The following is a 72,089-nucleotide window of genomic DNA, read 5'->3' as shown; positions in this document are numbered from 1 at the left end:
CTACATTGACAGATGGATTCTTAACCACTGAACCACCAGGGAAATCTCAACACAATATTTTTGATTCCTGTAACAATGATGTTTCCTAGGAGATTGCTTCCTCATTACTGACTATAAGTTTAATTTCGTAGGCGATATAGTGTAATGAACTTTCAGTTTTATTTAGTAGTCATCATAATTCTGTAGATCAACTCATTCTCCCTCCCCAAAAAAGAAATGATGGATAACAATTCGTTATACTAAGCATCTTTTGTAGGTATTGGGTAGGTTTTATCATCTTTCTTTCCCACTATTGAAAGTTAATTTTTAACTAAGGGTGGTGGGAAGTGATGGCTGTCAGAATTAGTTGGAACTCATTTCAAAATTCTCCATCTGTCAGTAGTTCAGCATCATTGCTCATAGTCCCAAGATGATACAGTTGATTGCAGAGAAATGACATCTCCAGGTGAAATCCATTTACAAAAGTAAACTAATTCCCAGCAATGACCTTAATGACCATTAGAGAGAGTCCCTCATCAACCAAAAGCAAGCTGCAAAGGAAAGATGAATGCAATCATTCACTTGGCATGCATCAGGCATGAAAATTTTCTAGTTTTTTTTTCCCAATTCATTTAATGCTCATTTAGAAATATGCACTCAAAAGGACTTGATATTTCATTCTTTTATAAACTGTAAACACATCACAGTGGTATTTGGATATCTTACAGACTTTGTCTGTAAACAGAAGTTGTTTCAAGGCATATTCCAGATACTTACTGGTACAAAATTTTAGATGCTTAACAAGTTCTTCAAATGAATGGCAATAATTTTTAACATTTGGATAGGAAAGCCACGTTTGGTACAATGAAAAATGTAGTGGTTGTTTACTTTTTAGTGACCATCATAAAGGCTATAGAATACATTTGCAAGATAAATCCTGATTTATAGTTTCATGATACCTTGAAACATCTATATCTGAAACATATTTGAATAAAAATTCAAGATTCTAGATCCTATCATATTGTCTAATGCCAGATGGGATGGAACATAATATTGCACAACTTAGCATGACTCAACAATGCAAGTGATTTGGACTTAGAATGTTTTTCAATTAGAAGTGTCATTAGAAAGAAAAATGCTAGTGTTGGGGGAAGGGAGAAAACCTATTCCTGAATAACCAATTCTTCAGACTACTATATTGATGAGATCAGTTGTAGTATTAGCAGACATGTATTAGAATGGACCTTTTGTATTCAAACATGTTTGAAAGGACCGATCAGCCTGTCCACGGGTGTTTGTTAAGCAGCATTCACAACTGGTTGAAAAGTCAGTGAAAAGAAATCACTGATGCAAACATGAACTGTATACACTGTAGATGAAGACAAAAAGCTGAGTAGAAAATATTGTAAATATTAATGTGGCAGTTAGACTTTGAAACCTTAGATTTGGTATTAAAAGATTAATCTAGACACATAAGATTCAGAAGAGTCATTTATATTTATTTTACATAACTTAAATCAGAGCCAGTAATCAAATAGGTTTGTATAGCAGTATATGTTGAGAAGAACCCATTGTGTTATTTGAAATCCTTTCTTGGGAGTAAGCGGTTTCTATTTAGAGTGTGAAAAACAAGAAAGAAGTTACTTCACTTAGAAAGAATAAATCAGTATTTACTATTCCATCACACTTTGGTCATGCGATGTTCATGGCAACCAGACTATAAGCTCTGTGAAATCCAAGATCATATCGCTTTTGTTCCCCCTGTTCAAGAAATCCAGTGGGAGGCCCTACCGTGGTTCATGTTTGGCATTTCCCAGAGGAAAGCAAGCTGCTTCATTTAGAGGAACACACATCCAATGCTGTACAATTGCACAGTGAATTTTGTTTTTCGCCAGCAATTTTTTAAGTGATTTATTTCTTATAACTGTCTTTTAAAACATATTCTGACTTCTCCAGAGGGGTCTGGGTCATATATATCTCTCAGGTAGTGAGTGAGTCATGCAACTTGAGACGTGTATGCCATTTGTCCCCTCTGTGTGGGCAGTGGGACATGTGACTATATCATTCTTAGCAAGGCTCTCATTTTAGCCCTAAACATTGAACTGTTTAATAATAATTTTGGTTGAAGTTTTAAAAAAAAATCACATCTTAACCTATTGAACTTTCCTGTAATGTTAAGATTATTAAATAATCACCTTGAGTTATAACTGTAATTGTTTATAGAGTATTTTTAGCTAAAAGTAAAGAATTTTTTCTTTTGCTGAATTAAAACTCAAGCTACACATCTATTAGACAGCTTTTATTAACACTGTATGGGCTTTCCTGGTGGCTCAGATGGCAAAGACTCTGTCTACAATGCAGGAGACCTGGGTTCAGTCCCTGGGTCGGGAAGATCCCCTGTGGAGAGAATGACTACCCACTCCAGTATTCTTGCCGGGAGAATCCCACGGACAGAGGAGCCTGCAGGGCTACAGTCTGTGCAGTTGCAAAAAAATCAGATGCGACTAAGTGACTGACACAACAATTAACCCTGTGTAAGTTTACCTCTTCAATATGCTTAGAAGTCTAGCTTCTGTACTATAGTCTCATTTTTCTACGTCTATTGACTCGTAGAAGAAAAAAAAATTACATTTGTAGATGTAAATAAAATGTTTCATTTTAATGAGTAAGAATCAGATGAAACTATAATGATCTCTAACTGTCCAGTATAATTTCAATCAGAATTGAGGAAATGGGATGTTCTGATTATTTGAATTTGGAATTTAACCATTTTTTAAATTTGTGATTTTACGCTTTTTTCATTTTGACACTCATTGTTGAAGATTGCTATTAGAACCTTGGAGTAAGAAGGAATATTAGTAGTTTCTCATCTATCCTTCCATGCAGTTCTGGAATTCTTTCTCTGGTATTATTACCTCTTCCTGAAAAGTTTAATGGATCGAAAATTAACCTCTTTGCAAGATAGCACACTCCATTAATGGTACACTGTATTAGAAAGTTCTAATTTATGTAGAATCCAAATCTGACCCACTGAAACTTTGGACCATTGGTTTCAGTTCTCTTTTTGCAAGCAATAAAGCTGCATCTTTTGCTCCTGTTTTACCACTTACGTTTAAGGTAAAATCTTGTGCAGTATCATTAACTGTTATTACAAGTACTTGATAACATGACTGGGAAACATCAATCCATTTCCTGATTGATTGCATATGTTGTGTGAGTCAGAAATGCCTTCAGTTGCAAGGAAAAGAATACCCAACTATAATAGTTCAAGAAGTGAGAGCTGACTTTTTCACATATTAGAAATCAAGATAACTAATTGCTGGTGTTTGTTCAGTAGCTCAGCAATACTCAGCAAAGTTTTCTCTGCAGTCCTCTTGGTCTTTCTTGTCACTGTCTATATTTAAGGCAAGAAGAAAAAGAAAGTGGAAGGTTTTACCCAGATATATCTCTTTTTCAAAAAGACAAAAGCTTTCCCAAAAATGCTCCAACCAGGCTGTATGGCTTATTTACAGTTTTGTTCTTAGCTCTTAATGGTATGTGACGCCTTGCAAGTAATCGCTAAATGTGAAATTAATGCATGAATAAATGTCTTACACCAACACTGCCATGTGAATAAAACTGTGGCTTTAGAGGAATTCAGACCAGAGAGGGAATAAATGTAAAATCAAAATACAAAACAATCAAAAAGCTCTCAATCATCTTTGAAGGAGACAAGAAAGCCACCATAAAGAAGGTGAGACTTGTTTAAATGTTTAAATGTTGCTGCTTGGTTGCTTTCTAGTTATTTAAAACTGGCAAAGGGGACTGTAATGCTAACCATTTGGTAACAGTTATTTTCAAATAAAATAATAGTAAACATAAGATAACTGATCAATAAATTATTCAGTTCAGTTCAGTCTAGTCGCTCAGTCATGTCCAACTCTTTGCGACCCCATAGACTGCAGCACACCAGGCCTCCCTATCCATCACCAACTCCTGGAGTTTACTCAAACCTGTGTCCTCAGGGATCGAACCCATGTCTCCTGCTTGACAGGTAGATTCTTTACCACTGAGCCACCTAGGAAACCCTTTTTCCTATGTATTTGATTGTAAATGTGTCATATAGTACAGTTACAGTTCAGTTGCTCAGTCATGTCTGACTCTTTGCGACCGCATGGACCGCAGCACGCCAGGCTTCCCTGTCTATCACCAACTCCCAGAGCTTCCTCAAGCTCATATCCATCGAGTCAGTGAGGCCATCCAACCATCTCATCCTCTGTTGTCCCCCCTTCCCCTCCTTCCTTCAATCTTTCCCAGTGTCACAGTCTTTTCCAATGAGTCAGCTCTTTGCATTAGGTGGCCAAAGTATTGGAGTTTCAGCTTCAGCATCAGTTCTTCCAATGAATATTCAGAAATGATTTCCTTCAGGATGGACTGGCTGGATCTCCTTGCAGTCCAAGGGACTCTCAAGAGTCTTCTCCAACACCACAGTTCAAAAGCATCAATTCTTCAGTGCTCATCTTGCTTTACAGTCCAGTTCTGACATCCATACATGCCCACTGGAAAAACCATAGCTTTGGCTAAACGGACCTTTGTTGGCAAAGGAATGTCTCTGCTTTTTAATATGCTGTCTAGGTTGAGCATAGCTTTTCTTCCAAGGAGTAAGCGTCTTTTCATTTCATGGCTGCAGTCACCATCTGCAGTGATTTTGGAGCCCAAGAAAATAAAGTCTGTCACTGTTTGCATTGTTTCCTCATCTATTTGCCATGAAGTGATGGGACTGGATACAGTGATCTTAGTTTTTTGATTGTTGAGTTTTAAGCCAACTTTTTCACCCTCCTCTTTCACCTTCATCAAGAGGCTCTTTAGTTCTTCTTCGGTTTTTGCCTAAACAAAAAGCGAAGTTGTGTCATCTGCGTATCTGAGGTTATTGATATTTCTCCCAGAAACAATCTTTATTCCAGCTTGTGCTTCATCCAGCCCAGCATTTCTCAAGATGTACTCTGCATATAAGTTAAATAAGCAGGGTGACAATATATAGCCTTGACATACTCCTCCCAATTTGGAACTAGTCTGTTGTTCTATGTCGGGTCCTAACTGTTGCTTCTTAACCTGCAAACAGATTTCTCAGGAGGCAGGTCAGGTGGTCTGGTATTCCCAACTGTTGAAGAACTTTCCACAGTTTGTTGTGATCCACACAGTTTGTTGTGACTATTGGCATAGTCAATAAAGCAAAAGTAGATGTTTTTCTGGAACTCTCTTGCTTTTTCTATGATCCAGTGCATGTGGGCAATTTGATCTCTGGTTCCTCTGCCTTTTCCAAATCCAGCTTGAACATCTGGCAGTTATTGGTTGGCGTACTGTTCAGAGTCACGGCATTAGAGTTACGCCTGGCTTAGATTTCCCTGCTAACTCAGTTGGTAAAGAATCCGCCTGCAATGCAGGAGACCCTGGTTTAATTCCTGGGTCGGGAAGATCTCCTAAAGAAGGGATAGACTACCCACTCCAGTATTCTCAGGCTTCCCTTGTGGCTCAGCTGGCAAAGAATCCTTTGCAATGTGGGAGACCTGGGTTCAATCCCTGGGTTGGGAAGGTCCCCTGGAGAAGGGAACGGCTACTCACTCCAGTATTCTGGCCTCAAAGAGTCAGACATGACTGAGCAACTTTCACAAATATGTCATATAGGTTGGGCTATTTGAAAATCACCAACATTTGAATACTTCCTACAAACCAAGAATTTCATATGGATCAATCTAATATTGCCTTCTCTTTGTCTTGCTTGTTCTATACTCCCTTTTTCCCTCGTGGTTGCCTTCTATTAGATTGTATTTATCACATTTTTCTCTCTTAGTTTGAAAGTATGGATTATTTTACTATTAGTGATGACACCAAAAATTACAGCATGCATCACTGACTTACTAAAGTCTAACGACTTGGTTTTTTCACCTCTTCCTAGACAAAACAAAGATCACCACAACCTCTTTTTACCCTCACTTGACTTACATGCTTTTGTTTTATATGTGAATTTGTCCTGTATGTTAACTTGCAAACAAAATTGTATTGTATACAGTGTTTACTTGAATTTACTCACATCATTTTACATCTCGGTTGCTTTTCATCCTTTGTCAGACTCTTCTTTTGACCTGAGAACTCCCCTTTAGTCCAGTTCCTTTTGTGAATTCTGTGAGTTTTTATTTACTTCGGACTGTCTTATTTCACTTTTATTCTTCTTTAAATTAAATTGAGATATAATTAACATATAACATTGTAGGGCTTTAGACGTACAGCATAATGGGTTTATTTATATAGTGAAATATATGTATGTGTATATATGTATTTGTGTAGCATCCATCATCAGACAGTTACTTTCTTCCTCGTGATGAGTACTTTTAACATCTACCATCTTAGCAATTCTCAAATATGCAATACAATATTGTTGACTATGGGCTTCCCAGGTGACACAGTGGTAAAGAATCCTCCTGCTGGTGCATGAGACAGAAGAGAACAGGTTTGGTTCCTGGGTTGGGAAAATTCCCCTGGAGTAGGAAATGGCAACCGACTCCAGTATTTTGGCCAGGAAAACTCCATGGACAGGGAAGCCTGGGAGGCCACAGTCCGTGGAGTTGCACAGAGACAGATACAACTGAGCGCACGCACGCGCACACACACACACACACACACACACTGTTAACTATAGTTACCACACTATGCTTTGTGGGTGTTAGTAGCTCAGTCATTTCCGACTCTTTGCGACCCCATACACTGTAGCCTACCAGGCTCCTCCATTCATGGAATTCTTCAGGCAAGAATATTGGAGTGGACTGCCATTTCCTTCTCCAGATACTATACATAACATCTCTCCAGAACTTTTTTATCTTATAACTGGAAGTTTTTACCTTTTGATCAACTTTGCCCATTCCAATTTATCCTTGATGAATATTAACTGGTTGTAGAATTCTGTGTTGCTAACTGTTGACTTTATGTACATTAATGACTTCATTTCATTGGTTTCAACTTTAGTTCATAAAAAGTCAATGTCAATCCTACCGCTGCTCTTTTTTAATTTATTTTTTAATTGAAGGATAATTGCTTTACAGAATTTGTTGTTTTCTGTCAGACCTCAACATGAATCAGCCATAGGTATACATACATCCCCTCCCTTTTGAACCTCCTTTTAAAAATAATCTTTTTCTCTGGATGCTGTTAAGATTTTCTCTTTGGCTTTCTACAAATTTCTTATACATGAGTGTAGTTTTTTCCTTTTCCTTTTTATTTTTCAGTCATACATGGAAGTGCTTGGACATCTTGAATCTGTGCATTTTATTAGTGAGGAAAATTTTCAAGGACAATTTTTAAATGTTCTCTTTAACTACTATATTTCATCGTGTTCATGACACCATCAGTTATAACTTATGTAACCAAGAATAGGAAAGATAAACCCATGGTCAACTAAACTCTGACATATACCCTTGTCATTTAAAATTTTTATCTCATGCTTGTTGTAGAAGTTCTTTTTTGTAGACAAAATTGTATTATATATCAGTGTTCATACCTGTATTAGTCAGGGTTCTCCAGAGAAACAGAAACAACAGGCTGTGAATATTTATAGACAGAGATTTATTTTAGGAATTTGCTTATGTGTTAGTGGAGGCTTCCTGAGTCCAAAATCTGCTGGGGAAGCCTGGCAAGGTGCAGACTCTGGAGAGTTACAGTTAGAATCCTAAAGCGATCTGTTGGAGAATTCCTTCTTGCTTAAGGGAGGTCAGCCTTTTTGTTCTATTCAAACCTTCAATGGGTTGCCCACCCTCACTATGGAGGGTAATCTCTTTTACTCCTAGTCCACCAATTTAAATGTAAATCTTGTCCAAAAACAGCTGACAGAAACATTCAGAATAATATCTGACCTATATCTGAGCATTGTTGTTTAGCCAAGTTAACACATAATTAACCATCATAGTACCAACAGGGAAAATAAAAGCAAAAGAAATTACCTACACAGCTATTCTTGAAACTTCTTGCCATGAAGAATCCAAGTCTTTTGAATTACTTTTTGGCTGTCTATGTATGTTGTTATTGTTGTTTAGTCTCTCAGTTGTGTCCGACTCTTTGTAACCCCATGGACTGCAGCACACCAGGCTTCCCTGTCGTTCACTGTCTGACAGAGTTTGCTCAAACTCATGTCCATTGAATCGGTGATTCCGTCCAACCATTTCATCCTCTGTTGTCCCCTTTTCCCCCTGCCTTCAATCTTTCCCAGCATTAGGGTCTTTTCCAATGAGTTGGCTCTTTGCATCAGGTAGCCAAAGTATTGGAGCTTCAGCTTCACATCAGTCCTTCCAATGAAAATTCTGTATATAGAATTTCCTCAAAGATTCCATAAAGGAAATAAAAGCTGTCTGTGACTGGCTTTGAAATTATGTAGAAACGACTTACTACCGACTTGCCCTTGGAAATGTTGTTAAACATGTCTGGCCCACCTCCTTCACCCTCCTCCATAAAAACTTTGTTTCCTAGTAGGTGGTAGGTGTGCTCCACTATTGTCTTTGAAATTTTCTTCCAAGCCACTGACCCCTGTTCTGAAAGTCTGATGTTTTCACTTTTGATACTCACATGCCCAGGCAATGATAATTGATAACCACTGTCCAGCTCCAGTCAAAGTAAAACACATGCTGATTTCAGAAAAGATAAAATGTGAAGAAAAAAAATGTATCTCAGCAACAATGACATAACTGATAACCCCTGCCTTTTCTCTGTCTTCTCTTTTTCTAGGACTCCAATTAAATGCATACTAAACTCATATATTTAAGCATGTTTCTCCCTTATCTTCCATCCTTTCATTGATGCTAAATTACACCTTTGGGGTCCTTAATTTTCTTATTGCATTTTTCAGTTCTAGCATTTCTAGTTGATACTCTTGCAAATAAGTGATGTCCTGATTTTACCGTTTCCAGTTATTTGTTGAAATTTTTGTTTGCCTTTTCATCTCCAAGAGTATTGCAGATACTGTTTTGCAGCTATAGTTTATGAAAAAACAAAGGGCTTTTTTATAAGTAAGTGAATGCACTGTATGGAATACAAACCATATTGCATGACTCCCAACTGTATATAGTGTACTATAAATACTTACACACAACAGATCGTAAAGACAACAGATCGTAAAGAACTGATGGTGGATTCTGCTATCAGCTTCTTGTTCCTCCCTGCTAAGGAAGGAGTGAGGCTTAGTGGTCATGAGCAAAGTGAGTTAAACAGACATACATTTGAGTTCTGGCTGTGGAATCTTGGGCAGTTATTTAATGCAGGAGACTCAAGAGACATGAGTTCTATCCCTGGCTTGGAAATATTCCCTTTAGGAGGAAATGGCAATCCACCCCAGTATTCTTGACTGGAAAATCCCATGGACAGAGGAGTCTGGCAGGCTATGGTATGGCAGGGGGTCACAAGGAGTTGGACACAACTTAGCTACTGTGCACAAACACTGTCTTTATCAATGCAATTAAGATAATAACAGTAGTGATCTCAGAGGATTGTGTTGGTACAAGTTAGAGTAAGTAAGTATGGATCGAAGGTGCAGGGCACTAATTTAGTCACATAGTCAGTATTGGATAAATGTTCTCTTTATTTGGAAATTGGTGGTGACCGCCAACCCCTTATCTGGGACAGTCTTTGTTTTCCTTCAGGAATTCTGTATCACTGGTGCTGTGATGTCTGCTGTTTCTTCCGTGATCTTTCCACCGAGTCTTGATCTTTGCTGATGCATTTGCCTAAAAGTTTGGGCTTAAGGTACATCTTTGATTTCTATTTAGTCTTTATCCACTAACACACAGTCTAGTAAGTCTTGCTTCCTTTCCTTTCATCCTGCTCTGCAAAATGCTGGCCATGCATCATGCTGCAGCTTTCTGTCTCTCTAGTGGGAATTGAGGGGGTAGAGAGGAAGAAGAGAGCAGTCATGGGAAGAATTGGAAAAGAACATGTAAATTCCCTCTGGCAATACAAGTTACTTCCTGTCCACAGTCCAAATCAGAAACAGATCCTCCAGTGCATAGAAACAAGGGTGCTGAGATAACTCCTGGGCCACTCCACACACGTGGCTCCTAGAGGAGACACACAGGTGTTTCCGCTGTTTCGTGTGTTTCTGTTATTTATATGCACGTTTGAAATCTCCAAAGCGGAATGGGGAGTTGTGCCCACAAGTGCATCCTGAGAGGATTATAGGGGAGCCCCTGGCCATCATAGAAATGAAAAATGTCAGCTGCTGTGTGGAAGACTGGGTTCAATGTGGACTAACCCCAGGAGATGCCCTAATGCTGCGAAAATGCAGAATCCTCAAGATGACATCTTATTTGCCTTCTGTCTCCTTAAAGCTGACTGCAGGCAAGTTCTAATTAGTTGAGTTTAGGGTAATAAAAATGTAATTTCTATGAAGATAAAGGTCATGTCTTATTTATTTCTATGTCCCCATGGCAACTTCTGAACCTGATACATTATTGCTGCTTCTTAATGCATCAACAATTGTATTGTTGAATTTGATCTACTCCAAATGATTTAATCCATGACTAATCCATGTTTAAGTAACAATACATGTTTTGTTAACTCTAACATAACTTTTTATAAAGAAAAAATAAAATACTTCTAAAAATACAACTAGATAGTATCAAGGTATCTACTATAGTTATCAGTTATATAACTTGAGACCTTTAACAACTCATTTCTCTCCTCAGTTGGAGCTGTTTCATTCTCACAGAATTGTATAGTGAAGATTAATATGGTGTGAAAAATTATACTTCTTTCTTTAAAAATTCATATTCAGTTTTATCTATAACATAAACACATACTGGCCCTGGCCCTCTTGGAGGAAAGTTCACTATTTCTTTTTGTTCCAAATGTTTTTCCCAGGCCTTACCTCAGTAATAATCCCTGGGAAATATTTAGTGCCTGGCTGTGTGCATAGCCCTAAAAGAAATGTAATGACGGTCATTTGGGGACAGAAATCAGATCCCTCTCATTATTACCCTTCTTCCTAGCCAAGGCTAATCCCTCCACCTGTGCTCTGGCCCCCACCTCTCCCAGCCCCTTCTGAAACATATTCCATCAGATATACCTTTTCTAACCCTGGCTCCCTATCTCCCTCCTTCTTGAGGCTCCTTCTCATAACTTGGTTCTTTAGTTCATTATGCTTCCATGAAACACCTGCCATATGACCAACACAAAGCTGGTCACTGGGACAGATTTAAAGAATAATAAACTGTCATCTTGTCTTCTAGATTCTAGAAGCTCGCATAGTAGAGTTTGAGAGGTTGACGAATAAATAAATATCAAAGTACATGTGTGTGGTAACAAAGGCATCTAAAAGTTGCCATGGGAGCAAATATGCTCACATCTGACCTAAAGCAATTACAGTCCTCTATTCTTCCTTTTATTGTGAGCTTCTTGAAGTAATATTAAGATACATATATCTTGCTAAGCATCCGGTACTGTGCTCAGAGTCTTTATCTACAGTGTCTCTCTTTTCCCACAACAAATCCAGAGCTAAGTTCTATTATTATTCTCACTCTGTAAATGAGGGAACAGAAGGAAAGAGACGCTCCATAACTTGCTTTAAGATCATGCAGCTACTTGGTAATATCTATTTGGATCAGTTAAGGTGATTTCAGTTGCAAAGAACAAAAACAAAAACCCTTAAGTTGGATTAAATAATCGAGAGAATATTTTGGTTTATATAACTGAAAGAAGTAGGGTGAGCTTCAGGTAAAGTTTGTCCCAGCGCTCAGTGATGTCCCCACAGGCCCACGTTCTTACTCCTTTGTCTTATATCCTGTTGGCTTTAAGTATTGAGCTGACTCTGCTTGTAGTAATAGAATGACTACTGCAATATCTTGCACTGCATGTCCCCTGCTTCTTATCCAGAAGAGAGAAGTCTGTCTTTCAGCACAAACAAAGATTTTGGGCTTCCCCCTTGGTTCTGTCACTTCTATTCTTGGACCAAACACTGCCTCAAGGAGAATGGGATGCCGAGAGATAATGCACGTTGCCTCCTGTACCACAGAGTTACTGGGAGGATTTGATGGATGTCAATACCTAGCACAGGAGAGCTGGGTTTGTTTCCCAGCCCATGCAGCCACAGCATCCCCTTTTGGGAGCTTCCTTGGTGACTCAGATTGTAAAGAATCTGCCTGCAATGTGGGAGACCTGAGTTTGATCACTGGGTTGGGAAGATCCCGAGAAGGGAATGACTACCTACTCTGGTCACAAAGAGTTGGTCATGATTGAGTGACTGACACTTTCACTTTTTCTTTCAATACTTGGCACTGTGCTGGCATATAGAACTGCTCATAGAAGTTAGTTGTTGTTGCTATTATTAAGTACTGTATTACACATTGTCATGCTGCTGCTGCTGCTAAGTAGCTTCTGTCATGTCTGACTCTGTGCGACCCCATAGACGGCAGCCCACCAGGCTCCCCCGTCCCTGGGATTCTCCAGGCAAGAACACTGGAGTGGGTTGCCATTTCCTTCTCCAATGCATGAAAGTGAAAAGTGAAAGTGAAGTCGCTCAGTCGTGTCCGACTCTTAGCGACCCCATGGACTGCAGCCCACCAGGCTCCTCCGTCCACAGGATTTTCCAGGCAAGAGTACTGGAGTGGCTTGCCATTGCCTTCTCCTACACATTGTCATGAATGAACTATTAAAGATGATTTTTGTGAGGATCAGAAGAGAATGCAATGTTCTGACTGTCACCCCACAATTCATATATGGAAATCCTAACGCCCTATGTAATGATGTTGGTAGGTTGGGCCTTTGGGAGGTGCTTAAGTAGCTCAGACGGTAAAGCGTCTGCCTGCAATGCGGGAGACCTGGGTTCAATCCCTGGGTCGGGAAGATCCCCTGGAGACGGAAATGGCAACCCACTCCAGTACTCTTGCCTGGAAAATCCCATGGACGGAGGAGCCTGGTAGGCTACAGTCCATGGGGTTGCAAAGATTTGGACATGACTGAGTGACTTTTTTTTTTTTCTTTTTTTTTTTTTAAGCCATGATAGTAGAACCCTCATGAATGGGATTACTGCCTCATAAAAGAGGCTCTAGTGAGACCACTAGACTATTTCTACCATCTGAGGACACAGTGAGAAAAACCAGCTGTGAACCAGGGAGAAGACCCTCGCCAGAAAGCAACCATACTGACACCTTGATCTCGGCCTTTTCAGCCTCCAGAACCATGAGCAATAAATTTCTGTTTTTATAAGATACCCAGTTTTATAAGCTACCTCTGGTATTTTGTTATAGATGTCCAAACAGAATAAGACAACTATCATTGTTATTGTGACCATTGTTATTAACTCCCTTGTTATACATTCATATATTCAACATTTATACATTCATCCAACCAATATTTATTGAGCAACTTTAATGTTCTATGCACTGTTCTAGGTACTGAGGATACAAAAGTGAAGAAAACCAAATCCCTTTTCTCCTGGGGCTGACCTTCTGAGAGAAGATCAGTGGATAAGTTCAGTTCAGTTCAGTCACTCAGTCGTGTCCGACTCTTTGCGACCGCATGAATCGCAGCACGCCAGGCCTTCCTGTCCATCACTAACTCCCGGAGTCCACCCAAACCCATGTCCACTGAGTCAGTGATGCCATCCAACCATCTCATCCTCTGTCGTCCCCTTCTCCTCCAGCCCTCAATCTTTCCCAGCCTTTGCATCAGGTGGCCAAAGTATTGGAGTTTCAGCTTCAACATCAGTCCTTGCAATGAACACCCAGGACTGATCTCCTTTAGGATGGATTGGTTGGATCTCCTTGCAGTCCAAGGGACTCTCAAGAGTCTTCTCCAACACCACAGTTCAAAAGCATCAATTCTTCTGCACTCAGCTTTCTTTATAGTCCAACTCTCACATCCAAACATGACCACTGGAAAAACCATAGCCTTGACTAGATGGACCGTTGTTGGCAAAGTAATGTCTCTGCTTTTTAATATGCTGTCTAGTTTGGTCAAAACTTTCCTTCCAAGGAGTAAGTGTCTTTTAATTTCATGTCTGCAATCACCATCTGCAGCGATTTTGGAGCCCAGAAAATTAAAGTCAGCCACTGTTTCCACTATTTCCCTATCTATTTGCCATGAAGTGATGGGACCGGATACCATGATTTTAGTTTTCTGAATGTTGAGCTTTAAGCCAACATTTTCACTCTCCTCTTTCACTTTCGTAAAGAGGCTTTTTAGTTCCTCTTCACTCTCTGCCATAAGGGTGGTGTCATCTGCATATCTGAGGTTATTGATATTTCTCCTGGCAATCTTGATTCCAGCTTGTGCTTCCTCCAGCCCAGCGTTTTTCATGATGTACTCTGCAGATAAGTTAAATAAGTAGAGTGACCCTATACAGCCTTGATGTACTCCTTTTTTAATTTGGAACCAGTCTGTTGTTCCACGTCCAGTTCTAACTGTTGCTTCCTGACCTGCTTACAGGTTTCTCAAGAGGCAGGTCAGGTGGTCTGGTATTCCCATCTCCTTCAGAATTTTCCACAGTTTATTGTGATCCACACAGTCAAAGGCTTTGACATAGTCAATAAAGCAGTGGATAAGTAAACACATAATAAAGCAAATAGAAATTGAATATAGACTGTGAAGTATAAAGAGGGGTGTGGGATACAGAGTGACGTGAAGAGTGCATTTTTATAAAGAGTGGTCAGGGAAGACCTCACTGGTGAGTGACATTGGAGTCTAAAGAAGTAAACCTGTGAACTATGTGGGTATCTGAGAAAAGAACTCTCCAAGGAGAAGGCGCAATAAATGCTTTAATTCCTGTGTTTGCTTCCAGGTTTTAGAGATCCAGGAAAATGCAGGAATCATGAGAAATTTCCGGCAGTATCCCCAGTATGAAGGTGGAGAGTTCACAGCAAAATATCTGGGAGCCACTATAATATTTCATATGTCTTAAAATTCACAGATCTCTGCCACTGCCCAAGAAGTAATAACATAGCTCAGGCTTTCCTTCCTCCTTCCAACTTTGCACACTAGCACTCTGGTGGAATGCTCTAGCTTTCTGCTGGTTGTCTGCTAGCAAAGGTTTCTGAGGAATGTTGTTTCCAGTCTTCCAACCCCTTCACTACAGGAGAAAATGGAACTGAGTTGTCAAAGACATTGTACTATTTTTGACATTCTTGTTTGCGGATTCTAGAAGGTTAAAGGAAGACTATGCCTCTTCTTTCATGAATACCATTTTTCTCAGCTAAGTTTTTTGTTCATTTGTTTCCATTTACATAAACTTCAATAATAGGCAAATCTTATTATGATACAAATCAAGGTTGTTTTTATCTTTGGTAGTGACTAAAAAAGGGCAAAGAGAAGCAGCTTTCTTAGGTGCTAGCAGATTTTAGTTTTCTCAGCTAAGATTTTGATGGGAATTATGTTGCACACAATTTAAACTCTGGTGTGTGTCCAGGACCTGGAATTTGGGATGACTGAAGGCTTATCTATTTTTAGTCCTATCTGTGAGAATAATAAGGCCAAGAGTCCATGATGACAATTAAAAAGCATGGCCAGTGGTCTCAGCTGTCAGGCCACTCCACTGATGCACACTAGGTGTGCCATAGAGTTGGAGTAACATTGATGTTGCATAAATGTCAGGCATTAGTCTTTTGCTCGATTATGAGCGATTGTGACCAGGTAACACCAATGTTCTTCAGATGTGTGAAAGTGGCAAAGCCTAAGGGATAAGCCTGTAGATGATGATCACAGACAGACCAGGGTCTACGTATATGCACTTGACTCATGGTAAGCATTCAGAAGATGGTATCCTCTGACGTAATAAGGATATGGGCAATGTCCAGACATGTTCTCTCTACTTATTTTTACCTGATTATAGCTTCTAATTGTTCCTTGATGTGAAAGATATCATCCTCTATTTAATACCAACCAGAAAAATGTGATTATTCTTAAGGAGAAGACTGCACTGGATTTTTGAGACACTTTACCCAGCCAGTCTGAAAGTGTTAGTCATTTCAGTCGTGTCCAACTGTTTCCGACTCCATGGACTGTAGCCTGCCTCTGTCCATGGCATACTCCAGGCAAGAATACTGGAGTGGGTAACCATTTTTTTCTCCAGGGCCTCTTTCCAAGGATCAAACCCAGGTCTCCTGCATTACAGGTAGATTCCTTACCTTCTGTGCCACCAAGGAAATCCAGCCAGTCTATGTCCCTGATATTAAGGGTCCTGAGGTTAAAACATGTTTGATGTTTAGCATTTCACTGTGTAAATGTTTCAGTGGTCAGCTGAAATTCCATTGCAAGTGTCTTGATCATTCCTTCCATATTTCACATCCGTTGCTTCCAAAAGCAGGAAGCCAGTCTTAACTAAACACATAAACAAAAACTCTGGAGAAACTAGCACTGGGTCACCCCTTGACATTTGCCCCCAGAAAAGGCGAGTCCCTCAATATGCTGTCTCTCAAATGAAAAATTCGAAAGGCCTGGTTCAGCTGTATCTTCTTGATGAAGACCCTTCCATCTGTTCAGGTGAATACTAACTCTCTGTTCATGCAACTGAGGCTGCTTGTGACCATAAAAATGATGGAAATAGTTGACATAAATTCAAATTCAGATACCTGGTGCAGATAGTCAACTTCCATTACCACATCTATAATGCAATTATATTTTGATTTTTTTTTTTGTCACTAAATATTAACTCTGTAAAGACAGGGTTAATGCTCTATTTGCCTTTAAATGCCTTACATCAAAATGGTGTGTAGCAAAAGTAAGTGTTCAATAAATGCATTTTATGTGAAGAAATAAATGAATGAATGAAATGTCACCTGGCTCAGATATAAACATGAGGCTTTTCCACTTGGACTGGGGACATGAGTGAGTTTAAAATTCCTAACTAGAAAAAAATGGTATCTCCTGATCTCTGCTCATTGACCCAGAAATGGTCTTTCAACTTCTCATCAATCCTCTTGTTACCTAATATTCCTTAGTAAATGGGCTCTTGAGGAGGAGAAATGTGCAAAATGTCTTCAGTAAATGAGTAAAAAGTGCAGTGGGATAATATTATGGAACTAAATCTTATAGAATTGTTATGTATCAGTCATTTGAGAGGAGGAAAAAAACTTCAGATTTTGGGAAGTTTCGGTACAAAGATGATGATGTTTGGGATCCTTTCCACTGACCTCAAGGTTCTTATCTATTTTCTTATATTTACTAAAGCAGAAATAATCTGCCCTGCAAAACAGACAAGAGGCTATTTCACACACAAACACACACAAAAGCTATAATAAACAGCACAACTCAGCTCAAGGAAAGAAAAATTAAAAACAAAAGAAGGATTCACTGGAGTTGGAAGACTGGAATTCAATTTCTGACCATGCCCATTTGTACTTGGTGATCCCAGGGCATTTTACATTGCTTCCATAAGCTTTGATTTTCTCATCTGTAATATGGGGCTAGATTTCTATCTAACAAAGTTGTCATGAGAACTGGGTAAATTTATTACTAATGAGTAACTTCTTTATTACTTAAAAATACCTTTTAACTAATAAAATTCTATATAAGTGTGAAGTAATTTTTTTTTCAAGAGACAGGTGATGACAGTGAAGGCAAGCAACATATTTATAGTGAGGATGTATCATTTTAAAAACATAAAAAAAATAAGGTTATACCTATCTACATGTATATATCTAGTATAAATTCAGTTCACAAGTTCAGGAGCACAGAAATGCAACTTTCCTTTAGTCGAACTTAATCTACATGTAGTTCATTTCAATTCTGAGGCAGAAAAACTTATTTTTGATCAATTCAGGGTAAATCAGTCAGTTTAGTGGTCGCATCTGTGTTTTTTGAGGGAGTTTATGGAGTGTCACGGGCTTCCATGGTGGCTCAGTGCTAAAGCATCTGCCTGCCAATGCAGAAGATGTGGGTTCGATCCCTGGGTCAAAAAGATCCCCTGGGGAAGGAAATGGCAACCCACTCTAGTTTTCTTGCCTGGAAAATGCCATGGACAGAGGAGCCTAGTAGGCTATAGTCCATAGGATTGCAAAAGAGTCAGACACAGCTTAGCAACTAAACAACAGTGGGGTGTCCCAATATCAGATATGGCACCTGGCCCCCAGTCATCAGCTCTCCCTGCCAGCAAACCATCCACAAAACATGTGTCACCCATCAGCATGCTTCCACCTGGCTTCACTGGGAAGGTTGCCTCTGGACTATCTTTATTGAAGAAGCCCCATCAACAAAAATGTATCCTCATTGCTCTCAGTGATGGAGACTGCACAGGAATACATCCTGGTCAAGGTGAGGCTGGTCCTGAAATTTCTGTTCTCTAGAAGAAAACAAAAACAACATTGAAAACAAGCCATCAGAGAAATCTCTGGTCTGAGGACACTCCCCCTCATTGTACCAGAGGAGACCCAGAGAGCTTTGACTTTCTCACGGTTGACCTGACTCCACTGATTCCAGACCATGATTTCCTCTTTTGAACCATCATGCATCATGTGCGCTGCCATCTGAGAGAAGACAAATGAATACACCAGTCCTCAGAATTCAAGGAAGCAGTTAGCCCCTGAATGCAGAGGAGTTTTTTTTTTCTGGTCTTCTCTTTAAACAATAACTACAACTTAAGTTTCTTTGGAATAATATTTATATTCTTGGTTTGAATAGTCTTCAGTCCTGTTTAGCATATGGTGGATATAAACACGGCAAAAACAAATGTGTACAAGAATGTGTGCTCCGAGCACAATGTAAAGTCTTACCATTGAATGCAGCACAATATCAGTTACTTAAATTCAAAATTTTACTGAGTATGCTCAAGGTGACAAATCCTGAGCTAGTTTCCAGTTCTTTACAAAATAAAATACACTGATGTGGCCCCAAAATGTGCAGAGTGGAAGCATTGAGTCCATGTGTCTTTTCTGGCCGGGAATGGGGCATAGGGCAGAGTATGTGGGCATGAAAAGGAGGAGAATCAAAGCTACTATTCATTGAGCCCTGGGGAGGCACCATACACTGGTCATCTCATCCTCACACCTCTGTGTGGAAAGTTCCAGCACATGCACCCCAGGATCCCCCCGAAAGACATCAACGCAAACCCTACACTTCAAAACATTAAATACAGCTTTTGTTGCCTCTCAGTGCAAGACGTTTCTAATACAATCTATTCCCTTCAAAGACATGGTGGAGAATGGTGGGGGGGTGGCTTGAGCAATGTAGTTTTTATTTTTACATTTTAGTTCAGCCTGGGAAATTGGTATCTCATTGCCAAATCAATCAAGGACACATTTACTACTTAATGTTGTTTGAAATAATATCTACAATGCTCAAAGTTTCAATTAAAAGCATAAAATTCTTTCAAGCTCAAAATCAAAACAATAACACAAATATAAACTGCATTTCATGCTCTGTTAATATTTCACTATGTGACTATAGATGAATATTTCTCTCTCCCTTTCTGTCTCACTCTCACTTTCTCTGCCTTTGTTTTGTCACCTGGCAAATGAGGAAATTGAAGTAGTGCCTTAAATCATCTCTAAGTTCCTTTCATGTGATTAAATATAACTATTTATATTACGCTTGTAAATAGCAGGTGGTGATGACGGGTTTTGAGCCCCGCTGTCGTATGCTGTAATGATTATGAGTAGAGTTATTAGGCTTTGTTTCTCAAAGGGGGAATTTGGTTGTGACAAGAATAAGGATGCAACCCTTCCTTGTGAAGAGGGTACCAGCACACACTCACAGCCAAGTCTTGAAAATCATAGCTGCTGCCACAAGCTGAATGACAGTCACGTGCCAGGCATCTCACAACTTTATCTCGTTTCATCATTGTAAGAATCTGCTGAAACAAATGTCTGGAAAAATCAAATGACTTTCCCAGGGTAACACAGCTAGTAGTCTGCAGCCATTTTAACAACTCATACTCATTCAAAACGGGTTGCCTTGACGGTTGGGCTAGGGCTAGCCAGGCACTGCTTCACTGCGACACTGGGCTAATGTGACTAATTTGGAAACTGTCTAGGAGGCAGGGGCTATTCACACCCTCTCCCCGGTGACTTTCTGACTGCAAGCTTGGACCTTGGTGTGGTGCTACCACCCCTGTTCCCATCACACAGGACTCACATATTTTGGGGACAGAGCCTATTGACGTGGATGCACTATCCTGTGGAGGGCTTTTCAACATTGAAAGTACCATTTAAAAATTAAGAGATTCTGCCTAAAGATGCAGATTTCCAGCTTTGTGTCAAAAATCTGAAGACTTGGAAGCACTGAGCCTATATTCTAGCCTGGCAACAATAAACTGGAGCCAGGGCTGCTCTCTGTCTATACTGAAACTCTGCACAAACTAGAAAAAAGCTGTTCTTCCAGGCTGCTGGAGGCTAGTGGGCTCACAGCTGGGTGAGGAGAGGACGGGCTGGATTTCACCCACTTATCTCCGCAGCCTGTATCCTCGGGCACAGTTGTTCATGTGACCGAGCAGCTGACCGAGCAGCTCCTTGAGATAGAACATCCACTCTGGTTAATACGATCCTTAACATTCCCTTAGTCCTCCCCAGCTTTGAGACCCAGTGCCAATTAAACAACTGAAAATCTATGAACTTTCAGAATTCTGAAGCCACCCACTTCACTCATTTTTCTTGTCTGCTGGCCCCTTTTGGATTTTTCATTTACAACCCTCAATCTAGTGAATTATGGGAAAAGAGTAGCATGATGGCTTTCATATGTATCTACAAGGTACTCCAAAGATGTAGAATGGTACACAGGCAGACATAGGCTAGAGGAACCAAACATGAGCACAGTTGATCCCAACCATTTCAGAATTTGCTGGTGAGATTGAGTGTGTGTGTGTGTGTGTGTGTGTGTGTGTGTGTGTATGTGTGTTTAGTCTGATTCTTATGTGACCCTATGAACCATAGCCTTCCAGGCTCCTCTGTCCATGGGATTTTCCAGGCAAGACTACTACCGGCTTGCCATTTCCTTTCCCAGGGTATCTTCCCTACCCAGGGATCGAATCCACATCTCTTTGTGTTTCCTGCATTGGCAGGTGGATTCTTTTACCACTGAGGTACCAGGCTGGTGAAGTCAAGTTCCTCCACTCCATGAGCCCAATTGGACTTCCAGAGACAGCTCCCCTGCTCATTCCATCTGCTTTGCCTCAAGCTCATAGCTCAGACACGATTGATATACTCTTACTTTCTCATAAATCCCTCTCATGTTCCCTTTACTGCCCTATCCTCATTCCTCAGATAGCACAGGCTCACACATCCATGCCATCACCGCCACATTTGATCATTCCAACTGGAGGGTGTCCATTAAGGTATCAAGCCTTTTGCCCAGTTAATCCTATTACCGCCTGTTGTGGGTTTGAATTGTGTTCTCCAAGAAGATACGTGCAAGTCCTAAACCCCAGTATTTTAGAATGTGACCTGATTTGGAACTAGGGTTGTTGGGAGCATAATTATTCATATTAGGTCAGAGCATAATTATTCATATTAGGTCAGAATGAAGCAGGATGCACCCTTAATCCAAGATGACTGGTATCCTTATAAGAAGAAGAGAAGAGTCACAGAGACACCTAGACAGAATTCCATGAGACTACAGAGACAGAGACTGGAATGATGTATCTAGAAGCCAAGGAATGTCAAGGATTGTTGACAACAGCCAAAAGCTGGGAAAGAAGCAAGGGATAGTTTCTCCCTCAATGCCTCCAGAAGGAACCAACCCTGCTGACTCCTGGATTTTGAACTTCTAGCCTCTAAAGCAATGAGAGAATACATTTATGTTATTGCAAGCTGCCGAACTTGTGGTCACTTGTTAAGGCAGCTATAAGAAGGCAGGATACTCAGCTTCATCAAAATCAGTGCTGGTCTGGGAGCTCAGACCAGTCACGAGTGTGGCTGGGATTTGTTTAAAAGGACAAGACCCAGCGGGGACCCCTTAGCTTTGGCCTACTTTCTAGTCTGGGTGTAGTGAGCACATTGAAGACTGTAATCTTTTCTTCCTGTACCTTAAATATAAAAAGGTCTTTGTTTTTCCCTAACTCGCAGTCTGCCTCCCCACTTCTCCCTCCCAGCCTGCCCCCTCCCAACCCTCAGCATCTGTCTGGTAGTGTGTTGAGAGCAACATCTCCCCACATGGACGTTCTGACTCACTCCTTTTCAATAACACCCTCTTCCTTGATAAATCAATACCCTGACCAAAGGGATGATGCATTTAGGTCATTAAACAAAGTATCTAGAAGAAATAAAATACAGCTTCATTTACAAGGTATTTTTTTGCTTTTGCTCTTATTTACCTGGAAAATGTAGTTAAAGTACAACTTCTAAAAAACCGACTAATGAGAAAACTGATTAGACAGAGCTGTGATGGTTAAGCAAGGAAGCCAAAAAAATGGTGGAGAAGGAGCTCTCCTGGGAAGGCAGGGATTGTCTTGGGCAAATCACATCCCCACTGTGAACTTCACTTGTCTCAGGGTAAGTGATGGAATAGAGATTCTGTTTTCTGAATCTCTGCTCTCAGTTCTATTGCTCCCTTGTCTTAAAAACAAAAATGAACAAACAAACCATACTCCAATAAAAATTAAAATGATTTTAAAAAAGAAGAAAAAGAATGAGGAGACTTCCTTGGTAGTCCAGTGGCTAAAACTCCATGCTTCCAAGGCAGGGGCCAGGGTTCAGTCCCTGGTTGGGAACTAGATCCCCCATGTAGCAACTAAGAGTTTACATACTGTATCTAAAGATCCTGTGTGCCACAACTGAGACCTGATACGGCCAAATTAATGTATGTATGCATATATATGCATATATATATGTATATAATGAAAAATTTAAAAGAGAAAGAAAGGAAAACAATATGCAAAACCCTCAGTCTTCAGGTTTCCTTCTTTTCAGAATTTGTTCATTAAGGACATGACCATCTTTGGATGATGAATTTTGTCATTTCTGAGGCATGCTACGGATGTTAACCTACTATGCCTGCTCACCAGAGGTACCGATAAACTACAAATGGCATTGTCACCAGTAAATCAAGGCACAGGCATTTTCAGGTGATGACAGTTTAAGAACGATTGGAGGCAAAATCTATTAGGTAAAGAAAGTTGAATGCAGATTTCCATGTTCAGTCCTTTTAATTTGCTCTCTTGTGTTTGTCTCTCTCCTCTTCTTCATATACTTTCTCTGTAAAATGTATTTATTCAATTTTTATGGAAAAATGATCAAATGAAGATAAGCAAAAAGAAAAAAAAATAAGAAACATGCATAATCTCACCACTGAAGAAATACTTTTAGCAGTTTGGTATTTGCTTTTGGATGTAGCTTGGTGCAAGTGTGTGTGTGTGTGTGTGTGTGTGTGTGTGTACTTGTATGTCTGTGAGAGAGGGAACTACAACTTCCAAATTAACTTTGCAAAGAAATGCAAGAATTTGTATAAACTTTTATAAACCCTTAGTTTCAGAGCACAGCTTCTTTCTAGTTAGAATATATTCAGAAAGTGAATAATATATTTTAATCAGTGCTAACAGCCCCATATTTATGGAGTCTCTGAGAAAAGCCATTTATAATGTTGCACTTTTATAAAGAGACCACGTGACCATCTATGGACAGGTCATGCATAGTTTGGGATAACCAAAATTGGTGGACAAATGCCCTAGTCTCTGCTACACAAGCAAGACTCACAGGAGCTTTTGGTTCCATCATTGATGGATGTTTATTGAATATCAAAAGTATGTTTCGGGCTGGCCAAAAAGTTCATTGGGTTTTCTGTAACATCTTACCCGAGTGAAATATTTGGCTAACTCGATACAATCTCATGGTCTACATTGAGGAATGACCAAAAAAAGCCTGAAAAAAACTTATAGTGGAAGTTTAAGAGAAATAAGTTCTGGAATTCACTTCTTTTAAACTAAAATCTAATGCTAAAATTAATATATAAAATAGAAAAGAGACTGTTCTAGAGGATGCAGAGGTAAAGGCCTGGAGATCCATCCATAATTTTTTCCCAAGCAGCCCCTAAGGAAAACCAACAGGTCCAGAAGATGCATGAAAGCCTAGATGCGATTATGAGTGAGTGTGGTCGGTCATGGTGAGGAAACCACAGCAAATAGGCCCTCTGTGTGCTGAGCGCTCTTACTGGGGTTTTCCCTCTATCAATTGATCTAATCCTCACAACAAGCTGGCTTTGTTGTTACAAGCATTCCTATTTGATGGCTAAAGATGTGAGGTTTGGAAAGATAAAATGACTTACCCAACATCTCATAGGTATATTTGGCAGGCCTGAGACTCAGATGCGACTTCAGCCACCCCCACCATCCTCCACCTCCACCATGACAACTCTCACACCTAATAGAATGCAAGAGTTAAGTACTACACAGGGGAAGCAGTAGAATTACAGCCAGTGGTCTGGGCATAACAAATTCTGAGTCTAGCCATTGGAGTACGACACAAAAGAGATGCATCTTCCAGGTAGAACATAGTGAACTGAAACTGATATATGCTGACAAATACACTGTGTGTGAGGAATCCTGAGTATGAAGGCTCTTATTTTTTAGAAAATCTACCTGGAGGGGAGGATGATTTGATTTAGAGTTAAAGTAATGCTTGGTAGCCTCAGAGGATCTCCCTCTCAAATACTTCTTAATTACTGTGTTGTCTTAACTTATATCCACAGCTTTCTGATACTACGCCCACCTGGAGGAGACCTTAACTCCACATCCCCCTGAAGTTACAAGATGTGGGTAGTAAGTTAAATATCATAACAGGGAACTGAATTAAGCTGTTCTGACAATTAAAGCAAAGCATGAAATATATTAGATTTCACTGTTGTCATTCCCTGACAAGAGAAAACCAAATCATTCCTTTGCAGAAGCAAAAACAATTTTTGTTTGTTTGTTTGTTTCTGTTACTACCTTTAAGGTAGTAACAATCGTGGAGGTCTTTTATTATTTCACTGGTGACCAAACAGGAAACTTTCTAAAAGGCAGAGAGACTGTCCAAATAGAGGATCCTTGTGCAGCTCTTTATAAAAGGTCTTCATGTTTACAATCAAACTGTAACTCGATGAAGGCATTCCTGCAAGGGCGGAGATAATGTGGACAGACTCGTTTGTTTTATGACTCTTCTGCATTGATTCTGAGAAAATTGCCTTGAAGAATCGAAAAGAATGAATAGCTAAGCACCACTTTTATCACACCTCTCTCTTACTAAAGAGGTTTCAATTATTCTCTATTTCCTACAGGTTTTTAAAACTAAATATCCTATAGTAAAAGAGCTGTACCTCAGAGACTCATTAGAGAATCCCATCATAAACTATTTGCACTCCAGCATTTGCCAAAGGTTTGTGTATTACTGACTTTGTCTGTTGACAAGCATCTAGTGGATTTGTTAAGGAAGGGGTGGAAAGAGGCTCAGCTGGACTGGACCATGACAGGGTAATGAGTCAGTTTGCTACTGGGGGTCTTCTCAGCACCAGGGGATGTGTTATCCTGGAAAGGAAATGAATAAACGTACAGTTACTGGGGGGCAAGGGGGAAGGGATATATTGGAAGACTGGGATTAACATACACACAACTGTATATAAAATAGATAATAAGGAGCTACTGTATAGCACAGGGAACTCTACTCAACACACTATAATGGCCTATATAGGGAAAGAAGCTTAAAAAGAGTGGACGTATGTATATGTATAACACACTCACTTTATTGTACACCTGAAACTAGCAGAACATTGTAAATCAACTATCTCTCACATAACAGTCGCATCCAACTCTTCACGATCCCAGAGGTTGTAGCCCACCAGGCTTCTCTGTTTTTTTAAAAAACTAAAGGTGTGAAAAGGATGATGGACATTATATAACTTCCTTTAGCTATTAAAAAAGTACTTAATGGGTATCTACCAATGTTCCAGTTTCTTGGGATGCATCAATAAACAAAATAGATGCATCCACACAAAGACTGTACCCTTTGATATTTATATTCCAATGGAGAGAGACAGACAGCAAGCAGTTAGATGAATAAGTAAGTTTCATCATATATTAGAAGACAGTGGGATAAAAAGGAAGGTGTTAGTCACTCAGTTGTGTCCAACTCTTTGTGACCCCGTGGACTGTAGCCCTCCAGGCTCCTCTATCCATGGAATTCTCCAGGCAAGAATACTGGAGTGGGTAGCCACTCTCTTCTCCAGGGGCTCTTTCCAATCCAGGGATTAAACCTGGGTCTCCTGCATTACAGGCAGATTCTTTACCAGCTAAGCCACCAAGGAAGCAGTAAGTATTATGAAAAAAAGAAAACATAAAAATAGAGGCACATAGGAAGATTGGGAAGATAGGAGTGGGAGTCTCCAGGAAGAACACTGGAGTGGGTTGCCATTTCCTTCTCCAGGGGCTCTTCCCAACCCAGGGATCGATCCCGGATCTCCCACACTGCAGGCAGACTCTACCATCGGTGCCAACAGGGGCTCCTAGAAATACAGGCGGGCAGGTTATAATTTGACATAAGTGGTCAGGGCAGCCTTGCTACAAAAGTGGACGCTGAGGAAAGCTTAAAGGAGATAGGATGAAGCAGTTAGTCATGGAGATATATGGGAGAAAGCTCTCATCAACGAGAGGGAAAGGCCAGAGCTGCAGCACCACTAGGAAGGGAGGAGCTGGGGTGGAGGAGGAGGGGATATGAGGTCAGGGGGTGCTGGGGGTCTCACAGACTACTGTTGAAGCCTTGGAAGCCACAGGATTTTTCTGAGTAAAGGGATGATTTGCCCTGACTTAGATCTTAAAAGGGATTCTCTGACTGGGGCGAGGGGAGAAGTAGGAAGCCTAGTTTATGAAAGAAGACCCATGGAGTCATGGATTTAAAAGAGGTCAAGTGCCAAGGACTGGTTTGTGAATGACCTTATGTGAGCTGGCCAAAGAAGCTATCACAGCCTGGAGGTGATGAGAGGAAGGCTCGTCCTAGTTTCCCTGGTTGCATGCTTCTTAGGTGGGCTTTATCAGTGATAAAGAACCTGCCTGCTAAGGCAGGAGACACAAGAGATGCGGGTTTGATCTCTGGGTTAGGAAAATCCCCTGGAGGAGGGCATGGCACCCACTCCAGTATTCTTGCCTGGGAAATCCCATGGGCAGAGGAGAATGGCAGGCCACAGTCCATGAGGTCACAAAGAATCAGACACAACTGAGACCCGGCATAGCATAGTGTAGGTGGGTAAGCTACACTAAAAAGCGATTCCTGGATGTCTTTATAACCATGATGCTGGCTGGCTTTCTTGCCCACTAGGCCTCAGTCCTGTGTTATTTTCACTTTCTTTCAAGATGTGCTAGTCTTCAAAATCTTTTTGGTCGCTTATTTCTCAGGGTAGAGACACCCCTAGGGGCTTCCGTCATTTGAAAATGGGGCTGGGAAAAGGGAGCAGTGAGACATTTCTCTGAACAAATCCAGTCTGTTTCCTGGATTCTTTTAAAGTGATTTCCAACACTGTCATACTGGGAAGAGGTCTACCCTCTTATCAGTTAAAGAGGGACTAAAAAGATTCAAACTCACTCATCCCCAGACAGGCCTTTAGAGAAACACTGTCCAGAAGAAATATAATGCAGCCACTTTAAATAGGTTAGTATCCATATTTTAAAATGTAAACAGAAAGAGGCAAAATTCATTTCAATAATATATTTTCTTCCACCCAGTATATCTAAAATAGTATTTCAATATGGAGATTGTTAAAGAGATATTTTAAATGCTTTTTTTATGCTTAAGTCTTTAAAATCTGGTATAGTTTATGTATTTTACACTTTCAGCAGATCTCAATTCAGACAAGCCCATTTCCAGCACTCTGTGGGTGGCTAATGTGACTGGATAGCACAGTTCTAGAACTACAGAGCCTAAGATGCCTGTATTTCTCTAGGTCAGTTAGCTTGGTTTACAACTGTTTGGTGCATCTTGCTGTTACAGAGTCCAAGCTCACTCTACTTCTGCATGACAAGGTGTTGAGGCAGAAAATAATGACTTCATTTGGAAAGCCAGCAGATCAAGAAGATGGCAGACTCATGTCTCAAAATAGCCATTTTATTGGGTCTGGATGGCAGGTTCTTTTATAGAACAGAGAGGGGGAGGAGTTGAGAAAGTAAAGTAAAAATGTCATATGTCTTGCCAATATCTCCTGGAATAGCCAGCCTTAGAGAGGGGATGTGTTCATTTCTTCCTTCCTGTAGCTATCCACAGATGAACAGGGTCAGGATGTTTCCCTGAACAAAGGTGCTTTGGTTCAGCATTCAGGCTGAGGGTCAGAGTTCCCAAAGGCAGGCCATTTTGTATAGACAATATCCTTTTAGTGAACAAAAACAAGGGGAAGCAAAGATTAAAGTAAAAGAAACAGATCCAACCTAGAGTCAGATTTTGCTCTTCCCCATAGCATAGTGATCCCCAGGACTTGGACTATCAAATTGGAATTTGGTCATATACGGTAGAAGAAAGGTAGAAGAACCTTGATCACATCCCATCCTCAACTGCAATTTGTCTCCTACTCTCATATGTAAATGAGAAAGAGCTTTGTACACAGGGAAGCATTTTGCCCAAGCTTATTACTATCATAACCACTGCTGGCTCTATCTTTAGACTGTACACACTGTTCCCACCAGAACATACTTGAAGAGTAAAATAGTACTCAATGAACAAAAATTCTTCTGTGACAAGGGTGATGGGCTTCTTGAGGGGTTTAACCCCAGGAAGACATGAAACTCCAACACGAGGCAAACAGATCTTTATTTGAACCAGGTTTTCTCTAATCGTTACTGTCAGGGTAATTTATGGCCAAACTTTGGTACATTTTTCACCAAGGCAATTTTTTACCAGACCATGTCAAGGGTCTCCATAGTGCCCATGGTCATGGCTGGGGGAAGTCACTGCAGCGAAAACAGCCAACAGAGCAAGAACTCAGGCTCCAGAAGACTGCACTTGGCAAGTTGCAGTCTGAGTGGATGAAAGGCAGCTGAAAGGTGTGTCTGCCTGGCTTAAAGAAGACCTTTTACTTCTTTCTAAAGTCAAAGTCAGGCTGTCGAATAAATCCAGGAACAAAATGCTAAAATGACTAAATAGGTCAAATCAATAAGAAGGATGGGGAAGCAATAGAAGAAAGAATTAAGGAGATATACAGGTATTTTACTGGGCTGTGTGCATCTTGAGGACTGGGTCTATTTTGTTCACCCACCCCATCCCCCACTTTATTGAGTGAATGAATGGTGTAACTTATACATTTTCTTACTCTGTGACCAAGACAACAATTGATTCAAACTCTTGTGCCTTACACAAAGCCATGCAGAATTCTAAAGATTGTAAAGTTGGACCAGATGACCTTTAAAGTCTTTATGAAACTCTATGACTCTAATTTGACCAAAAATGAGTTAATGAGCATTAAATACCATAGGCCTAAAAAACACTAGCTTTAACTGAGTTTTAGGGAAGATACTAGAAATTATACTTGTCACATTTTTCTTGGCCCATTTTAGCCCAGGAGCTGAATCCAAACTAGTATAAATATGAAGCTCTACTGACTAAGGAGGGTTTTTTGTGTAGCTATTGTTGGCAGAATATGCACTAGATGAGGAATCCCATGATGTTAGACACTAGCCCTGCATTCTTGTGTCCTGGTCAGTCACTAAGAACTCTGTGGGCCTGGCATTCACAACTGGAATAGATGACCTGCCAAAAACTATGAGCTCTGACTTTTATATGAGCTTAAGCAGAGAAGCTGCCCAGGGTCATCTCTTTACCCAAGGTCTGTGGGAAATAGTTTTAGGTCCCATAATTCCTCAGGCATTACATAAGATGCCTTGTTCTTTCCAGCTTCTTCAGGCCCAATGTAAATATACAAAATGATTCATATTTGCAGCAGTGAAGGAAATCCAGGACATTCTGGCAAACTCAGGAGAGAAAACATTGGTTTGAAAAGTGAGCAGTTGACAGGCTCAGGGGCACAGTCCCAAAAGTAAGTGGGGGGTGTGGAGGGGTTATTTACCTCTAATCTGTCTCTCCTTCACTTAATCCACCTTACTGCAAGAGTAATTGCCCTGAAATCAAAGTCAAATCGAGTCATTCCCTAGTTCACAACCCTAAATGGTTCAACACCTGCAAAATGAAGAATAAACACCTTTGTGAGGGATTTTAGACTGTCGCCCTCTGACCCCAAGCCATCATTTCAACCTCATATCATGTTGCATCCCTCCGTGCTCTCTGGGTGATACCGCAGACCACTGGGCATCTCATCATTCCTTGAAATCTATATGTGTTCCATCCCACCACATCTGTATCTGAGTTACAATGCCCTCACTTGCCTTTCTGATCTACCAAAATTTTTCTACACTCTTCAAAGACCCACTCAAATAACTCCCCCAGTATCTATAGTCCACCAAGCATTCTTGTCCCTTATAACATCTGCTTATATCTTATTATTGATTTAATTTAATTATGCCTCTGATTAGAATTCTCTGTATAAATATCTGCTCCTCCCTTCTTTGTAACTTTATTTTGGATGACATGGATCATGTCCTCTTAATTTTTGTTTTTCCACAACTCTTATTATTTGATTTTAATTACTGTAGGTGGTAAGATAATGTTTTGTCAGATAAAAGAATGAGGAGCTGACATATCTCTCACTTGAGTTAGCATTCCACCTGACATGGGTGGGATAGGATTTGTGACAAATGCCACACAGCTTGAATAACAGGGGACTGTGTGGAAGAAGGTATCTAAGGCAGAAAGAGACTCAAAAGACATACTGGGATGCTGGCTGGGGAGGCAATGTGCCCAGGAGTTAGGGGCAGAGGCTGTGGATGGTTCCACAATATCTGTTCTCCCCTTCTGTTGTGGTAGTAGAACACCCAAGTTTTAGCTGAGCTCATGGCTATCCAGCTGAAGAGTACATTATTTCATCATTCTTGAAACCCGGTGTCAAAACATTAACCCAAGAAATGTAAGTGAAAGACGTATGAGCAACATCAGATGTGTGCCTTTAAAATGAAAGGAATATTCTTTATGTCCTCTTTTCCCCCCTTCCCATGTATATGGAATTAGAGAGAGAGTGGCAACATACACTTGATCATGAGAATGAGGGCCACTTCACAGGGCTTGATAGTACTGAGTGTTACATCTGCAGCCTCCCTATCTCACTATGTGGGCAGCCTCCTCCTTCAAGTCACTCAAGGTATGCATGCATGCTCTATCATGCCCCACTCTTGGAACTCCCATGGACTATAGCCCGCCAGGTTCCTCTGTCCATAGGATTTCCCAATTTGGCATGCTGGAGTGGGTTGCCATTTCCTTCTCCAGGGGATCTTTCAGACCCAGGGATTGAACCTGGGTCTTTTATATATCCTGCATTGGCAGGTGAATTCTTTACCACTGCACCACATAGGAAGCCCCTGTTATTACTCAGGTAAAGTTATCTTTGATTTTTCATTCTCTCAGAGAAAAATATCCAATACCTGCTTTGCATTCTTGAAAGCACTTAACATGTGTGTTGAACTTCTAGTTCTTTATCTCCCTGTACTGGCTGCCTAAACTGGGAATTGGGGGTTTTATCCACCAGCTCCCATCCTCTGTTAGCTGAAGTTTGCATCCATGGGTGATAATTCTTTGCACACTTCTGAGCTGTTTGTAGGCCAAGATGTATCCAGGGACAGAAAACAAAGATGCCAGGTACACTTTTGAGAGGAAATGCTGTCAGTGCCATGAGACAGAAGCCCTCGAGGAGCAGCCCAACTCCAAGGTGTGGTTGAGAGCTGTGAGGGGGCACCAGAGGCTTCTGACACACATCATGTTTCCCAGTCTCCCCCCACAGATGTACAACCTTTATGAGAAAAGGGACTCTGTCTCTAGTACTCTATTCTTAGGACACAGAGCAGTGCCTGGCCCTAGTGGGTACTCAGCACACGTCAGTTGAATGAATGAACTAAATTCCTTAGCCTTTTTTGGGTCTCTTTCCTCACCTGTAAAAGGGGAGTGATGATCCATTTGGTTTTGCAAGGTTCTTATGAGGGTCAAATCAATCATGCAAGATGCTTGGCACAGAAAAAGACCACAGTAAATTGTGAGCTATTATGAAGTAGCTGCATGCAGGCTTTGTCTAGTTGTGGCGAGCAGGAGCTACTCTGTTGCAGTGCTTGGGCTTCCCATGGTAGTCGCTTCTCTCGTTGCAGAGCATGGGCTCTAGGCACATGGGCTTCGGTAGTTGCAGCACGTGGACTCAGAAGTTACAGCATGTGGGTTCAGTAGTCATGGCGCATGGTCTTAGTTGCTCCACAGCATGTAGGAGCTTCCTGGACCAGGGATTGAACCTATGTCCCCTGCATTGGCAGGCAGATTCTTAACCCCTGGACCACCAGGGAAGTCCCTGGGCATTATGGATTTTGCCACTATAAATAATACTGCAGTGAATATCTTTACCCATAAAATGTTACTTACTTGATTATTTCTGTATGATAAAATCCTTTGGCTCTTTTCATGATGCCTCTAGACCCACCTTCCTTCTCAAGTACTGACTTCCTGGGTCACTGCTCAGACTGTTCAGTGCAGAGTTCCAGGGTAAAGGAAAGGACAAGAGCTTCAGGTCATGTCCAAGCAAAATGTTTTTCTATTTTCAACAATCCTCCAGACCAACATATGCATTTCATGGGAAATATAATTAACACATAATTTGCCAGACTGAATTAAAATATGATTTGTGATTAAAGAGTTTAGTATCTCTTAAAAGCTTATTTAATTAGAGATTTTCTTTAAGTTGCATTTCTTCCCAAAACTATCCCTCTCTAATGTAAAAATCCCTCATTGGAGAGAGTCCTTTGAGTTAGGGCAGCCTTGCAGTGTGATGGAAGGGCATGCATCCTAGTTTCAGACACACACTAAGAACTGTGTGACCTCAATCACATTGTGTAGCTTCTCCAAGCCTCTATTATTTTCCATTTGTAAACTGACAGTTTTGTAACTGCTTTTTGTTACAATGTGTAGATAACATGGTGTTTATGAAAACATTTCTACTGGGCCTGGCATATGGTAGGTACACAGTAAAAATTTCCTCACCTTTTTTCTTTTTTTTTTTTTTTTGATTCTCAAGACCTACTCAAGGCATGATCATCGCAGTGACTTTTTTTTTTTTTTAACTGATTATCAATTTATTAAAAAGGTTGATTTAGGTATCAGCAATGGTGACTTCCACCTCGACTCCTGGCTCAATACTGATGGAAGTGATCTGCTTGACAATTTCAGAAGGGCTGTGCAGGTCAATGAGTCGCTTGTGGATCCTCATTTGGAATCGATCCCAAGTCTTAGAACCTTCTCCACAAGGAGTTTTCCCTGTAGTTATTCTCAGAGTCTTGGTAGGCATCCGAACTGGTCCTTTCACTTTGAGATTCTTTTCCTTCGCGCCTCTGATCAGGTCAGCACACTCCTTCTCCAGAGACTTCACGCTGCGGCTGGTGAGGGTGATCCTAATCCGGTGAATGGCCACCTCTGGCTCCACGGGAGTCTTGCCGGCGTCTTTAAAGGCCAGGGCTGCAGCGCGGCTTCCTGGCCGACTTGCTCCTCGGCGAGAGCGAACAGCGGTGAGTCAGGAACAAGAGCCGGGGGCGCTGGGCTCCGCGGCAGCGGCGACCGCGTCTTCCTCAAAGAGCCATTGCAGTGACTTTGAATGACAGTGTTCATATTATAGTTCTCAGTAAGCATGTGTCTTCTTGAGGACACATCCAGCAATCAATAACATTGGTTGGAAATGAGTGTTTTTCCACTACACCAAAACCAAATATTGGAAAATTCTTTCAGGTAAGGCTTCTCTTTGGAAAATTCCAATTCCCTTATTTGCAGCAGCCAAGTGCTATTTACCCCAGGACCCAACACCTTTCAATTTGTTATTTTCAATGTTAATAAATGATTTAGTTCATTTCCTGTTTTCCTCTGCTCACCAACCTGCCAGCAGCAGTCACACGCCAATCTTAAAATAACTGCACTGGCAGACAACGGATTCAAATTCTTAGTAGGAGATCTGTAGCTGTGTTACCCGGTCAACCCAGCTGGAGAGACGCAGGCATGACTTCTGACATCCAGCTGTGTGCTTTGGTGAATGCAAGTGAAGAATAAGTTTAGGAAGGCTTGGAAGAAAGAGTGTCGTAAGACTTGAAAAGATGTGTTGATGGTTGATGAGGACCAAAGACTGTGTCTTGATTGCTCTGGTCATATTCTCTGGAGTACCCGGTAAACAACAAGCACACAGTAGCAATGAGTAAGTAGACCTGATCGGATGCCAATAAGGGAGCTGGTGTTCCCTGTCTCCAAATTTAATCCTGTTCTAATTTTTTTTTTTCTCAAGTTTCTTCCAATGTTTTTAGTCATTTTCATCATTTGGGGTTTCTTTGCTCCTCTTTGCCAAATTTCTCTTTGTATTGCTCACCATACCTATACCTAGTAGAGAGGCTAGCCCCTCCTAGAGAATTTAGCAAATGTCTGTGGAATGAACAAAAGGCAGAGATCTTTTGCATAAGATACTGGAAGCTGGACTTTAAATGTTTGTAAGAGAGAGAGATTGAGATAAAGATGAAATGCATGCCTTTGTGCATGGATACTTATATGTGATTATAAAGTTCTCCCCACAAGTGGTTACCAGATCACACTGTGGGGTACTGAGATGTACACTTGTTCTTCAGAGCTTTCTGATATTTTAATTAAAACTCTAAGCGGCATTCAAATCTGGTTTCTCAACAGCGATTTTGATGACTTGAGCTGTGCTTTTTTCATCCTTATTGCTTTCAGATATACATAAATCTTTATTCCCTCTCCATTTTTTTCCATGTGTGTGAAATGTGATACTTTTCAGTATTCTTGGGTTTTTCTTGGAATCCAGATTTTTCACTTCCTCCACATCTGCTGTGAAACCAAATATTGATTAATGTGACCTATAAACCTAACCGGTTAAGGGGGCCAATGATCAGTTCCTATTCTTGAATTTTTAAAAGAATATCTATCATTTATTCCAATCTCTCTCTTAATTGTGTAGGTTATTTTGGTTTTGGGTTTTTTTTTTTCGGTTTCTGAAAAGATTAAAGGAAGATAACACCAGCAGTATAGTTCTCAATCACATCTGAGGTTTAAATTCCAAGTCTTTCGACTAACCCTGAACATATCATTATTAACTTCAATATAGAAATGTTTCTAACTTCGTCTCTATAAAAATTACAGTGTGATGTGAATTATACAAACCTAAACATCTCCAGAAGGTAGTTCCTATTGCTTTGAAAGGCTCATAAATGTAACAAAGAATTTAGCAATAAAATAGAGTCATCACTCAGTGATTCTTCAGGATAAATATCTACCTAAAGATTTTTAAAAAGTTGTAACCTTCAAGGGTCTGAAATTTGGCGAAAAGGATGCTTGCTTGATGACTGGGAGAGTGACTCTTGAGTTATAGTAGTACTTTTACCCAAATAGAGTAGGATATGCATATAGTTCTCATGATTCAAAACCCCAAGAAGTGCTATTTACGTAGGATACAAGGAGGTCAAACCAGTCAATCCTAAAGCAAATCAACCCTGAATGTTCACTGGAAGGACTGATGCTGAAGCTAAAGCTCCAATACTTTCGCTACCTGATATGAACTCATGAAAAAGACCCTGATGGTGGGAAAGATTGAAGGCAAAAGAAGAAGGTGATGGCAGAGGATAAGATGGTTCAATAGCATCACTGACTCAATGGACATGAATATAAGCAAACTCTGGGAGATAGTGGAGAACAGGGGAGACTGGCATGCTGCAGTCGATGGGGTTGCAAAGAGTCGAACATGACTTAGTGACTCAACAACAAGACCAGGACCCTCTGTAGTTTGTGCAAAAAGAAGACCTGAATATGCAAAAGAGCAGAGTCTTCCTAAAAGTGGCTGCCTCCTTAGAAAGTCTTAATCCAAAATAATTGCCTTGTTTAAAACTTTGAAATTACCTTAAAGGTCTGTGTTACATTCTTTGGAATGTCCTTAATAGTGGCAAATAATCCTTTGATGGGAGATTTGACATTTGGAAACATTAAAAATCTTTAGGTACCAAACACATAAAAAGAGTAGAACAACCTAGGAAATGTCTTTCTTTCTTTTTTTTTTTTGGTTAAAAAAAGAAATAATTCTGAGGTATTTGGATTAATTTTTCCATGTGCCTGAAGTGAAAAAGCTTTTCCCAAGGAGGTAAGAGAAGGTTAGGTGCCAAAGAAGCCTCAACCGAATAAACATGTGGCCTCCTGATGACGTAATTTTGAGGGAAGCAATGTTAATTTGGCTATTTTTGTATTTTTCCCAAGTCTTATTTTGTTAATATTACCTCCAAAATCTAGTTGGATGCTTATATTGGCACCTCAGTCTTCTCATGGAAAACACGAGAATATAGGAGGCTGTTTCTGAGACTGTGTACATTAAAACACAGAGGTTGCTCAGAGATTTCAAATAACAATTTAGATGGAGAAAGGTCCCAGAAAAAAACCTCTGTCTTGAGCCAAAAACTTGATCCTCTATCCTGACCCCATTATGAATTCAGCAGCACTAAGTGGTCTACATTCTGTATCACCATTTTGCAGAAAGGATGGTAAGAGAGAACAATTTATAAGCTAACAGGATTCCCAAGAAAGCTGCACTTCATCTGTTGACTATAGGTCAGTCATTCTGCACAAGATTTCCAATCATGGACAAAATAACCAAGCCACCAACATCTTCTTCTTGATCCTTTTGGTTTGGTAATGAAACCAAGGGAATGTGAGGCTGAACCTGTTGGCCTTCCCTGAGAATCAGGAAACCACCCTTGTCTTTAGAAGCTGCTGCTGCTGCTAAGTCGCTTCAGTCATGTCCGACTCTGTGCGACCCCATAGACGGCAGCCCACCAGGCTCCCCCGTCCCTGGGATTCTCCAGGCAAGAACACTGGAGTGGGCTGCCATTTCCTTCTCCAATGCAGGAAAGTGAAAAGTGAAAGTGAATTCGCTCAGTGAAAAGTGAAAGTGAATTCGCTCAGTCGTGTCTGTCTTTAGAAGGCAACACCACAAACTCAGCAGATATAATCAGTCTTTGCACATGGCGAGATGACTTGTACCAAATGAGAAGTCTCCCTATTTCCTCTTTACTTCTATTGAAAGTCAAATCTATTAAGGTTAGTCAGAGCCCAGGTTTGTTGGGGGGAGGGTGTACATGTGTCTGCCTTGTGTTGGTCTTCTGTTGTCCTGGTGCTCCCAGGATCATGGCGGGAAGTGTTGAGTGACCCCTTTTATGTCTAGACAGATACTCATAATGAAATAGATGTCTGGCTCTTGAAGCTAACTTCTTAGTCTGGAGGTATTTTGGTTTACAAAGGCCCCGATAAGAATGATGACATTGTCTTGGGTGAAGCCACAGAGACTAAGAGGAAAAATGAGCAGGCATGAGGAGAGGGGCCATTCCCCTAAGGCAGAATACTGACAATAATAGGAATCCCGTGTGTTCAGTCGTATGGACCGAAAAGTAGTCATCTAGTCCGACTTTCCCAGACATCCAAATAACCTGCCTTGATCTTCCTAATGCTCCCAAATGGTTGCAGGTTTTCTTAATGGTTTGTTTTCCTTTGGCATTCTCAGGACCCTTGACTTTGGTAGAAGCTAGAGCAAGCCTCTAGGGGTTCACATTACACAGCGTCCATGATCATTTTATGAATTTCATCATAAGCAAAGCCAGTTGGACAAAGAATGAGCTCTTACTTTCCCCTCCATTTCCCCCCTTCCTAATTTTCCGTACTGTGGAATGACGTTTGAAAGGATTTTCTCTTGACTTCTATTAATAAAAGTTCATCATTCCTTGCTTAGCCAAATCTAATGTTTCTGCATTACCTAGAAATTATGGTGTGATAGATGAGAACAAGTTAAAATAGAGTAAGATGAAATGGAAGTACTTTCTAAAAACTCTTTTTTTTTTTTTTCCTTTTTAAGCTTTACCGTCATCTGCCTGCCAGGTGGAACCTATTTGGATAATATCGCACAGATGTACCTTGTTGTACCCAACAGATGAATTCCTGAAAAGCTGTATTTGATAGAATTTTTATAAATTGAATCACATTTTCCTGTAGACTCATCTTATAGTAACAGAAGCCATTATCCACATTTGACTGATCTTCAATTGGCAGAGGCCTCTCACTCTTGAGCTTCAAGTTTCTCAGCCAAATCTCTATGTCAAACAGTTAATGATCTGGAAATAATAAGCACTTATGTGAGCTCCGGGAGCACTGTACTTAAAGGAAATTTGATTGTATTCCTCTGAAAGTAAAGAATCTTTACTGTATAATGTGACTTTTCATTCATGGAATCTTAGACTATCAGGAACATTAGAGACAATGTAGTCTGAACCTCTCTTTTTTTTCCAGATGAGGAAACTGAGGCCCTGGGTGTTCATTCACCTGTGATGGCGTAAAACAGTCATATAACACAAAAGAGAGAACACTGATGTTGAGGTTGGCAGCTTTGAACTCAAATATTCTTTTCCCAGCACACAAGCTATTTGGTTTGGGGCAAGCTATCAGAACTTTCTGAGTCCAATTTCCTCATCTTTAGAACAAGGATAGTGTTACCCACTTTGCAGGATTTTTGTAAAAATTAAATAAGATATGAGAAGTGGTAACACATTGCCTAGAATATAATAAGGGTTGGGTGTTTGTATTCTCAATTTCTCTTTTTAGGATTTTTCAAATGACATATTTTGTTTACTTATTATTTTTTAATATGTATTTACTCAATGGACATGAGTTTGAGCAAACTCCAGGAGATGGTGAAGGACAGGGAAGCCTGGCATGCTGCAATCCATGGGGTCCCAAAGAATTGGACATGACTGAGTGATTGAAAAACAACATGTATTTTTTAATTTATTTTACTTATTTGGCTGTGGCACACAGGATCTTTGATCTTGGCATTATGTGACAGGATCTTTAGTTGCAGCTTGCAGAACTGTTTTTAGGTGCAGTATGTGAACTCTTAGTTGTGACATGTGGAATTCTAGTTTTCTGACCGGGGATTGAACACCAGCCCCCTGCATTGGAAACACAGAGTCTTAGCCACTGGACCACCGGGGAAGTCCCAACATGTGTTTTAAAAATGCAATTACTCTAAAAATTGCAAAGATAATGATGCTTGTCACTGAAATTTTTAGGAAGTCAGAGACTTAGAATGAAAAACAAATGATCTCTTTTTATCCTCCCACATTAAGCCCCTTTTCTCAAACCTCTTTCTAAAGGAAAGCACCATTAGCAGTTTTATTCCCTTTGTATTTTTCCAGAGTTTTTTCTTCACCATCTTTTTAGGTGAAACACATCCTGTACCAAACACATCCTGTACCAATAACCTATGTGCAAGTGTGTGTGTGAAGTTGCTTCAGTAATGTCCGACCATTTGCAACCCTATAGATTGTAGCCTGCCAGGATCCTCTGTCCTTGGGATTTCCAAGCAAAAACACTGGAGTGAGTTGCCATACCCTTCTCCAGGGGTTTTCCTGACCCAGGGATCTAACCCTTGTTTCCTAAGTCTCCTGCATTGGCAGGTGGGTTTCTTTATCACTGGCACTACTTGGGAAGATACCCCAATATCCTTATAAGGACCTTCAAAAAGTCTTTGTTATCAATTTGTTATTGCCATAAAAATACTGTATAACAGAATGGTTACCAAGCCTCGATGGTATATAACCACTAGTACTTATTTCTCGCTCACTGGATGGCTCTACTGATGTCAACTGTGTTTCTAGGTTTGCAAGTTCTGGTTCAGTTCTGCTCCACAAATAAGGTTTGGCTCCAAGTTCAGTTCAATTATGCTGCATGTGTTTCTCTTTCTTCTGGGACCATCAGGGCACACGGAGCATGTTCTTTTCATGGCAGACATTGGAGGCTCCCGGAGAGATGAGTGGAACCAAGTGATATCGCTTGAGGATAAAACTTGCAGTGGACTCACTGTCACTCTGAGCCAAATTCCATTCGTCAAAGCAAGTCACCTGGCCCAGCCCACCAAAAGTGGAGTAGGGATGTAAATCCATCTTGGCAGAAGAGGAACTGCCAAGTCACAAGGCAAACGGCATGTCTAGAAGGCAGAGTGAACAAGTGGGATCAATAATGCAATTCCCTATAGTCATAGCAAGGGCAGACCCACTCGAAAGTTGAACATGTCCCCTTAGCCAGCCTATAAACTCCTGATGGACAAGAACCATGATTGATTTGTTCTTTGCTCTATTTCCAACATCAAATTTTGAGATTGGAAAAGAAAAAAATAATCAGTATTCAGTAATTCTTTGTTGAATGAATACTGAGAATCCTGGTCCAGAAATAGTAACCCTAAATGTTTCCTGTGTATGTTTGCGAAGCTGCCTCTTTTCCTCTGGAGCTCAACATGCGTTCATCAGAATGTGAAGCTGGCAGCCAATATTCAGAGCAGGCCAGAGGTTCTAGAGTTGGCCCTTTGTCAGAGAGCGGTAATTTTTATGCCAGTGTAAACCTTTGCTTAATTGCTCCGGCCCGGCCATCTGAGAATGACAAGCCCATCAATGACATGTGGAAATATAGAATGCACTCACAGCTTGCCTTTAAATGTCAGCAGCGTAGCTGAGGGGTTGGCCTGAAATTTAGATATGGTTGCCAACCCAATCATCTTTTATAATTTGTTGTGTTAATAGATAGAGATGGTAAAGGGAATATTTGGGGGTCACCTGAAAAGCACCCAGCCCACTGAGGCTGTAGAAGGGGCTTGTTACTGAGCAGAGGAGGGGAGGCTGGGTGAGAGCCTGGAAGCTGGTGCCTGGCCTCTAGTGCAATTGCTGGGACCCCAGGGAACCACCTTGATGGCCCTTGACTACCCCTCTCCCAACCCCCTCAGGTTTACCTCCAGGCCATCCATCCCCTTTGTGAACTTTTAGTGCTATCATTGAGATAATCACAGTGTAATTATACAATTAGCCTAATTGTTGGTAATTGTCAGCACTGTATCATTTTGAAACCTAGCCTCCAACACTGTGGCCCAATTTGGAGGCAAGAGACACCCACAGATGCAAAGCAGCCACTTGATCCTTCTTTCCAATTGGGGATTTTTTTTTTTCCCCTTTCAAGGTGCCAGAAAGGAAGAACAGGCCTCTTTTATAAATCCATTGTCTGCAAAACAAGGACCCTGACAAACATGTTTGCAGAAAATCAAGGGCTTTGTAAAAAAGCCATGTGTTTTGGCACTAGAAGTCCAAACCATGTGCCAGGGGAATGCTGGAACCAGCGAAGGTTTTCCTTCCTACACTGAGCAGCGAGAGGGTCAAATTGCAGCCTTGCGACTGATTCCCTCCCTGGGGCGTTCCATTGAGGGTGGTTCTGAACTGAAGTGTTGTCTCTGCCATCCTTCACACCAACTAATCAGCATGACTGAGGGTGATGGGAAGACCTCTCCTCTCTCAGAACTCTCTGGGATCACCCTACCCACAAATGCCATTGTCTGGGCCTCATAGTGATCATAATAGCCAGCATGTGTTCAGCATTTAAAATCTGCCACGCCAGGCACTGCGCTGAACATTAACATATTATCATACTGAACCATGAAACTCCCACAAAGGGGTAGTTACTATTGTTATCCCCATCTTACAGAAGAGAAAGCTGAGTCTCCCTCCAAAAAGTTTAGCAAGTGGACCCAAGTCCCATAGCCAGTGAGTAGCTTCATGGCCATTTGAATCTACATTCTCTTGAGCCTGGGGTCCTGTGCACACCACTCCTTTGGGATGAGGGGTTATCTGTTAATGTGCATTTAATTTTAATATTTACTCATATGCCTGCTTTCACTGGTTTCTCACTGAGTTGGTAGGGATTAAGTAAGAACCCAAGTGAGTGGGGGCAAGGCACACACTGTTGAAAGGATGTAAAGTTGCAGGTGAGGAAAGGATGAAGACAGCGTGTTGAAGGTAATGAAAGATTAAAAAAACCAGTTGTATCAGCAGCCAGACCAGGCATTGTATGTACCAGATAGAGACATAAACTTCACCAGAATGTCAGCTTCACTGAGTAGCATGCTTCTGTCTCTGTCACCAACTCTCATACTAGTCCTGGCATTTTCATTACATGTTCTCATTTACATTATGGTAGTGTCCAAGAGAGGCTCAATAGATACTCGTTGAACAAATGAAACTCCTGGGGAAAGGGTGAGACACAAACTCAAATGCCTACAGGGTCCCAGTGCTTATGAAGATAAATGATGCTGGCTAGATTAAAAATAAACACCCAAGCAAATAGCACAAAAGTGGCAAATGCTAGTAGAGACGAAGGTTCTGAGAGTCTGTCAGTGACTTCCGAAAGTCACAAACCTAATGAACAGCAGAACTATTAATAGCACCCAGGTCTCCTGACTTTCTGTTCAGTATTTTTTCAATGAGCACTGCTACTCAGGCTCATGGATATGGATTTCTTGCATCCACTATCACAGATTTATTGAATCCATTGCTCTCATTTTACAGTGGAGAAACCAAGGCCCAGAAAAGAAAGGTTATTTGCCCGGATCATATGGTAAGTAAGTGACACAGCCAGCTATCATGGCTATTAACCCAAGGCTCTTTCACCTGTTCTGTGGGGCCTCATATGTGCCCAGGAAGTACCCTGGCTTTGTGGACAGCTAGAACACTGAGAGTTCATTGGGCTGTTCTCCTACCTGAAAATAAGGACACATTTTGAATTTCAATTGGGGAAGCAAAACCCTGTTGAAACACAAACTAAATTTACATTAAAGATAGTTCCTCATAGCATCAGAGAATATTAGATCTGGAAGGGCCTTTAGAGAGCAAAGGATTCTCTACCCTTATTTACAGATGAGAAAACTAAGGCACAGAGAGATTAATGAGGAATATTTTTGTTATTCACATTATGGTCATGTCTGCTTCCCGGGTGGTTCAGATGGTGAAGAATCTGCCTGCGATGCAGGAGACCTGGGTTCAATTCCTGGGTCAGGAAGACCCTCTGGAAAAGGAAATGGCAATCCACTCCAGGATTCTTCCCTGGAGAATTCCATGAACAGAGGAGCCTGGCGGGCTACAGTCCACGGAGTTACAAAGAGTCGGACACAACTGAGCAACTAACACTTTCTTGTCTCTGCAGTGTTGTCCAGAAATCAGAAAAGACCAGACAGAGAACAAAAGCGTAATAGGCAGAAGTAAGTTCTTATCCTCTGAAATGAGCAGTTCATTCCCACTCACCAGTGCCCTTTTCCTCTGGAGCATTTAGAGAAGAGTAATCACTAGCACAGATGGCATGAGATGTCATAAAGGGATACTAGCAGGAGCAGGTGATGCTTGATATCTTTAATCCTGCTTGAAGGAGCAAAGATGTTGTCCTCTTAGACGATGCTTTTCAAGGCCTAAGAGATGGGAATCATTCCAGGAAGGCAAAACCTTGAGCTAAGCTTTGAGGAGAAAATTAGGAAAGAAGGCAAATTTGTGCCAAGTGCTCCTGCAAGCCCTCTTGCATCACATCGTGGTCAACAAGGAGTCTTTATGGTGAGACCTGGGCCAGAAACTCAGGAACCTACAGGGCCAGCAGGTCCACAAAAGACAGAAATGTACTTGTTTCATCTCATCATCACATCTGGGGATCTCAGCACTAGTGGCTTTTTTTTTCCCCAAGAGGAGCTCAACACCAAATTTTTAAAAATGAGGAATTACATTTATATAAAAAAATACAGCATAGGGCAAAACCAAAATCTTATATGAGTTCAAAGTTGGCTGATGGTATTTTAGAGCTTACCTGATCTAACCAATCAGGGCAAAGGTTTAAGTTTTTGCTGGCTAAGGATCAGACAAAAGAGCAAGATGTGTGGGAGGTTCATTAGAAACTTCTGTAGACAGTTAAATTGTTTAAATGATCCAAGGCTTCTCTTCTTCCAGGAAGAAAATAAATATTGTCCCTGGAGACAGTATTGTTGAATAGAAGGAGCATTGGCTTAGGAGACAAGAGTTCTAGACTTGATGCCTCCAGTTTTTGGTTTGATGACCTTGGGCAAATCCTTCTCCTTTCTGATCTTCTTATTTGTAAGGTGAGGTCACTCACCCTTCCTTAAATACCTCACAGGTTTACTGGTGATCAAATTGGATGGTGATCTGAAAGTACTTTGTCGTCTGTAACATGTTATGTAGACAAGATTGTGTCTTAAAAGTCTATCAATCAACTTTTATAAGAGAAAATGGTGATAAAATGGAAAATTTATAGATTTTGAGTCAGAAAGATCATGAGCTCAAATTCTGGATTCCCTACCACCAACTATACTCCTTGGGCAATGTTACTCTGTCCGGAGGCTCAGTTTCCTCATCAACAAAATGGGATAATTGTGTTGCTCTATATAATGCTATTGTGAGGATTAAATGAAACTATGCATGTAGAAAAAGCACACAGTACATCAGTGGGTGCTTGATAAATATTTTCTTTCTCAATCTATCATTAAACTTCATTGACTCAGAAGGACATAGCATTATAAGAGTATTAGTATTTAGTCATTTTCCCTATTCTGAAAGGATGTGATTTTGAACAAAGAGAGAAAAAGAGATTTAGCAGATTTAAAAACAAATGAGAAGGAAATGAAAGGTGGCAGAAGTCTGTTGTAGGGAGGCAGTTAGGGAAAGTTTTAGCCGGGAGGTGACATTTCACTGGGTCTCTTGAGCATGAGGAGGCACTGGAGAGGCTTACAGCAGGTGATGGCAAACAATATTTTAAGCAGAGGGATAGAATGGGAAGATTGTGAGAGAGAGAGAGAGAGAGAGAGAGAGAGAGAGAGAGCAGGCTCCCATCCAGGAGATAAAATGGATATAAAACATAGATCCTGGAAGGGAAGAAGGACAACCAGAAAGATAGTGGTGGTTAGCCCGCATTTCTCAGGAGTTTGCTTTATTCTGTAAACCATGGGGTGCCATTCAAAAGTTTGACACATGGAAGAAATATGATCAGACTCACTTTGAAGGAAGAGCTTTCTGGCTGAAGCATGAAGGATTGGATGGGAGAGGAGTACCCTAGAGGCAGAGAGACTCATTAGGAAGCTGTTGAATGAAGGCAATGGCGATGAGAAGGGGTGGAGTCAGGGAGGACTGGATAAGCACCTCAAAGACCAGTGCTGGGTTTGAATTTATACAGAGAAATTCTGTATACAGAGAAATTCTGGTATACTATTTCTGGGGAGAACATTTCCTTTTCCCAACTGGACCACTTTGAAAACCATTATTATTCTGGTCAATGAAAGAGAATGTAGGAGGCTTTAATTGGCTTCCTGAATAGATCAATTTTTATTATTAAGATGGTTGACTAGGGAGACCAGTGGTAATAGATGCCATCTTACTTACTGTGTCTCTCCTTCTGGTAGCCTCTTTTGAAATAATTGTATGTGACTTCAGTATGCTTCATCATTCTAAAATAAAGTCAAAATGATTTTATTTTACTATGAAACTTAAATCAATCAGGCATTATTAGTAATACCAAAAGGGGTTATATTAAAGTTTAATATTAAAATGTGAGCATCTGTTATGGTCTCAGGCTTTATTGAACTTTCCAAACTTTCGGATGAAGAAGTAGCAAACTTAAAGCAGAAGTACCCTGAATGAATAAAATAACCTTGTCTCTTTGGCAATTCAGGAAGAGAATGGGAGATAAACTCTATCTTCAGGGAGAGATAAAAAGGAGAAAAATTAAAGAGATTTTTCTGCATTGAGTATATGAAAGGCTCCTTTTAAGGTTGGTCTGTGCCAAGTACATTAATTTTCTTTTAAAGGAAATAACTTTGCCTACCTATTTTCTAGGTTCTATTTCCCAAACTGTAGCAATCGGTGTCCAATAAAAAACAGATGGCCACTGGAATGGGGCAATTCAGGAGGGTTTCACAAGGGGATTTGTACAGGATTCAAACAAAGGTTTGAACAGGATTAATGAAAGCCAGCAAGAGATGGTGAAGCACCTTGCTTCTATTAATAACCTGGGGCCAAAAGTCGTTACTGCCCCTGGGTCTGAAGAGGCAGAAAATCGGGGGTACGCGCTGGAACCTGGAGAAAGCCATAACCTTGGAGAGGGTCATAGGGGAAAAGTCATGGCTTTGGTAGAGAACCATGGCCACTGGTAACCAGTGATCAGATGGAATGGGAATGTTAGAATGAATGTCCCAACCTCACCATTCTCTCACCTATCTGCCTATCATAGTCTCCTGTGGGTACCTCCCACTGGCCAAACCCAAAGGGAAACTAGGGTGTGGGGGAGCCTGGTGATGCTGTTCAAAAAAGCTAGGCTCCCTGAGCATAGAGCTGAGTGGTGGAGGGTAGAGAGTGGTTCTGGAGGGGCAAGGGTAGCAAACTCGGGGTGTGGGATTTGTGAGTTGCTGATACCAAGCATGCTGAGGAAGTATTAAATGTGGTAAAGAGTGTGGGCCTGGAGCTGGCCTGTATTTCTCAGTTTTGCTACCTATTACTTTATTATCCCTGGGAAGTTTCCTCATCTATGAAATGTTTAAAACAAACCTATCTCCTTGTGTTACTTAGAAGATGAAATGAGACTGAGTGTAGCTGCCTTGGCACCATAATTGGCCTGAGGTACTGATATGCAAGCCTTTGTCCCCTTTGTCCATTTGAGACCCTTCATGCTCTTGGATTGGATGAGCAACGGTGTCAAGATATTGCTAGGGGATAATTTACATAAACATGGAAATGTTATCATTTAAGATCCATATCACAATCTTATTTTTTAAAAAAAGAAAGAAATACCAAATAAGCAGAAAACCCTGGAAGGTTTTTATGAGGTATGTTATTTGTTATTAGGAAATGCTGTTGTGGGCCCCACCAAAAAAACTTTACTTTCTTGTCTTTCTATTTTGAGCTAATCTACCTGAAAAAAGACAGATTTACAAAGGAGAATTAGGCAGAATGTTTGCTAAATAAATTAATTATTTAAGAACTTATTATATGGCAAAGACTACAATAGTTGCTTTACAAACAGTCCTTAACTAATCCTCACAGAAACTCTCTATAGCAGGTGAAAGTGAAGTGAAAGTGAAAGTCATTCGGTCATGTCCGACTCTTTTGTGACCCCTTGGACTATACAGTCCATGGAATTCTCCAGGCCAGAATACTGGAGTGGGTAGCCTTTCCCTTCTCCAGGGGATCTTCCCAACCCTGGGATCAAACCCAGGTCTCCTGCATTGCAGGCAGAGGTGAAAATATACCTATTTATAGTTTCCAAAAATGTGTGTTGAATTTTTTATTCTCTTTCGGGGAGTTTAAGGAGTTATGTCCAGATAGCATCCAGAAGTGTTGAGTCTTCCTGAAATTATTTCCAGAACTTTGACCCATAGCAGAAGTGTGCTTGTCGATGTGACATCTGGGAGACAGAGACCTAGGCCTTACTCTGGGACCACGTGGCTGCGCAAGGGAGGAGGGCTGAGCGTGGGTCAGAGTGTAAGAATGCCACCGCGCCTGTTAGATTCAGTCCGAGGGAAGTGTCGTCTCAGCAGTTGGGCCACCCCTCTTTCCAGAGCCTCAAACCATCTCTCTCTTGTGCAGATAATGTTTTAAAGTTTATTGAAGATCAAATTCTGTGTTTCACTTGAACTGATAGCTTAAAACCTTCTTAGTTGTTTTTAGTACTGTCTGTGATGAAAAAAAAAAGATTGGATTCAGGTGGGTGGATTTGGTTACCAGTTCATCAAATTACAGGTATTGTTTGCAAGTTACTACACCTTAGCATCTGATACCCTTAAGATGTTTAAATAGACACTATCTCATTTCTCCAGTGGGCTAGCATTCCGTAGTAAATGTGTTTTCTAACTTGTTGCTTCCTAGATAAGCAGCATCAGAAGGAAATTTAATGAGTCATTTTATTTTTATTTTGACAACAACATAAAAATGGGGTTAAAAATTCTGTAAAGAAGAAATATCTCATTGATAATCTCCACTCTGTGTTTTTTCATATGTCATATTTCCTTATAAAATTTGTTTACTTCCTTGACTATTTTAAATAACTAAAAATCATACTGTTAGAAATTTTATTTCTCTCTTTTCCATCATATTATTCCATAATACCTTTTATGATCTTATGTATACCTTACCCATACTTACCCATTCCCCCATGCTGGACATGCAGGTTGTTTCTAATTCATCTGCTACTACAGGTAAAAGCAAAAAGAGCATATTAACTCAAAGTTTAAATTTTTTTTATTTTGTTAAATTATTTACAAAAGCTAAATATACGGAAGAGGAATAGCTATGCCAAAAGAGAATGATTTGGAACTCGATAGCCCCCTGATTACTGGTAGTGATCTGCTCATCTGGCTGTCTACGCCACTCTTATTTCTGTCTCACTGCTCCATTGTATACTATAGGCGACATTACTTAGGTTCAAAATACCTACCACTGAATACATTGTTAATGGTTTCCCAGATTTAGTTTGCATGAGTGAGAAATGCTTTGTTGTTAAGTTAAGCCACCTGTGGTACATCAGAATAACCTTACCCATGCTGACTGATACAAGTGTGAATTCATCTAAATAAGCTCTCAAAGTGTATTTGGAGAATTGAAGAATATTAACATTGCTAATGATGCTTGATATGTGTATTGGTTGGCTACTGCGTCAAACATACTGTGTAAAAACACTCCAAAACCCAGTAATTTAACATTCAGTCTCATGGATCTGCTGATCAACACATCTAAGTTTGGTCCAACTGGGCTGACCCTATGTATCTCTCGTCATCCTCCCAGTAGCAGGTTAACCCAGGCATGGTCTTCTGAAGATGGTAAAAGCCTTAAAGGTCACACCCAATCACACAAGCACATTTCTGGCCCCTATTTGTGTCATGCTTACTAATACTCATTAATCAAGACAATACACGTGGCTGAGCCTTAAGTCAAGGGCAGGAAAATGCACTCTGCCTCCAGAGAGAGGCCGAGGGAAGAGAGAAAAAGTTGGGACCAGTCACTCAATCTACCAAAATACAGAATGCCACAGTGCTTACTAAAGATTCTAGCAAACTGCTTTTCCACTATATCCATGCTGCTGCTAAGTCGCGTCAGTAGTGTCCGACTCTGTGCGACCCCATAGACGGCAGCTCACCAGGCTCCCCCGTCCCCGGGATTCTCCAGGCAAGAACACTGGAGTGGGTTGCCATTTCCTTCTCCAATGCAGGAAAGTGAAAAGTGAAAGTGAAGTTGCTCAGTCATCTCTGACTCTTCGAGACCCCATGGACTGCAGCCTACCAGGCTCCTCCATCCATGGGATTTTCCAGGCAAGAGTACTGGAGTGGGTTGCCATTGCCTTCTCTGCCACCATATCCATAAGCATTACATATACCCACAATCTCCATAGCCCTAACTGTTTCCGCCGATATATTCCTCTTGATGATTCAATGGATGTAAAATAGTAGCTCTGTGTTACTTTACCTTTCACTCCTTTAAATAGCACAAAGAGAAACATCTTCCCCATGCACTGGAATACTTCATTTAAACTTCAATGAGGACAACTCTGGAATGAAAAGGTGCCATTTTCTTTTTTTAAACTTCGTCCTTGTAGCTGGACGTTTTGAATGGTACAGCCAGACAATGGGAGTTCTGCAGCTTTTCTTATTTCTGAACACATCTGTGGCCACAAATTGAATGGCTGCATCTTTCACATGGGAAATATCTATGGGATGTTTTAAATCCTGCAGTGGTGACCAAAGATTCTCTTTTTCTTCCCCATCCTTCATTCTCCTAGCTTATGTCTTCCTAAATAATATTCTTTCCTTTGCCCCAAGCTTTTGTTCCTGCTCAAGATTCTCATGCTTCACTCTCTACTACGCTACCTCTCACCCTTAAGCACCCTTTCCTGTGCAATCAGAGGACTGAGTGTCCTGCATCCCTTCTGTTTGGGAGGAGCTGTGACTGGATTTGGCTAATGAGTTGTGACCAGAAGTGACATGTGTCACTCCTAGGCTATAGCATTCAATGGGCAGTTGAAATCCTCCTGAGCTAGAATCCCTCTGTCCTTGCTACTTGCCCCTTTAGCTTGGATCCCCTGCCCACCTGCGATGGTCCTTAGCATAAGTGAGAAACAAACCCATGTTGTCTTAGGCTACTGAAACTGGCGCATTGTTTGATGCCACAGCACAACCTGGCCTACCCTGGCTGACTCACAGGGCTACGAACTCATCCTATATCCCTCCGTAGTATTGTGGAGGTTTCCCACTTTTTGTAATTACTACCTCTTTACATAAAGAAGGCTGAGTGCTAAAGAATTGATGCTTTCAAACTATGGTGCTAGAGAAGACTCTTTAGAGTCCCCTGGACTCCAAGGAAATCAAACCAATCAATCCTAAAGGAAATCAGTCCTAGATATTCTTTGGAAGGACTGATACTGAAGCTGAAGCTCTAATACTTTGGTCACTTGATATGAAGAACCAACTTATTGGAAAGACCCTGACACTAGGAAAGACTGAGGGCAAGAAGAGAAGAGGGGGACGGAGAGTGAGATGGTCGGATGGCATCACCGAGTTAATGAACATGAGTTTGAGCAAACTCTGTGAGATAGTGAAAAACAGGGAAGCACGGGGTTGCAAAGAGTCAGACAGGACTTAGTGACCGAACAACAATGTCTTTACTAACTGGGTTGTGGATTATGTTTAACATGTTTTCTTATATCTTCAGTACTGAGGACAAAATACGCTTAATACATGTTTACTTTTATGTGTTTATGTACACATCTCTTAGAGTTTAAGCTTACAAAGAAGCAGCAATGATGTGAAATTCTTAGCTAATGCTAAGACTCATTTTGATTCTTTATATGAACTAGATCTCCACTCATCCAGTTAACCAAAACCAAAATGGCCAGAATCCTTCTTCTCTCTTCTCCACGAAACTTCTGCTGTGGGGAGGAAGTAGGAAGTCTCAATACACAGAGAAGGACCCAGAGGGGAGGATAAAAATTTGCTACTAAAAAAAAAAAAAAAAAAAAAATCTACTATTATTCAGCAAGTGGGGAAGGACCACAGACTGGTTCCAGAAGTGACGGGCAGAGTGTGGACCTTGCACGAAAGTCCTCTTCACTGAAGAGTTCAGAAAGAATAAATGGCGACTCTCAGGCTGTATCACCTGGCAAAATCTCAGCACCTTCCAAAGAAGTAGGAAGAGCAAAAGCCAAGCAGAGAAACCAGCTGCCGGCTCTTCTGAGAAACAGCTTTGCTAAAAACCTTGGGTACACACAAATTTGGGCAATTTACTCAACCTCTCCAAACTTTGGAGAGTTTATTCATTTGGTGGTACTAATACCTAGCTCTCTGAGTTTTTGTAGGCCAAAAAAAGACAATGATATAACCTGTTTACCATAATGCTTCACCTAAGCGAAGCACAGACCAAGCGATACTTCTGTAAGATAAAAGCATGCTTACATAAGACAACGGGATTCATGCTTGGGTAGAGCAGTGAATGCATAACTGAGTGTAATAGTTACTCTACTCTGAATGTAATAGTTACTCTCCAAAGATGGCTTCCATTGAGCAGTACTCAGACTCTTGTGAAGTCCCTCCCTGAATAAGGGCTAGCCCTGTGACTATAACCAGTGAATGCAGAAAAAGTGACCCTGTGCCAGTTCTGAGCCTAAGCTTTAAACACTGACAGCTTCTACTTTGAGGAGTCCTGGGCCATCACATAAGAAGTCCAGCTCCCCAGCGGAAGAGGATACATGGAGGCTCCGTGCAAAACAGAAGAGGCCCCGGGACTATCTGAGGAGCCAGGCCTGCCTGCCTTGAGGTCCCAAGGGAGCTCAGTCTTCCAGCTGCCCCTGCCAAGGCGCCAGATGTGGGAGTCATCTGGATATTTCAGATGATTTCAGCCCCAGCCAATAGCTGCAGAACAGCAGATGAACTTCCCAGTGGATCCCAGAAATGAAAAAGATAGCAAAATAACTGTTATTTTAACCCACACAGTTTGGAGGTGGGCTGTTTTGTTCCCCGACAATTGACAACCGAAGCACTGAGGTACCAAAGATTTAGTTATCAAGAGTGGGGTGTCTCTTGACTCCTTGCCTGCCCGATGGTGAAGACAAGAGCTCCCTGCAGGCTTGTTCCAACATCTCATCCATCCACACTCGCCAACTGCAATAGCAGGTCTGACTAGTTTTCCAACGCTCCGTCCGACCTCTAGACTCGAACCCAGCACAATCTCAAGCAGTTGCTTCTTCAAGGTCAGCAGCTAGCCGGCTCACCAAAATGGACTTCCGCTGGAGCTTGCCTCTTCTCCACCTGAAAAGTAATCCCGTGACCCTACGTTGAGTTTAGCAGCCCTGGTTTGTGAGAAACAGGAGAGAGGTTAGGGGGGTGTCACAGATTGCTCTGTCTAGCAACTGGACAGTAAACCTGAGACCGAGGGAGTTTGCTGAGATGAAAACCAAGTAGTAAAATAGGACCGCCTGGCTGATATTGAATTTCAGCCCTTAGACAGGAGGGTGAGTGTTATTGGTGTTCAGCCCTCTCCGAATGGCTGCAGAAACCTGTGTTGTTGAAAAGATAGTCGGGGAGCTATTATATTCATTGAGCAGCAATTAGACTAAAAGTGCCAGGGAACCAGACGCCCATAGCTTGCTCCTGTTGAAGCAGGTTTAATTTCATCAGGCGTCACAGGGGTCATTCAGAGAAAGGGTAGAGGGAGGGTGGAGCCCTCCCAGAGCAGGGGCTGGGAGGAAAGCTGGAAGGCTCGCCTGGCAGTCCCCTTTCATTCTTCTCTGTCTTGGCCTCTGAAATCTCCCCCTTTCAATAGGTGGCCCCTGCAGCCCCAGCAGTGTCTGCACGGTGGCTGGCAGCCGATGAGACAACCTGGGCCAGGAGAGACAGACTGATGGGCAAGCTCTATGAATGAGTGATTCTAAAGGGTCCAGTGTTGAAGTGAGGAAAAGTGCCCTCAATAACTGTGGGTGGGATAGAGAACCACTAAAACGTAGCTTGATGGCTTAAAAAGTTTATTCTAACATCAAACATCATTAATTCAAGTCTTACTTCTCTGATGCACTAGCTGTGTGGCCTTGGTGAGTTATTGAACCTCTCTGGGCCTCTTATTTTCTCATCTGTTCCGTAATAGTAATAATGGTGCCAATTTCATGGGATCACTATTCAGAGGATTAAGTGGGGGCTTCCCAGGTGGCTCAGTGGTAAAGAATCTGCCTGCCGAAGCAGGAGGCACAAGAGCCACAGATTTGATCCCTGAGTTGGGAAGATCCCAGAGTAGGAAATGGCAACTCGCTCCAGTATTCTTGCCTGGAAAATTTCAAGGACAGAGGAGCCAGGCAGGCTATAGTCCCTGGGATCACAGAGTCAGACAGGAATGAGCGACTGAGCACACACACACTTTTGAGAGAATTCAGGGAGAGAACTCATGTCAAGCAGACTAGCCCAGGACCTGCAAACGGTAGGCACTCGGTAGATGGTAGTTGTTTTTCTTAGAAGCGGTGTTTTAGTACCACCTGCCCTACCTTCGCCATCTCTCAGGGAAAATCCTAATCATTCTTCAAATCCAGGATGCCATCCCTGACTCCCGCTGCTCTCGAAAGGAATCACCATTCCCTCTTCTGTGTGTAGAGTTTATTAATATCTCTGTCACTGTTCTTTTTTGTGGTAACACTTACTTCTTGCTAGGGATTGTTCTAAGCACTTCACATGTACTTCTTTAAGTGATATTGTTTATTGTCTTTGTCATCATCATATCATCTCCGGTTACCCCTCCTTTCCAGTCACTGTTGCCTACTTACAATTCCATAAACTCATCATTCACCATCTTTTTTTAAAAAGTTCCTTTGATTCTGCTATTACTCCTGCTGGAAGATTTTCCTACATTCTATTTTATTTTTATTTATTTTTTGGCTACACTGTGCAGCATGTGGAATCTTAGTTCCCTGATCAGAGATCGAACCCACACCCCCTCCAGTGGAAGCATGGAGTCTTAATCACTGGACTTAACCAGAGAAGTCCCACTTCACATGTATTGAATCATTCAATATGTGCAACAATAATCCATAAGGTAGGACTAATATCATATCTCTCCCTTTACCAGTGAAACAAGTAAGTTTCCGAAAGTTGCCCCAGGCTACACAGTCAAGGCTGGAACAGGGATTCCACCGAGGCTGTCTGACTCCAGAGCCCACAGTGCACGCTACCTCCATCTCTTCCAACCATCTCCCCTTTTGGACGGAGGGCAGGAACAGTCTTCCTCATTTTCGTGTTGTCAGTGCTTCATGCAGCATCTGCCACAGGAAGGGTGCTGCGTAGAGACCTGTGAACTGAATATCGTTAAGTGTGAACTGAGGCCCATCTCCAGCCAGTCTCGAGGAAGTCTTCCCTCCAGCCTGGATCTTGGAATTCAGATGAGATGTTATTGCTGCTTTTTCCCAAGAGTTATCCTTGATACGTTATCCTAACCCCAGATCTTGACAAGAGGGAAACGTATGAGTCCTCTCGCTTAAGGCATAAGTTAAAATATAAAAACTGGATGAATCCATTACTTCAGGAGCTCCAGCGCATCAATTCTGACAGCGTTTATGCAATCAGGGAAGTAAAGCCCCTGCACAGAGGAAGTGGTCAGTGCATCCAGGTCTTCATCTGCTCCTCGTCCTGCAGCTCCTCCCCTCCCCAGAGCCCATGGCACAGGTGGCTGTTGACTTTGTTGGCTCTGTCGACACAGAGCCTTCCCATTTCAGCAAAGGGGCTCCGTAAGACTGTGCTGAACTGAAAAATGATCTGCCTGTGGCTCCAACCCTGCCACTTTCAATCTAGGTAACTTTGGGTGAGTTCACTGACACGTGTGATGTAAACCCTGCCCTGGGGAAATACTAAGTCTCATAGAGCACTGGGTTTGTTTATAAAGTGATAATACAGGTTTCCCTGCTATCCAAAAGTAGAGGTTTCCTATGAAATCTTTCATAAGTAGAAATGGAGTAAAGCAAAGAAGCAATTACCTAAGGACACATCTTGCTAACGGATGCACAAAATAAGTAGAGACAAGCACAGATGCTCATAGACACGGTTCAAAGATATGGCAGCTTGATGCTGAGATGCTGAGTGTGGCTCCCGGGGAAGGAGCTTGGTAGGGCCACTCTCTCTGCTCAGGATGTGTGATGACCTCCGTAACAGCTCACTGCAGGACAAAGGATGATCACAATGTTTGCTTTTTGCCTTTTTTCCCCTGAAAGCAAAAAATGTTCTACAGATTTCTTTCAGTTGGCAAAAACAGGTACTAGTATAAGTCTTTTGTGAATGTGAAATGGCATAAAGTGAACTTACAAAAAGCTGGGTGATGGGAAGGGATACCTGTACCTATTTCTTAAGGCCATTGTGAAGACCAAGTGATATAATACATCTGAAATAGATTTGAATTGTGCACCCTGGAGGCTTGTTAACACTGGTGAGAAGAGCCTCAGACCAGAGCTCAGCAGACCTGGGTCCCAACGAGTACCTGACCTGGTGATGATGTTCCAGCCTCGAAATCTCCCTGTGCCTCTGTTTTCTCATTTGCAAAGCTGGCGTGGTGCTCTCTGACCTTTTCCCTCATAAAACGGCTGTGTTGGTTGGCAGATTGTGTTGTGCATGTGAGCACGTGTGAATGTGTGCTGAGTGCTATGCAAATAGAAGGGATCTAATCACTAAATGCTTCAGTTGAACAGACTGTTTGAGTGCCTGGTTTCCACTTGGAGCGGGTGCATGTCCACCTTGGCATGTCCCATCATTTTCCTGGCTGGGGGAGGGATCAAATTCACAGGCTGAGAAACACTGACTTCTAAGTAGATGAGGTCTTTGGATAAATGGGGCACTGAATGAATGAAGCCCATTAAAGGCTTCTCACAAGGGAAGCTGCCTTTTCTCCAGCCCCAGAATTCTCCCTCACCCAGGTGGGGATGGGGCTCAGGGAAGCACGCTGCCTCAAGGGGCCTTAGAGATCACTGGGCTGTACAGATGTACCCATGAGGCCTGGGAATTGAGGTGATTTGTCTCAGGCTGCCCAGAAAGTTAGAGGAGAGCTGGGAACTCTTTTCTCTGTACCGTGGGCTTTCCTAGAGCTGTATATTTTTAAAAATGAAAGACTGGAGCCAGGTTCAGGGATGAGAAAGACAGGCAAGTCCATTTGGATCTCAAACAGCATTTATATTTCAAAGTCACAATTCAGGTTTGTATCACTCTAGCCAATTGGTTGGTGTTTCTGAAGTCTGAATGTTGGGATGGAAAGACTAAATTGTCAAGATACAAAAGCTGAACTTTTTTTTTGCAAAATATTTCTCAAAATCACTTGCATCATAGACCCCTGGAAGAAGAAATTGTGTTCAGAAAAAAAAAATCTAAATTCCTGAGTTATGCTCTGGACCTTCTGAATAATAATATCTAGCCTTGGTGTTTGTGAATATGCAATTCCATAAGCTTCCCAAATGATGCTCTTTCCTGCTGAAGATTTAGACCCACCACGTTAATGGGATGAGTACTAGTAGTAAATTGAGACCTTATGTTCATTACAAGGAACCAGTTAATTAAAACTGTGTAAAATGGTTGATGTCAAACTAAAAAATGTATATAGAAAAAAGTTGCAGAATAATATGTATAAGATGTTTTCATTTTTAAAAGTAGATGATTTTTTAAAGCAGTTTTAGGTTCACAGCAAAATTAAGGGAAAGGTGCTTCTGTTTTCAAAAATATGTTGGTATAATTTGTGGCGTAAGAATAGAAGAAATCAAAGGACTATATCTAACAGTAGCATTTTTTTTCAGAGGGCCCTCAGTTCCTGTATCTATACTCATTGAGTATTTATAGTAAGATTGTGTTACTTATGTCATCAGAGAAAAATTGTAAGAAGTCTATCTCTCTATCGTCTGTCTACTTACCTACCTCCCTATCATTTCATTCATCCATCCATCCATCCATCCATCCATCTCTGTGAGAAAAACATCAGTTCCAGCTGCAGCTTAAAGTCCCAGTTGGGCTTCCAACTCATTGAGTTACAAAGAAACAGTATGATACTAAGAACTTAATTTCTGGATTCGGGAAGACCTGGGTTCCAAACCTGACTCCGTCACTTCTTGGTGACATGATTCAGGGTAATTCTCCTTATTTCACTGAGTCTTTGTTTTCTCACTTGTAAACCTTATGAGGATAAAAATAGATAAAACCCTATGATGCAGGTTTTCTTTCTTTGCTAATTTTTAAAAAACAAATCTTTTAATTTGTAGAACTGACACACTTCTTCAAATGCAAAGTGTTATGGAGAGAGAAACTGAGGTGGAGATGGGCTGTTTTTGTCTGACCAGTACCCTTTCCCTTTCTTCTATGTCCAGCCCCTGCCTCCTTGCTTTGAAGATTTGTCTGCTTCTCTTTTACCTGTGATCCCAATGGAAAGAGCACCAGAATAATAGGGTTTCTGAGGGGTTTAATTGGTACAATCATTACAGGTAACCCTTAGTCACAGCCAGGGTCAAACACACAGTATTAGTTACTGTTATAATGTCTATGTGATTGCTTGGACTCAGGGCTTAGCACAACCCTTTCAGCCCATAGATTCTGGGCCTCTCTCCTTCCCTCTCCCTTTGCTTTTCTGCCTTAAATTCCTCAGACATGATTCGCCGACTGAGTCATGCTCACCATCCCTTCAGCCTCCATGAATCTGTCTCAGTGATGCCGAACCTTGCTATTTACTTTCTTCATTATCCACTGTACACTGCACTTGTGATCACTCAGCGGTTTCTTTTAGAAAACGAATTGAGAATTAGAATGACTAGCCACACATGTGCTCCTAAAGGCCACCAAGCATTTCCAACCAGATCCAGGTTATGATGCCAAACCCAGAGGGCCACGACTGTCCTGATTGCTTTATCAGCTTCCATGCATCTGTGCTGCGATTAAAAAAAAAAAAAGGCCAGAGAGAGAGGACTAAAGAGTGTTGCAGGAGAGAAAGAACTCCCCCTTCTCCTCTCCACAAACCTAGGATCATCAGGCCACGTCCCAGTCTGTGTTTTAGGACTGTTTCACATTCCATTGGCTCTCTTGGAACCGAATTGTTTTGTAGGGCCCCATCAGCTCTCCCCAAAGCAGAGAAATTAAGTAAGTGCAAGTTGAAGTGTGTATGCTTTTCTGTGGAGTCCCAGAATGACTTGAGTCTCCTGAATGGAATTTCATACATGTGTTGGGTGAGGTGATTTATTATGGGAGGTAATGGAAATTAATTTCACTTTGAACCCTGGGGCACCAGAAAATGCCTAAGTGCTGAGCCATTTTCTGTAAGTAGGCTATAAAGCTGCTACTAGCTTCTGACTGGGCGGCAAGGTGGCGATGACCACTTGTAAAACAATGAGCTGGAAGAGGAGGTTAATGGGCCCTGGCCGTCAGGCAGCCTCCAGCGCCTGCCCCACCGGCCCCTGCTGTCACGGGACTCTGAGTCTTCTTGGCGCCACGGATAACAGGGATGCTGGAACAGTCCCTGTGCAGAAGGAGAGCCAAAGGAGAAGCGAGGGGAACATTCTTCAGGGGCCACTGACCGTGTTTGACCGGGGGCATTTGGCGAGGTGGAGGGGCTCCAGTCTGGGAGTTCCCTTAGTAGGAAGCAAAAGGGCTCAGAGCTATAAATGGGTCCTGAGGAAATTCTGTTTCTAAAGATGGCCTCAGTTTAGGCTCTCACTGATGAGATTTGAGAGGGATAGGGTTTCCCAAGCCAGCTTCTGGCTTCCAAGGTCTCCCACCCCACAGTCTTCTGATTTAGGATTTTCAAAAGACCTCCTAGTCACTATTGGAAAGCACAAAATCCAGGATCTATTCTAAGGCCTCCAGTGAAGCCATTCCACAGACCCTGTTATTACATCACAGTTTTGATGGTCTTCTTGGTTAGAAGACCCTCCAGGGTTTTCTGCGGAAGGGGGCTTCTCTTGAAATTCATATGGAATTCAAACATGTGCTCACTGCGTTAAAGAATCACTCACTATCTAATGTACTATGTGAACATAAATACATACACATGTATACAAATTGTCTCATTTTTTGTTTGTTTCTTCATTAGAATGTTTTGTTTACTATCACATTCCTAGAGCTTAGAACAATGCCTGGCACATAATAGTCCCTCAATAATTGTTTGTTGAATGAAAGAATGAATCATAGTAAGTGTTTGAGAGAATATAAAGATGAATGAGGTACAATATAGGCCTTTAAATAATTTTAAACTTATTAGAGAAAGCAAACATTGACTTCATTCATCTATTTATTCATTTCCTAAGAAATATTTAATGAGTATTTACTAAGTACCAGGCACCACTCTGGGGTTTTAACAGTGAATGGAATATATTCTGGGCCCCATCTCAGAACCAGGAAAAACTAAGTTTCTGCAAAATAGTGATGGTTTGATCTACTCAACAGTGTGTGTCTTATAACTAATCAGCTTTTCCTTTTCACATTTTCTACAAAGAAGCTCAGTGTTCATTTGCTAACCCAGATATGGTCATCACATTTGCATTTTTGTTTTTCTATGTATAAGCTTTGCCCTCTGAGATTCTATATCATTTCCTTTCCCTCTGAGTTTTATTTTTCACTTTTTGTTCTAGTTTTTTTTTTTTTTGTTTGTAAGAGGATAATATAAAAAGAAGTTGTAATCATCTAGTGTCTCAAATCCTTTAGGGAATGATGTAGCGCATGAGACCACGCAAGTAAAAGTATTTTTGGTCTGTTTGTAAAAACATCACATGACAACAGAGGTCTAGATTGTCATCAAATAAGGAGACTCTGTTTGAGATCACTAGACCATTATAGGCAATGTGTTGTACATGAAATTCACTTCAGGGGGTCATGAGGGGCACTTCAAAGAGATGCCCAATCATCTCTTCAGGAGCTGAAAGTGAGATACCTGAGGTCTGAATTACTGACCAACCAGGAAAGATGTACCATAAATATTAAGGTGTCATGGTCAGAGATAACAAACTTTTGTTTTACATTGAAGCCCTAAGTTCAAAGTCACAAGTGCAAGACCCTTCAAATCATTGTTTCTCCCATGGGCAACACTCTGAAAAAGAGAGACAGCAAGGATTCATTATTTAAATAAGAATTAAATGATGAATGATCTATCTCAGCTATCTAGGAAGTAAAATCAAGAAATACTCAAGGACCTTTAAAGACACTCTGAGCACTAAACAAAAATGAACCATGGGGGAAACAACGAACTTGGGACTGGTAGTACATATTCCCATAGACCAAGGTCATTTCCCTATACAGTTACATTACGATTAGCCATTCTGGTTCAGAGATAACTTCCAGGAATAATCCTATGACCTTCTGTGCTGACTTGCGTCCTGACCTGAAGGTTTGAGGCCAGAGGACAGATTGTGATATGAATGTTTCCTATATCATTCAGCAGGAAAGAATATGTGGACACAAGGTTTGGAATGTATGGAGCTAAAAGCTGGTCTGTGAAAATTCCTTCCAAAGACTATCCAGTGGTTAGGACTCCACAGGTTCCATCCCTGGTCAGAGAACTAAGATTCCCACATGTTTCACAGCCAAAAAAAAAAATCCTTCCAAATCTTACAGCTTGATAAAGTTTTTCCTGAATTTGAATTTACATGACATTACTTAAAAATAGCTGTAAAGCTGAAAGAAAGTTTTCTAAGCTATCAATAATTTTAAAATATTTATATTAACTGCACTCCACAGAAACCACATCTGACCTTAACAATATGGTGAAACCACTGGGAGAAATATTAAGTGGCCTTATCCTACATTGTAAAGGAGGGCAGGAGAGCCAAGACAGAGGAAACAGGCTCTCTGTCTCTGGGAGACGCTAGGGAACCCTGCAAAAGAGGAGGGAATAGACATTTTCACAAAACTGGTCTCTGTATTTGGGGAACGGGCTTCCTGAAAATCGAGGATTGAGGGGCATTTTAACTCTAACTTGTCATGTGAATGTTTAAGGACTACAAGTTTAGTGTATAGCTTTCTAGTGGAGAAGAACAAGTAAAACGCAAAAACAGGTGGAGAGAAAGGAAGGCATTGGTCCCTGTGCTTTCTCCTACTCTATTCTGGGAGAAAAGGGTTCTCCCAGCAATAAGACACGGAAGCCTCTGCTTCCTAGCAGAAAATGACATGTAAACTACAGAAGGAAAAGCCTATTTATCCCAAGCACATTTGCATCTACAACTTTTTGAAGTCATGAACCACTTATGAAAATAAATGGCAGCGGTTCTTCCTTAACATGATTGGGTTAAGGAAAGAAAGACACTCCTGGAAGAAATGCTTCTTAGGCTTGAGCTGCAGCCAGAACTGTCAGCTGCAGACGGCTAAGATGTCTCTTACGTGTCCTGAATTGGCAGGTGAGGTCTTTATCACGAACACCCTTGGACTCTGTTAACCGCCCAAGCCCCTTCATGAATAGACATGTACTCTTAGCTTAAAACTTCTCCAATTTTGTAGTTCGGGGAGACCCTGCTTTGGGAAAGATCCTTGGTGTTCTCCTTACTTGGTGCAAGTAATAATAAATCCTTAATTCTCTCCTTGGTTTGATTGTGTTTTGGCTCAACACTCACCAGCACTCACTCAACTCAAAAACCTGGTTTTCAGGTGACATTATTGGCTCTCACCGTTGTGAAGGAAAAGGCTGCAAACTAGAATCCTAGGAAAGCTGGTAGTGTAGTTAAAAGGCACAAGAGCCTCTATGGGTCTGAAAGCCTGAGAACCAGCACCACTGAAGGCAAGAGAAGATGGATCCCCCAGTTCAGAGTCTATTCAACTTTCCTCTGCCTTTTTTTTTTTTTCTATTCAGGCTCTCAGTGGATTAGATGATACACTAGTGGTAAAGAACCTGCTTGCCAATGTAAGAGACATAAGAACACAGGTTCAATCCCGGGTTGGGAAGATCCCCTGAAGGAGGACGTGGCAGCCCACTCCAGTATTCTTGCCTGGAGAATCCCATGGACAGAGGAGCCTGGTGGTCTACAGTCCGCAGGGTCACCAAGAGTCAGAAACGGCTGAAGTGACTTAGCACACAGGTAACCACACTGGGAAGGGCCATCTGCTTTACTCAGCCCATCAATTCAAATGCCAGTCTCTTCTGGAAACACCCTCACAGACCCACCCAGGACTTACATGTAACTAACTAATCTGGGCATCCCATAGCTCAGTCTAGTTGATACAGAAAATTAACTGAGCTTGCAGGCCTTGTTCCTCTGTGGATCAGAAGCCAAGAAGTACTCAGAAAGCCCTTCTGGTTTTGCCATTCTAGTAAGGCTTGCATTCCAGAATTCCTGGGCAGGAGTTGTAGTCATAGGTTTTCATCTTGGAGTTTGCCTATGTCTTTCAAGGACAAAGTGATAATGCAAAACGATCAGCTTGGAGCCAGGAAGCCTGAGTGGGGGCCCCGGCTCTCCTACTTTCTAGTCCTGTGACTGTTTGCAAGTTAGTCACTTGTTAATAGCTGTCAATAGGTAAGCTAATACTATCTAGTGATACCGAAATAGAAGGGGAACAGGCAGGGTACAACCTTTCAAAGAATAGCATAGCCCGAGGACAGGACATAAACTGACTAGAACCAAATAGGTCCGAGTTGGCAGATAAGTCCACTTCCACTAGACCTCGAGCCTCGGTATACTCTCGTTGTAAGACATCAGCAAGCTAAGTTCACACCCACAGACGCCATGACAGTTTCAATACTGACCACAAGGGTCAAAAAGTGGGTGGTGGCCCAGTTCCTAGAAATCCCAATCCCGTCTCCAAAATAGCTAGAATACTCCTCCCATTCATTAGCCTATGAAACTACCCACCCATATAAAAACTGACCCTGGTTCCACTCTTGCCTTCAGAGATGGCCCACTGTCTGTGGAGTTTTTTCCTCTCTAAATAAATCCACTTCTTGCCTATCATTTTGTCTCTCACTGAATTCTTTCTTCAGTGAGACATTAAGAACCTGAGCTTCATAAAGTCCAGAGGCCAAGTATGATCTCAGTTAAAAGACCACGGGTTGAAGCTGTATTCTGTGTTTTGGCTGGATTTGAGTCCCAGCGTGTGTGTTCAAGTCCTAGTCTGAGTTGCATGGTTTCAGTACTACCAAACATTATATAGCACTTAGTATGTGTCAGGTATTGTTCTGATATATTAATTCGTCTAATATATTAATTCAATGAGATACTTTAATTATCTCCACTTTACACATGAGGAAACTGAGGCACAGATACGCAACATAATTTGCTCAAAGTCACACATACAGTGAGTTGCTGATCTTGAATTCCAACCTGGCACCCTAGATCCAGTGTCTTTGTTTGGAACTAGTAATAATCTCTCAAGTAGATTATAAATACAAACAAAGTGACAAAGTGAACACAGGCATTGAAAAATGTGGCTACTTTTATAAGCTCTTTATGGTCATGGAAATCTTCCTACTGAATGATTCAAATATACCTATACTTAGCTACGTTACTTTTTAAAACTTCAACAGAAATAAATTTTAAAAGCTATTATTCCATGAGAAATTCATGGAATCCTGAGAGTATGTCCATAGAGTTTACAGAACCCAGCAAACAAAAACACGAAGATTAAACTGTGGATAATAATAGCCTTAGCACTGCTCAGGAAAGCTAAAGCACTCACTATAACGGCATCTCTTCTTAATCTTCTTGATTTCTTCTTTGTATTTGCAAGAGCTACTGGGTTCGATGTCTCAAGTGATTTTAAGACTAGCATGAATGGCCATATGACAGAAACACTGTAGCAAGGATTCATGCATTGGCTGGAAGCTTTTACTAACTGATCTCTAAGGTATTTTCAATTCTGAGAAATCATGATTTTATGAAAGTACCATTGTTACTGAAAGGTATGCATGGGGAGTCTGGCTGCTCACCTCTCAAAAGTCAGTAAACAGGCCAGGTTGGTGGAAAGGAAAGCTGTTTTATTTCAGATGCTGGCAACTGGTGGGGAGGGTGGCAGACATCTATCCAATGGCCAACTTCCCCCCTCCCCACCCCCCGGCAAGCAGAGGGTGAGAGCTTTTATAGACAGAGTTGCAGGGGGTAGGTTAAATGCAGAAACAGCACGGTCATCTTTAACAGTCATCTTCAACTGATCATCAGTGATCTGACCAGCATTATTTTGGTTGTTTTAGGTACAGTTAATCTTCAGTTCCAGGGTGCATTTGTTCCCATTGCTTTGTGGTCTGTTCTGGGAATTGTGGCAGCTCATGTCCTGGATACAGTCTGGTCATCATGTAGTTAACTTTTCCACCTGGAGTTTTAGTATTGATAAGACAGCTCACAGGATATGGCTCAGAATATTATCTATAGCCCTTGAGAAAGAACTAAAGGCCCTTCTTTGGCTATGTTTAATGACCACATTATTATTTAGTCTCCTTAGACCATTTTCCTTTGTTTCAGCATTTCTTACTTTTCTGATTAAACTTATTCTTTGACCAAAGTTTTCCCCAGGAAAAAGGCAGGCAGAGAACATGATTGAAAGTGGGGGGAGAGGGGGGCATCAAGGACCACATGATCCTGCTCCATTTCACCATGAGCCCCAGGGCTGGGAGGAGAGGAGGAGGTGGGGTTAACAGAAACTAGTTGCCCAGAGAATTAACCCTAAGTAGTTGGTCTTCAGACCTCTGAGAAGGGCCTGCATACTTCAGGATCTCAGAAAATTTCCCCGCAGAGCCAGTGCCCAGCCTTCTGAGGAATAGGCTTCTTAGCCCTTCCTGGTCCCTTTTGGCAGCACAAATCTAGTTGGGATTCCAACAGGGGTTTACTTTATCTAAGAAATTCAAGCTTGGTTTAACATTTGAAAATAAATCACATTTATTTGCCACATTAGCAAACTAAAGGGGAAAAATCACTGGATACTCTCAATAGATTGTTTAAAAAAAAAAAAGAACTTGGCAAAATCTAACACTTTTCATGGTAAAAGCCATGAACAAACTAGCAGCAGATAGGGAAATTCCCCAACTGTATAAAGGACATCTGTAGAAAACCTTAGGCTAACATCAAAGTCAATGTCAAAACAGTGAATGCTTTTACACTCAGAACAAAAAAAATAAGAATGTCTGTTCTTATCATTTCTATTCAACATTGTGTTGGAAACTAGCATGTGCAATAGGCAATAAAAAGAAATAAAGATCATATAGATTAGAAAGGAAGTAGTAAAACTATTTTTATTCACAGACACATGGTTGTGTGCATAGAAAATTCTAATAATCTACAATAGAGCTATTGGAACTAACAAGGAACTTAGAAAACAATGTCAGTATATAAAACAATTGTAATTCTATGTACTAGTAACAAACAATTAGCAAATAACATTTAAAAGTATCATTTACTACAATATCAGCAAATATTGAATACTTAGGGATAAATTTAACAAAATGTCTACAAGACCTGCACAGTGAAAACTAAAATACATTGCTGAGACACTGAATTGGAAAGAAAACATGTATCCATACATGAGAAGATTCATTATTATTAAAATGCCCATTCTTCTGGAAATTGATCCATCAATTTAACATAAGTCCATTTAAAATTCTAGCAGATTTTGAAGAAATTGATAAGCTGATACCAAAATTTATACAGAAATCCAAGAATCTAAAATATCCAAAACAATTTTGAAATAGCGGAACAAAGCTGGACCCGACGTCTTACTATATATAAAGCTACAGTAATTAAGAGGGTGCAGTATTAACATAAGACATACAGAGTAATTGGACAATAGTAAGTCCCAAAACACGCTCACATAAATATGGTCAATAAATTATTGCAATTGTCTGCAACTGAATCTCCAGAATCTGTGAGATATTTGCCCAAGAAAAATAGAAACATATATCCACACAAAGACTCATACACAAGTGCTCTATTTGCTTTCTTCATAGAAGTTCAAAACCTCAAGTGTCAATCAACAGGTGAACGAATAAACAAATTGTGGTTATACATGCCACAGAATACAATTTAGCAATAAAAAGAAACCATTGCTATATGAAATAACATGGATGAATCTCAAAAATATGCTAAGTGAAGGAAACTAGATACAAATAAGTATATATTGTCTGATTCTATTTGTATGCAATTCTAGAATAGGCAAAGTTTATTGTAACGGAAAGCAGGTCAGATTTTGTCTGTAGTTGGGGAGTGGGGATTGGTCACAAAGGGGCATGAAAGAAATTTTTGGATTACAGGAAATATTTTATATTTTAATTGTGGTATATTTACACGGATATATACATTTGTCAAAAATTCATTGAAACACACACTTAAAAGAAGATGGATTTTATTGTATGTAAATTATCCTTCAGGGATGTTAGAAATAAAAAGAATTAAAAAGAGTGGTAAATTGAATGGATGCAAGATAAACTTATTTGATTAGTTTGTTAGGGTTCCATGACAAACTACCAATGATCAGGTGCTTAAACAACAGAAATTTATTTTCATGTGATTCTGGAGGCTAAAAGTCCAAGATCAAAGTGTCAGCATGGTTGGTTTGTCCTGGAACCTTTCTCCTAGATTTGTAGATGATCTTCTGTTTGTCTTTATGTCATCTTCCTTCTGTGTGTGTCTGTGTCCTAATCGTTTCTTTTCATAAAGATACTAAATCAGATTAGATTAGAACCCACCTTAATAATCTCAGTTAACTTAGTCACCTCTTTAAAGGCCCTATTTCCAAATGCAGTCACATTCTGAGATCCTGGGATTTAGGACTTTAAAATATGAATTTTGAGGTGATGTCATTCAGCCTATCATAATTACAGAGCCAAACATATTTTTTAATGTAATAAATTTATGGTGACTTAATATTGGTGAGGCTGAATTGGGATGCTGCAGGACTGTCAAAAAAAGATTGATCAAACCTTCATGTCCACTTTGTGGATCCTGTGTGCGTTAGTCGCTCAGTCATGTCCGACTCTTTGTGACCCCATGGGCTGTAGCCTGCCAGGCTCCTCTGTCCACGGAGTTCTCCAGGCAAGAATACTGGAGTGGGTTGCCATTTCCTTCTCCAGGGGATCTTTCTGACCTGGGGAGTGAATCCAGGTCTCCTGCATTGCAAGCAGACTGTTTACCATCTGAGGCACCAGGGAAGCCTAGTGGATTGTGGATCCTAGCTCAATTTTAAAAAGAAAACAAAAAAAAGTAAAGTAGGAAGGCTGGCATGGGGGGGGGGGGAGGGGAAGGGTGGGAACATAGTTGCTTGAATGGTAACTTTCAAACAAAATGATTAAGTTACGAAAAATTTGAGAGTTTAAGATCAGGCTTCCCACTATTATCCTGTTGTAAGGGAAGCTTTGGAGGGTCCCCTTGCTGAGATATCAATTTCCCAAGTGTTTATAACTGATACTACTGAAGTTATACCCTGGAAACTGTTTTTTTTTTTTAATTTCAGAAGGAGCCAAAAAAGGCTATACCTGTGTTTCATAGCATAGAGCTCTTCAAAAAGGTGGTTCTTATTCAAGAAAAATAATATGAAGATTAAAAATCATTTCAGATGTCAAATGGGAAACACAATGATTTGATTTTCTGTGACCACATTCCCAGGAGAGAGGAGGGATAGCATCTGAGGGAAAAAGCTGGGGCGAATAGGGGTTGACAGGATACAGGAAATCTCTCTTTTATTGATAGGCTCTTCATAAAGGGTAAGAATGATTTCACTCTCTTAGAAAAATAGTATGGGCTGAGCAATTACCTTTATAGCAAAGGTTAAACAATAGTGAACTCTACCTTTAGAGTGGAATCATTAATAAAAATCCCTTCTGAACTCGGAAATATGTTATTTAAAGCCAATTAAGATTTCTCAGCCAGTGACATCAAACCTCTGGCACCTTTGAAAGAACATCAACACACGTGCACGTGAGGGGGAAGGTATTCAGTGCTTCCCAATAGCTGTTGGAAAGTAAAGAAGAAAAAAAAAAAAATCAGTCCATTTACAGACATGGCTAGGATACAAGAAACACCTTCATCACTGTTCCCATCCTGGAGTCCCAAGACAGTTCTCTAAAAACCAAATTTGAATAATGACCATCTTGACTTCTAGCAGAGAAAGAATATAAGGAACTTCGCCACTATAACCTGGTTCACGGACACTGAGATTAGGAACATTATTTGGGAAACAGAGCTAGAGCAGGGAAGGGCTGCCCTTTCCCTTGGGAGTGCTGGGAAGCTGCCTTAAGGAGGGAGAGAACTGACATGTATAGGATTCATATTAAAGAGCTGGTTTGAGGTGGCTCTATGAGAAGTGTGTGATACTGCATAAGACCAACTGAATGTCCTTATTCAGTCGCAGATAGGATGACCTTGTGTCCTGGTTTGCCTGACACAGTTTCATTTACTCACTTGAGTCCTAGTGTAATTATTCATTTAACCCCCTTCATGTTCAATGCGGATGATAGATAATTATATAGTCACAACAGTGCTAACAGACTTTTCCCAGGTTCTACAATGCAGGGTATAAGAGAAAGGCAAAGAGCCAGGCCACACCTTCTAGAACATAATAAGCGACATAGGCAGGAAGCGAACCCTCCTTGCCCGTCTGGGTCGGGGAGGCAGCCACAATCGTTGCAGCAACACTGGAGGCTGCAGAGCGGAGGACAGCACCGGTGACAACAGAGGAGAGTCCCATGACTTCCGAGAAGATCATGGAAGCCATCTGGACATTGGCCACAGGGAGTCAGAAGGCTTAGGGGTAGGGAGTGGGATGGGGACCTCAGCATTCCTCAGATTGTGAAAAACTGAAAGTGTTAGTCGCTTAGTCGTGTCTGACTCTTTGTAACCCCATGGACTGTAGCCCGCCAAGTTCCTCTGATCATGGGATTCTCCAGGCCAGAATACTGGAATGGGTTTCCATGCCCTACCCCAGGGGATCTTCCTGACCCAGAGATTGAACCCAGGTCTCCTGCATTTTAGGTGAATTTTTACGGTCTGAGCCACCAGGGAAGCTAATCCATTTAAGACCATTGCTACCAGGGTTTTCATATTCTCAGGGCTGGTTTCATAAGCATGCAACCAGGATCTTACCCTCAAAAGAACCCTGCTTTGGGGGTTTAATGTTCTGCGGTCGCCATCTTGAAATTCTTAATAAAGTTATCTTTGACACTGTATTTCGTAAGTCAGGTCCAGTGAGAAAGTAGAGTATGTTCCAAGATCGTAGAGTCTCAGCTCACATTCATTCTGCCTCATGCTGCCTTCCTATCTCCCCAGGGTGGGTTTTCAGTAGCCCACTCTCCCTTGCCCCCAAGTGCCAACCTGCCTGATCTCCCCACCCCTGCCCTCTGCCTCTGCCAGGCACAGTGGGATCCAATTGAGGTGAGCATGGCAGGATGGTAGCAGCCATCGGTAAGCAGGCAGGCATTACCTTAATGTGCACAGTCTGGGGCCAAGGTTGCAATCCTTTAGACGTCAGCTGTGCAGTCAGCTGCGATGGTGGGCCAGTGGGAAGGGGCGAGTGCCTTTTCCAGCCCTAACCTGGGCTCTGTGCTTGGTGGCAGGAGGGGGGTGCCCTGTCCCTGGTGGGCTGTCTGCCCACCTGATAAATTGTAGAGTGGAATCTCAGGTGCCTATGAGGGCTGCACTCACCTGATGAGAATTCCCATGGCTGAGGGAGGGGGAGGTTAAATAGCAGGTAGAAATACCATGACAGATTGAGAAAGAGAACCAAAGACAGAGAAGAGTGTTATATTCTAATACTTCAACACTTTCTCCCTGTTCCTTGGACAAGTGGTCCACTTTTTCCTTTTGCCCCAGGACCCTCTAATTATGGAGTCACCTCTGTGTGTTCCCCTTAAGAAGCTGAGGTAGTAGATGCCTTTCAGAGAAGAACCTGCATCACTTGGCTGACAGGCAGGTAGGGGCCTATGGTAATCCTCTGAGAGCCTCCTGAGGTGGACCCCGCCTCTGAATCCAGTCCCCTTTCTAGACCCAACCTTGTCTGCGTGCCTTGGAGATGCCTGTGTCCTATACTCCTACTCTGCATCCTCAGTATGTTTCTGGCTCCATCCCATTTCCAGTTACTAGCGCCCACTATCTGTCTGATTAGTTCAGTTGATTCACATCTGTCTTGGAGTTTGAGAAGCCAGAATTTTCACTCCTCTTCAGTCATTTGTAAGACATGTTGTATAATGGGAAGAACATGATATTTAGACTGGATTTAATCCTGGCTTTGTTATTCACTAGATGTACAAACTCAGGTGATTTGTTTCACCTCCCTCAGCCTCAGTTTCCTTATCTGTAAAATGTGAATCTAAAGCCTGCTCTCCAGTTCCTTGATTGCCCAGGTGGGTGTGGCATCCAGAATTAGATTCTGGTTTCCCGGAGAGTCAGGTGAGTATTTCTATAACTGCTTTACTGGAAATCCCCAAAGTCCCCTATGTTCCTTAGGACAGAAAGCTCATCCAGGCTTCCAGCTCAGTTCAGTCACTCAGTCACGTCCGACTCTTTGCAACCCCATGAATTACAGCACGCCAGGCCTCCCTGTCCATCACCAACTCCTGGAGCCTACCCAAACCCGTGTCCATTGAGTCGGTGATGCCATCCAGCCATCTCATCATCTGTCATCCCCTTCTCCTCCTGCCCCCAATCCTTCCCAGCATCAGGGTCTTTTCCAATGAGTCAACTCTTCGCATCAGGTGGCCAAAGTATTGGAGTTTCAGCTTCAACATCAGTCCTTCCAGTGAACACCCAGGACTGATCTCCTTTAGGATGGACTGGTTGGATCTCCTTGCACTCCAAGGGACTCTCCAGAGTCTTCTTCAACACCACAGTTCAACAGCATCACTTCTTTGGCACTCGGCTTTCTTCACAGTCCAACACTCACATCCATACATGACCACTGGAAAAACCATAGCCTTGACTAGATGGACCTTTTTTGGCAAAGTAATGTCTCTGCTCTTAAATATGCTATCTAGATTGGCCATAATTTCCTTCCAAGGAGTAAGTGTCTTTTAATTTCATGGCTGCAATCACCATCTGCAGTGATTTTGGAGCCCCCCAAAATAAAGTCTGACACTGTTTCCCCATCTATCTGCCATGAAGTGATGGGACCAGATGCCATGATCTTAGTTTTCTGAATGTTGAGCTTTAAGCCAACTTTTTCACTCTCCTCCTTCACTTTCATCAAGAGGCTCTTTAGTTCCTCTTCACCTTCTGCCATAAGGGTGGTGTCATCTGCATATCTGAGGTTATTGATATTTCTCCCAGCAATCTTGATTCCAGCTTGTGCTTCTTCCAGCCCAGCGTTTCTCATGATGTACTCTGCATATAAGTTAAATAAGTAGAGTGACAATATACAGCCTTGACGTACTCCTTTTTTAATTTGGAACCAGTCTGTTGTTCCATGTCCAGTTCTAACTGTTGCTTCCTGACCTGTACACAGGTTTCTCAAAAGACAGGTCAGATGGTCTGGTATTCCCATCTCTTTAAGGATTTTCCACAGTTTATTGTGATCCACACAGTCAAAGGCTTTGGCATAGGCTTCCTATACTCACCGACAATTTTTTTAAAACTCCTAACCAGTCTCTTAGTTACTCTCCCGTAGTTTAATATCTGGAGTTTCTCTCTGTCCGTGTTCGTGCTAAATCACTTCAGTCATGTCTGACTCTTTGCAACCCTACGAACTATAGCCCGCCAGGCTCCTCTGTCCATGGGATTCTCTAGGCAAGATTACTGGAGTGGGTTGCCATGCCCTCCTCCAAGGATCTTCCCAACCCAAGGATTGAACCCATGTCTCTTATGTCTCCTGCAGTGGCAGGAAAGTTCTTTACCACTAGCACCATCTGGGAAGCCCCTCTCTTTGTCTACTCTTTTTCAAATGACCTTGGAGAGTCAGTTGGGCAGTGTATTGCTTTTGGTTTGACCCCAAGATGTCTCTCTTTAGGCCACCATGCAGTTCCATGAATTGGAAGAAGCAAAGGCAAATTAAGTCCCCCACCAGCCCCAGAGCCACCCCTCTCACTCCATCCCCCTTACCTAGCTCAGACTGCCAGACCCTGCCAGAAGCCAAGACCCTGGGCCTCTCCTTTGCACGAAGGGAGATTCGGCGCACTTGCTGTGTCTTGCCTTTTGCATTCTTTGCCCAACATCCTTTTTACCTTTGGCCTGAGTGGGCTAAAGACATGATATGTAATTACACAGTCAGCTAATCAATGTAAAAATAAAGTTTGAAAAGAAGCATTGCTATACCAGAAGACCACATTTCCAAGAAGTACCCTC

At 41.4% G+C, this 72,089-nt stretch overlaps 1 protein-coding gene across 1 annotated transcript; it reads right to left on the bottom strand.

Moving 5' to 3' along the window:
* Positions 1–33,059: 33,059 nt before the first annotated feature.
* On the bottom strand, positions 33,060–39,964 carry LOC133061082 (small ribosomal subunit protein uS10-like). Its single transcript, XM_061149152.1, has 2 exons — positions 39,883–39,964; positions 33,060–33,485 (listed from the first exon to the last, which is right to left on the bottom strand). The coding sequence occupies exons 1-2, from the start codon at positions 39,962–39,964 to the stop codon at positions 33,094–33,096; spliced, it is 474 nt and encodes a 157-aa protein (XP_061005135.1). The 3' UTR covers positions 33,060–33,093.
* Between the last annotated feature and the right edge of the window lie 32,125 nt (positions 39,965–72,089).

This window comes from Dama dama, chromosome 1 (assembly GCF_033118175.1).
Source record: "Dama dama isolate Ldn47 chromosome 1, ASM3311817v1, whole genome shotgun sequence".
In the NCBI taxonomy this organism is placed as follows: domain Eukaryota; kingdom Metazoa; phylum Chordata; class Mammalia; order Artiodactyla; family Cervidae; genus Dama; species Dama dama.
The sequence above is the reverse complement of the archived record's forward strand: the minus strand, read 5'-3'. Positions and strand labels throughout refer to the sequence as shown.

What these genes read in the sequence shown, in the direction of transcription:
- LOC133061082 (XM_061149152.1), bottom strand. Translation starts at nt 39,964, where the DNA reads ATGGATTTACATCCCTACTCCACTTTTGGTGGGCTGGGCCAGGTGACT. An exon ending in GAATTTGGCTCAGAGTGACA is followed by an intron (nt 33,486 to 39,882) that starts GTGAGTCCACTG and finishes GCTCTCGCCGAG; the next exon opens with GAGCAAGTCGGCCAGGAAGC.